This window comes from Diadema antillarum, unplaced genomic scaffold (genome assembly GCF_040938485.1).
Source record: "Diadema antillarum isolate AM-2024a unplaced genomic scaffold, OU_Dant_1.0 seq00001052_RagTag, whole genome shotgun sequence".
NCBI lineage: Eukaryota > Metazoa > Echinodermata > Echinoidea > Diadematoida > Diadematidae > Diadema > Diadema antillarum.
In genome coordinates this window covers 122283-194371 of record NW_027271882.1, presented here as the reverse complement: position 1 = coordinate 194371, position 72089 = coordinate 122283, and the positions used below count along the sequence as shown (strand labels likewise).

The window sequence follows — 72089 nt, the reverse complement described above, 5'->3', positions numbered from 1 at the left end:
GAAATGTAAAAACTTATACTGATAAAAAGAATTTCTGGTACATTGCATTTGTGAGACCAGCTGTTTCAAGTAGAATAGATTTCATTTGCCTGCCTGATTGTAATTCAACGTATCTATGCAAATCTCAAACAAGCTTCCTCCATTTTTCAGCATTTTGTGTCAGAGATTCACATTTATAATACTTGGAAGATCAATGTGAATGTTTCCATATGTACAAGTGCAGTTTAAAAATATTCGTCATTGTATCTTTTCAGAAGGAGGGGGATGTTGTGTTATATGAGCGCACTACATTTATCACAAGTGTACGCATATTCTATGTATTCTATATTTGAGTGATACGGTCAGAGCAGCAGTCATTACATGACGCTAGTTTGTGATAGTGGATTAAAGTTGTTCATTTTATCGTTAAACAACTATGTCCTCTGTTCATCATTGAATCTGGTCCACTATTACAACAGGAGTGTTAACTGACTCTTGCATAGTTATCTTATTTTCACTCTAGTATTACAGTGTGTATATTTTCAGTATTCAGTTGGACCTCCCATTTGTTTTGCTTCCATTGTTGGGGTTATCATGACAGAACATGTTTATTTTGTATGATCGACATAGTACAATGTAGGAGCTTTACTTGTAGCATAGTGTGTTCAGGTGTGTATGATTGTGGTCAAATGTTTTGCGCAGAATACTGCTGCGGTCATCTCGCTATTGTTCCAGTGGAAGCACAACTGTTTCTTCTGCAGGTTCATGTGCATTGTGCATCGGATGCATGTACTGTATATGTGCCCGGGAAAGCAATGTTTAATAGTAGTAGACTTACCCACAGGTAGGAGACAGATATACGGTTAAACCAGAAATGTTCGCTTGCATTTTAATTAAGCGAATTTTGCGAGAGCCAAGATTCACGAAATTAAAATGCACACAAAAGTTCTTGACTACATCGTATGCATTGAACGCCAGTTGCAATTTGCAAAATATTTCGTGCCTCGAAAAAGGCTGTCAGCTGCAATTCGCGAAAATTTCATGCCGCAAAATTTCATGCTTTACAGTACTTGTAAGAAGAAACAGAGAAACACAGAAAGACGCAGGGAAACAGGGAGAGAGATACTAGAGAGAAAGGAGAAGAGAGATAGAAGAAACAGAAAAGAGGAGAAAAGAATGGAGAGGAGGAGGAGGAGGAGGAGAGATGTACATGATGCAGAAAACAGGAAGAGAGGAGGAGAAGGAATGGGATGATGACAGAACTGCGTGTGCCTCCTGCTTCAGATCGACAAGGGAATATTGAAGAAGGTAGCTATTTAGGTCAGCAAAGATTGCCTCCATCAAAGAGGCATTGAGAGTAGAGCCGTGCGGCTCCAGACTTGCGGAGGAAACGAGGGCAATTGTGAAAATCCATTACGGGCACGTGCAAACAGGTTGAATGGACAATCTCTGGCGTACCGAAGGACACGCAACGGCACGCAAATTACGTTGGCAATCGGAGATAAATGATGTTCACGATTTGTATTGGGTCAATATGCAAATTATGTCATTCAGTACAGGGGATTTGTTGTCCCATAGTTAATTACAGCGGATACCTTGGGATATCAATCAGATGCTGAATATTAAGTCTAGATGGCGAGACAGTGCCATGGAATGTATGTACAAAACAGATTTGTCTCAATTTGAGCAAGTTAAATGAGTGAAGAAGGAATGTCACAGTACATGTAAATGTGTAGATAGACCAAGATGTAGAATAATGTCATATTTGATAATGTCATACATATGATAATATCATACATCTCATACATATTTCTTATAATTTCTATCAATGTGTATATAGTGGATGCATCAATGTTAATGTAATGGACTCTCCGTCCTGTACCTACTCACAGGAAATGGGATATTTACTCAGAGATTTATCACGTTGTAGCTGAGGTCGGAAATGTGTACAATTGTTCACATTTCTTTGAATACATTTCTTTGAATCAATTCCAAACGCAGGATAGACACAATACAAATGGATTGTCATCACTTTACATAATACACTTTTTTGCAGCCCTGGTGTCAATCCAAACAGCCTCAGTGGAATTATGCTAAATTGGGCACCTTATTGCTTCATTAAAAAAAAAGACAGGAAGTTGTAATCTGACAGTGTAATGCTGTGGTTTATATTGTCAATTTCAAAACTCACCACAACACAACTGTGGCAACTTGGTTTGAAATGGTGCAGTACAACCACATTGTTATTGCTTTTCTCTCTTCCCTCTCATTTTCTCCCTTTCAATCTATATATTTCTATCTTACTCTCTCTTTTTCTCTTTCTCTTTCTTTTTCTTTTTTCTCTCAATATGTTTTTTCATATAGACTATATATACTATGTATATTATATGTGTAGAGAGAGAGAGAGAGAGATTTCCCTCTTTTTTTTTTGGGGGGGGGGTGGATGGTATATAATTTTCCAGAATGCACACGAGAAATTGTTTGCCATAGTTATCATCTTGAAACTGAAGAATATCTGTAAAGCGTCAAAATCCTGAAAAACACTTTCATCATCTTGTACTATTGTTTGATTACATGTTTGTAGTTTTTAGGGGTTCATTTCTGCTCTGTTGGTAGAGATAGCTCATATTGAAGACTATGTTATATAGTCTGCTAAGTTTTTGTGTGACTGAGAGCATGGGGCCCAGGGGGGTATATTTTGATTTATCATGCAATGAAAACGTCAGTATCACAACATAAACATCTATAATAATGATAATAATAATAATAATAATAATAATAATAATAATAATAATAATAATAATAATAATAATAATAATAATAATAACAATAATAATAATAATTGACAGTTCTTATATAGTGCATAACACAAAGTGATAATGTCCCTATGCGCTCTATGGGTATAGATATTTCAAATGCACCCAAAATCCTATCATGGAAGAGAATATTAACAAGCCAGCATTTTGTCTGTCTATATTTTTCTTTTCAGATTCTTCTACAGTTCCACAAAGTCAGCGGAGTAAAAAGTTCTTCGACGAACCACGGGTTGACTCTCCTCCGATCCCGTCATATCCCATCCAAAAGCAAGAGAGACCAGGTGAGTACCCAGTGAAGTAAATTTGTATGCCTCTGCCACGAAGTGTCGCTGGAGGCATTAGTGTAATATATTCCATTGATGACCTTCATATAAAAATTGTTTACTTGTAACAAAGAACCACTTGTAGTATAACACAAATTGATGAAATTTTATAATTTGTTAGCATAAAAGGAAATTTTAAAAAAATGAACCAGGAAGGAATTTGTTTGTGGAAGAAGCAGGATAACGTACTTAGATGTCAGTGAAGTTTTGTATGTTTGATTATAACTTTCTTCCAGTTCATATTATTCATGAGGAAGGCAAGAAGCTCTCAAAGAAACATGTCCTTTAAAAAAAAAAAAATGAGCAAATAAATTCTCAGTGTTATTGTTCCCCTTGCATACACCTGAAAGGCCCCAGTGATTGTACAGTACATTTTTTTTTTAATTGGAATTTATGTGTGTTCATTAATGTTCTTTTGATCTGCCTTTGTTTACCATCCCCTTTATTCCATACCTTTATTGTCATCCTCTCTCCATCATGTTAATCACATTTTTACTGTATCCACTATGTGTCATGGTATTTGTATCATTTAATGACATATATGTGTGTCTGGACACATTACATGCCTGCCTTGTGACAAACATCTATAATCAACAATTGTCCCTGTATGTGGACTGATGCATTCTTATCTTTGCTGCATCAAACCCATTTCTTCTTTTCACCATGGTAACCAACCCGACTAACACCCATTCTGTCATCTGTACCATCTCTGTCCTCATCCACTGTCTATCTTCTCCTTCTCCATCCCTCGTCTTCCCCCCCCCATGTCCTTTCTCTCTCCTTTTAGCACCACCAGACCTTCCCCTGAGCAAGTCGTACGATGGTGGCCCGCCCAAACTCTTCATCCCTCCACCGCCAGTGGCCCCTCCCAGCGGCTCCGCATCAAACGTGGGGTCCGACTCCGACTACGAAGACATCCCCGAGAATGTCAGTGTGTGTGAATCATGTCAGGGTGAGACAGAGATCATCTATGGTGTCTTCCCCTCTCCCCCCCTTCCCCCCCCCCTTAAACCCATAATGTACCATGTTAGTGTAAATATGCCTGAAGTTGGATGCTGAAGTCATCGACCCATGTTACCGTGCGTACAAGTGTGTATTTACATTTGTCATTCTGTTGTTCTGTTGCCTATTGTTTTGTTCATATTGGGGTGCATTGTCAAAATACACTCGTTTCTCCATCAGAAATCTGAATATGAATAAATTGAACATTACCTGTCTACAGGTGCAAGAGAACAACTCTGCTCTTGGTACTAGTGCACCACTTGTGGCACATTATGGGTTAAATAACTCAGGAAGGCATGCTGCAGATATACTCAGAAGTCTTCTTGTGATTGATAATGATATTAAACCATAAAAGAAGCTGCATGCATGTGTCCAAGGTAAATCTATGCCATTTGTTTGGCGTCTGACATGTGCCTCGATATAGTAATTCATGCATGTTTAATTTATCCATTTATTGTGGTTGCCTTTCTGCAGGATTATGATGACTAAATGTTATCATAGTCCCCCTGTCAACTAGGTTTGTGTACATTCACATTTTCATTACAAGTGCAGTGTTGATAGGGAGTGTGATGGTTCCCCATCTTGCTGTTGTCTGTACTTTTAAGAAATTCAAAGGAAATTGATCCATGGAGCTGTTTTGTATAGTCTTCACTGTTAAGTGATTGATTGCAATACATTGGGAAAAAAGACCAGGTTAATTAGATCATAGTGATAACACCAATGATAATCAGCTGTCATGATGTGCTATTGAGATTGTGACATCATCTTAACATTTTTCATATTTTCTCAATATTCAGATGACAACAATACACCACCCCCAGCACCAGCAGAAGCAGCGGAGGCCCTTATCAACAGACTCGGTTTCCTATTCAGCCAGGGCCCTCGAAGTGCCCCGCCCTGCCTTCCGTCTGGACCTCCACCGCCAACCATTGGCCCCGAGCCGCCTGAGCTTCCTCCTCCCAGACAGCCCCAGTCAAGGCCGATTCATCCAGACCCCAACCAGGAGAACATCAATCCATCTCTCAGGGCGGGGGTGACGCCGGCCAGTGAGCTCCAGAAAGTGCGGTTGGCACAAGGAAAGGGGATGATGCCGGGGATGGTTCAGCATCAGAGATCTGCACAGGGTCCAGGTGTAATGCAAGGACACCCTGGTAGGACTCATGAGGGAGACGGGGAGCCTCTGTCGAAGGTCCCCCGCCATCCCAGCGACAACCAGGTCAGCTACAACCAGCAGCATCCTCAACAGGGTTTCAGTCAAACTGGAAGAGGGAGCGGGCGAGGAGGGAATCCCCCCAGTGGGTACAACCACAGCAGAAAGGGGAGTGGGCGCGGCAAGAACTCGCAGAGTGGTGGATTTCACCAGCCAGGGAGGGGTAGCGGAAGGGGATCGGACAGAAGGGGTTCAGGAGCGGGGATAAGTGACGGGAATGTTGGCAGCAGTGGGCGACATGTGCAACCAGTGACTTCTATACCACCTCAGGGAGCACCACAGGTGCCAATGCAACAAGTACCACATAGAAACCAAAAACAGGCCCAGCAAGTGCACCAGATGCACCTGCAACAGCAGCAGATGTACCAGCAGAAGTTGCAAATGTCCCAGCAGCAAATGTACCTGCAGCAGAAACAGCAAATGCAGCAGTTGCAGTACCAGCACCAAATGCACCAGATGCAGCAGCAGCAACAGCAGAACATATGGCAGCAGCAGCAGAGGTTTAGTCAACAGCAGCAACACCACCAACAGCATCCCCTGCCTCACCAGCAACCTCATCAGCAACTGCACCAGCAACCTCACCAGCCACACCACCTTCACCAGGCCCACGGTAACGGTGTGGTGCAGGGGAAGGTGCAGATGGTGACCGACCAACGGTTTGCCACCGTGCAGTCCATACCTACGGCTGCTTCGCGGCAGGGTAAGGCAGCGGAGCAGCAGCCACACAGGGACCACGTCCAGCAGATGGAGTCTCCACCGTTGCCTGGTGGGCAAGATAGATTGGGCAAGCTGCCATCAGAGAACCCTGCTCAAAGGACCAATGAGCAGCAGCCTGTCACAACCTATGCAAACACTACAAATCACAATAGAACTGGTCTTGTTGCCGGTGTGCGTGCCAATACACTGGAGTCCCGGAGCAAGCAGAATCAGCGGGGTCAAGCACCCAAGCAGACCTCCCAGGGACGCCCGGCTAGCTATCAAAGCCCCGGAAACGAAGGGGGACCTAGTCTGGAGAATAGACTGCAGCAGCTGCTGGATGGTGGCGTCAAGGCCGATTCCAGCGCCAGCAACAATACAAATGGTGCTCCAGCTGGACAAAAGCCCCAGATGGGCGTCCAGGATCAAGGCGGGTCAGTTGCTGGCGTCGGCGCTGGCGGCCACCTCCGGCAGCAGAGTGTCGACATGATCAAGCCAAAGATGGCGCATCCCCGGAAAATTCCCGGCGCAGGTCACCAGCGCGGTGCCTCCCTGGATTCGTCAGCCAACGACACCAGTAACATTTCATTCAACAGTACCGTCTCTTCCCTGGATGATCACTCCATCACTAGTGTCTCTTCAATGGAAGGTTTTGATATGTCATCCATGCAGGCCCCTCCCACTCCAACCAGTCCACGGGATGTGATGGCCAACATAGAAGGTACTGTCTCATTTTGTCCACTTGTTATTTCATGTTCAAGAAATCATTATTTGTCTCTGTAGCATTAGATCGTTTGGCTCATGGGGTGCATCTAAAAAAGTAAAAAGAATCTTTTTATGTCATCAAAGAGTACAGCTACTTCAGTATAGTTGTAGTTTTTAATTTGTAAGCTGGTAGATTCTTTCTTCTGAAAATAAGGACTAGTGAATCGCAGGTCAGATCAATGTAGATGTTAACCATTATGTGATTATAGAGCAGTTCCCAAGAGGGATGAGGAAGTAGGAGAAGTGAAATTCAGGTGGCATGCTTCTAGCATTGCACTCTTTTTTTTTACCGCTTAGAGTCTTCATAGTTATAGGACTGTTAGAGGTTAATAGAATGTTACTTGCATTTTGGCTGAGATAGATGCCAGTAATGTTTCCGTCTGCCAAAATTAATTGGTATAAAGGTATTCATGTTAATTTTGTGACAGTATGCTTGTGGAATATGTTTTAATTTGTACCAGAATTTCGTCAAGTAAGTGATTGTGTTCTTGCTTTTTCTTGTGTGTGTGTTTTTGTTTTTGTTTTGTTTTTGTTCTTGTTTTTGTTTTTTACATTATGCACGTTTAATATTTGATAGGCAAGCAATTTAGACTAGGTCATGCACCAAAGACTGACCCCAGCAGCCAGCGAGCTCAGCAGAGTGCCAGCGAGACCAAAGCGCCAAAGTCCAGTCAGCGCCCCGCCCTGTCCAAGCAATCGGCTGTCCAACAGCAAGCCAGCCTGACCAGCCAACAGTCACTACCGATGCCCAATGGTCAGCTGCCCTCAGCCGCCCAGTCCAGACAGCCCAATCACGTCGTCGCCCAGCAGGATCAGAGGTCGCAGGTCACGGATGCCGGAGAGAAGCAGGACATGGGGTCAGAGGGCACCACGGTCTTCACCAACCAGGAGGTGTCCCTCAGTGGGCGGGGTACTTTGGCCTCCCAGGCAAGGCTTCGCTCAGCATCAAGTGAGTCTTCCCCATTTTTTCACATCACTGAGATTACATTTCAAAAGGGTCACATGTTATCCACCTTCAAGATCAAGGCAAAGAGTCAATTGCACATGGTCAAGAGCAGTAGCCACCATTCCACGCGTGCATGAAATCAATATTTTTTGGGTCATATTACATATTTTTGTCGTTACTCAGGGCTGCACACTGGCACTGGTCCGATGGTCCAGATCAGTAGAAATCACTATCGGACCAGCGACTTTTTCAGGAACGGACCAGTAAAAAATGGAAAAACTTGGTACCCACAGGTCTGACAAACAGGTCGGACCAGTAAAAAAAGTAGGTCAGCGTGCAGCCCTGCGTTACTGATACATCACTGCCATACTTGGAACATGGTCAACAATCATCCCATATTCCCTGGATCATGGCCTGATGTTGAAATTTGCTGCTCTCTTTACTCATGCCACATAAGATTACTGTGTTGTTTTGTTTATTTTCATATGTGGCTCTGCATTAAAAGAAAATCCCACATTAAGTCACACAGGTTGGTTTTCCAGTGAGCCTGAAAATATTGCATTTAGGGTCAACTCCACTGATTAGGGTTTTGGGGTGTTTTATGACAGCGTTTTTATTTTTCTCTCTAAATTCAAAGTTTGGAAGCATACAAGTAAGTATAAGTGCTGTATTTTACAGATTTTGTAAGTCAATAATTTTTCTGTCTCAAGTTGCCTTTTTCCCCTTTTCTCCTCTACATGGGGTATATTCATGAAAGCATGCATGAAAACCACACAGAAACTTTACAAACAATCAGCAGCAACATTAATGCTTTTGCAAAATTGTGGATAGAATGTTTATCGATGAATTTAGCGTGAACTGAAAAATTTCATCAAGCGACACTTTGTTGGTTTTGTGATGTGAGGTCACATATATGACAGTCACGTTTTATTCCAGTCAGAAGCGATTATGTCAGTGTTTGGGCTTTCACATGTCCAATAAGTACTTCATCTCATCTCAGATTTGTGAGGTTACTTCAAAGTGATGACAGTAGTGACATACATTCAGCAATTTTCCAGCTTAATTGATGTTGTCGCATCACTCGTGCTGCTGAGGCATAACTTGCGCCCCCTGTGATGGGGAGTGTTTTGATGTATGCTTCAGATCTTACTCTCTTCTGTCTATCTGTGCAAAGATCTTTCTTTATTTTGTGCGTGTGTGTGCTATGCATAAATTTTTTGTTCACCAGTGGGGGCAACTCAGTTTCATTTTGTCATGTGCGCCCTTGCTTCATTTGGCTTGTATATTTCTCTCTTCAAATGCGTCCGTGTATTACACTTTGGCCTTTCAGTTCCTTGGCTCCTAACAAAATTTTCCATTGCATGATGCATAAGACTGAACTCTTCCAGAAAGTACACAGCAAATCCAAATTACCTCAATTTCAGGGGAACACTTTACCATTGACTCCATACAAATGTCAAGATGGGTACTTGGTAACTTCTCCCACATTTTTGATTCCGAAATGATCCTTGTAGGAAATGACACCACCTGTTAGGCAGACATGTTTCTCGGTTCCTTGCTTTCTTTTTTCTTTCTTTCTTTTTTGAGGGTCTCTTTTACTGCGATCACATTTTGCAATCTTTGCTATGATTTGCTGTGTGCTGTGCACCATTTCTTTGTTTCCATAGCAACCTCTGCTTCCAGCCCAGAGGCAACCGATGACATGTCTCTGCTGCAGGGCCGACGAACCTTCACTCGAAGGTCGCTCAGAGACAAGGAAAATGGCAATAAACTCAGTCCAGACTTCAAAGGTACTCTAAAGTCTACGCTAGACCGCACATAATGTAGGTTTAATGGGAAATAAGCTGAAAATTGCACCTAAAATGACCCCATATTCCATCATAAGGACTATGTATCCTCTTCATTTGCCAAAAGTGGTGTATATTATCTGCATTTGCATTTGTGTGCGTTCTCACGTTTTCCTTCCTTTCAGTACAACGGTGTGATGCATTTGAGATTTTGGGAATCCTCTGAGCTGGCAACCATTTCAAAGCATATTGATTTCACATTCATGCTGGTTTTTATTCTCCACCAAGAATTTGGTTCATTTTTCCTTTGCGCATCCTATACCTATCCTTTGCAGCTGTTTTAGTTTGCCCTGGAAGAGGATTATTTTTTATATCTGACTTATGTCAGATAAGTAGGGAAGCTCTGAAGGCAATGTATCAACCTGTTGACACTTATGTAATCCAAATTCAATGCTGTAGCTCCCAGCAACTTTGTCATTCAATTACTTTGGTAAAAAAAAAAAAAAGTGTGAACAAAGCTAGGTATGCTATTGTTGTCACATGTGAGTCAAGCTTGATTTTGAGATGGGCAAATTTTATGCTGAAAAGTAGCATAAGATGGCTGTATTGTCATTTTATCTCAGTTACATTTTGATTAAGAATATATTTTGCTACAAACATATTTCCACTGAAAAAGTATACCCTGAATAAGTTTTTTTTTTCCTGTTAACCCTTGGGGGGGGGGGGGGGGGGGGGGGGCCTAAAGGGCCCCCCCTTAAGATCTCGGCCGTGGATCGCGCGATCGCCGCGGAAATTTGCACAATGGTAGTGTGCGATGTAATCTACAAGATCGTATATTTAAATTTTCCAAAATAGTCTTCTTTTATTTTATTTTGATTAATTATGCTAATTTATGCAAGAAATCATACTTTTTTATCTTAATCAGTAAATAAAGCTCCAAAAGTGCTCATTTTTGGTCTAGATATTCTTTGTAGCATTCTTAGCAAATGTACTTGAAAAAAAATTCGGTATCAAAATTAATTTCTTATTTATTTTATTGTTTTATGAATTTCTTATGTATTTCTTTGTTTTTTCGACCTTTTGTTTTTTTTGTTTTTTTCAGCAAAATTTGTGGCAGACCCTTTTTGAAGCATAATACTACTAAAACAAATTGATTTTAGCCATTGAGAGTAAAAATAAGCATATTTATATGAACCATGTGATAAAACTCAAGTTAAGGTATTCAAATGTATCCATGTTATTTTCCTCAGAGACCTAGTATTGATTGATGAAATTCACCTCTTTGTGCATCAGGGTTTCATCCAATACTTGGAATCCAATTTGCATGCAAGTATTGTTTCATGTAGGGGAGCAAACACAGAGGCAAAGTTATCAATTTTCAGGAGTTAATTTTTTTTTTTAAATGTACAACAGATACTTGTATGCATAATGTAGTATTCTGTTAATACATGTAGTATATCGTTCTATCGCTCCATGTTACCTACCATGTGTGTTTCTAATGCAGCTCGCATGCAAGCCCTGAAACCAACTCACCTGCTGCTGCGACCCATGACCTTCGAGATCCCAGGCTTCAACCAGAAGACGCTGTTCGTCGGCAGGGAGTGGCTCTTTCCCGAGCTGGAGCGCTGCCTCAGCAAAGACCCCACCCTGGCGGCCAAGCTGAAGGGGGTGGGGATCCTCGGGGACGTGGGGACGGGCAAAACGTCCATCGTCGCCAAGATGGTTTCGCTCAGTACTCTCGGTAGCCTCCTCATCAACAGTAACATCCACGCTCCTGCAAGTGGTGAGATAGGTTCTGTCTTTCGTCAACCAGCCAAAACATTTCTTCTTCTTGTCCTCGTTTGCACCAGATGTGAAGCTGGAGTTTCTTAAAATGCTCCATATTATTGGATGGGAAAAAAACAAACAAGACGTATGTAAAAACCAGATGCCATGTAATGTGGAAGTACAATGAGTTGATTTTATAAACCAGGTACCTTACATATTATTAGTTGTCATTACAGTAATTTTACAGCATGTAACCTCCCCCCCCCCCCCAAAAAAAAAGCCCCAAAAATTAAGTCTGAGGTATGTCACAGGTAATGGATGTTACTTATCTCTTTCCAGATGTAACGATTCTTTGTTGAATGACACCTAGATAATATAAGATCGTATTACCTGTTGACTGCTCTCATCTCAGTGAACACAGACCAGTCGGCACCGACCAACCAGAACAATATGTACAACAGCAGTGCGACAATGACCCGTGCCAGACAGCAGTCGGAGCAGGCTCTCATGTCGCTGGCCTCCCAGGTGGTGGCGTTCCACGTGTGTCAGGTACGTTAATTTATGAATAGGCCTTCCGTGGCGACCATCAAGGCTGGGATGGCTGTGATGGTGGTGCTGTTGATAGTGGTAATGGTAATGGTAACGATGATAAAGGTGATTGTGATGAAGGTGATCCAGATAATGATGATGAGAGCGAATTATCTGAAGGGCGATAGATTTTAATAGAGAGTAGCATTGATCAACAAGGATACACCATTTTTACTATCAAATGAAATTTCAAAATGTTATTATTAGAATGAATGTTATGTAGCATTATAGCATATTATAAGATTATTTTCTCTCTGAGTTTCTCAAAATGGAAGCTGTCCTTACAGTCACTTGCCTGTTCTTATTTGCCATCTTCAGGCTGATAACAGCATCACATGTCTGGTACCCGAGTTCATCCACAACCTAGCAGCCCAGCTCTCGCAGAGCCTCAGTGTCTACAGGGAGATGCTGCTTAGTGAGCCCCAGGTCCAGACGCACCTCACGCTGCGGGAGTGCACCCAGAACCCCGGCGACGCCTTCACCAAGGGCATCCTGGAGCCGCTCAACATCCTCAAAGCTCAGGGAAAGATTCCGATGGACAACTGCCTGATCCTGGTGGATGGCCTCAGCGATGCAGAGTTCCACAAGTCAGACTACGGAGACACCATCGCCTCGTTCCTGGCGCGCCACATGAACCGATTCCCGCAGTGGCTCAAGCTCATCCTCACAGTGCGCAGCTCGTTCGCCGAGCTGACCAAGATGTTGCCTATCCAGCGTATCTCGCTCGACAAGGTCTCCAACTCGGAGTTCATCCAGAAGGATTCCGAGCTGTACATCAACCACAGACTCCAGTTGAGCAACACGCTCAGGACTAACGTCTCCCTGAACGGGAAGGTGGAGCAGTCCATGATCGCCAAGTTCCGCAGCCACCTCCAGTCGCTCAGCCGAGGCTGCTTCCTCTACCTGAAGCTGACCCTTGACCTCATCGAGCAGGGCTACCTGGTGATGAAGAGTCCCAGCTTCAAGGTGCTGCCCATCAACCTCTCAGAGATCTTTCTCCTCCAGTGCAATCTCAAGTTCCCGACAATGCGGGCCTTTGACCGGGTCACGCCCATCCTCAATGTGGGTCTGGCCTCTCTCTACCCGCTGGGAGATGAACTTCTCTTTCAGGTGAGAGATACAAGCAAACTGTTTCAAACACATTTCATACGTCACAACTATATCAAGCCGTATCTGTATGTGTTTCATTCTATTGTGGTGGAGGAGTTGGACTTTTGTTGTTGTTGGTTTTTGTGTGTGTGTGTATGCATCAGATGTATTTAATGAATATCGTAGTAATAGGCTTATCTTATTGTAACGGCTTTAGTAAATATCTGATATAATGAAAAGCCTAAGAAAATTTGCATTATCTTGTATCAAACTTTGGTTGCTGGTTGAAGGGGGATTTAGTGATTCCTCTGTAATTTACTTTCATGCAATTTTCAGGAAATTCAAGTCAATTAGATTATTCATAAACTACATGTATATCTCTCCTAACCTTCAGATCCAAAGATCTATTAACCCGTTGAGGACAGGCTGATTTTGCTATAACACGCATTTCCCAGAAACCCCTGCCCGAGTACACTCGGGACTTGTCTTCAACGGGTTAAGATGTTGTAAGGCATCAGGCAATGAAGTTACAAATTGATAGAATTCTCATGGCATGTAAGACTGCTGTACAAAAATTAGCTAACATTTTATGTCTTGATATGATCAGTGTACCGTGACTTTTTGTTCTTGTCAACTCTTGAAAGTGTGTGAAACGTCCTCATGATTTTATCAAGTTAGTCATTGGTGTGCTCGGAAGAATTCGTGCACAATTGGCGGAGAGAAGAAAATTGTGCATCGCATCACTGAAGGGTTAACATCTCGTTCCTCATTCTTTTGTTGCTTGGTAGTCTGCCAATGCAAGTTTGACCAAAGACTTCATGCCGTGGAGCGAATTCCAGCAGCGTCTCAAGCTGATCTCGGAGTTCCTGTGTCTGCGCCGCGACAACTGCCGAATGTTCTACCACCCATCGTTCAGGGAGTGGCTCATTCGGCGGGACGACGGAGACAACCCCAAGTTCCTCTGCGACCACCGGTAAGTGGACAGATTTTCTTTTCCCACATGCAGTTGGAATGGAGAATAAGCTGATGACTTATTTTCAATCAGCATTGCACTGGCTTGTGCACAAAAGGGTCAACTCTGAGATTCCGTACATGGTGCCCTAGCATGCATCTTGAAAATGAGTTCCACCCCCGTTTGTATTTGCCAGTCACAAGAAGTTTTGATGACACGGTAACACTCTCGTTCAGGAACAGCCTCTCTATCTCTACTTTGTGATCACATAACTGCATTGGTATTGCACTGCTGGTATGAGATAACCTTCATTGCACTGGGTTTCTTGCACTCATGCTGTCCTGATCTGGTAGGAATTGCCATGAGTGAGATACTTGCAAATATTCATAGCAAAATATGTGTTATATTTCTTTATCGTCTATTCATTTCTTCCCATCTTTTGCTGCAGTTGTAACTTCTCCGTTGAGAATGTTCTGCTATTCTTTTTCTGTCTGCCAATGCCTAACAATTTTGAGCAAAACTTTGTGATATCCTTGCTCAGTATTCTCATGTGCTGCTTTTACTCGTCGCATCAACAACATCATCATCAATGCGTCATTGCCTTCATACTGTTTGCCCAAAACGATAATTGCGCTTGCGGACCTCTACATTCTCCAGTGCTGTGCCTGTTTCATGCAGCCCTTTTTTTCTCTGCCTTTGATGTGTTTCACTTTTATCTCATATATTGCACCTTTCCATATCTTCACCAGCAGTACATGTTGATTTTTTTTTTAAATGTCTGTGACTTTCAATATTCTTGTATATTCATTTCATTTGCCTCTTTTATCATTACCCCTTTGTACCTTCCTTCTTGTCCGTCTTCCTTCTGCTGTCTGGCCCATCTCTGTCTCATGCTCATTCTTTCTCTCTTGGATTCTTCCCTTGGATTACCACGCCCATTCCCCCCCCCCCCCACCCCACCCCCATCTAGGCAAGAATCGGGTAACATTGAAGGAGGGGATTCCCCCACCTTTCTGTGTGACAACAGGTTAGTGTATTCCATCAGCCTACTCTCAATGCATTTGCATTGCCCGGATGTGATGTGAGATACAGTTATCCTGTTTATAGAAAAGTAGTTTTCCCCACCCGTCTAGGTAATATTAGAATCTCCCTTGGTCTGTTTTTAGCTTCAGATGAACCTTTAACTACCATGCCTAACCAATATCACCATCATTATCATCACTATCATTAAATCTTTGTGGGTAATACTTCAATCTTTCAGCTGCAAGACAAAGATGGCAAGGTACATGAATGTGCTATTAAATGTATATCAATAACTAGGATTTTAGGTACTACACACCCAGTAAAGATGGTAGAAATGATGTCATGAAAGGGTATGCAGGTCAAATTGTAGACTCTTGGAATGTACGTGCAGATTACCAGAAAAAGGGTGTACAGGCCTGTAGTTGCTTCTTGTGTGTAGTGCCTCGATATTTAAAGCCAAACATAGTTCTAGGAAGGGCTCAAAATTTGTCTTCCATCGCTTGGAATTTGCTTCCAATACTTGGAAAGGGGTCTACCAAGAAACTTACCTGGCTGACACGATGTGCCAGGATGATGAGGTGTTTTGGAGTGTTTTGAGATCAAAAGTGTAAAATAGTCTCGATCGTAGTACACAACTTTTATTCTAGAAGAGCCCTTTATTTCAAACATTTCTTATGAATAAGGTGTACATTTTAGAGCAATAATCGACATGTTCTGCTGGCATACGAGAACTATGTTTTAGCTTGAACAGTTGCATTTGAAGGGAGAGGAACTTGACTACCTCTTTAATAGTCAGTGTCTCTTTTTCACAAAATGGGAATTGTCTGCAATGAGCAAGAAGCTAATACCATTGTTTAGTTCTCTAATTGTGTTAAGTATCCTTGTTGACTTGTCTGTTTGTACATCTTGTGTATTTTGCTTTCCTACCTGAAAAGCTGTTGTGGAAGCCTGTGCCTGTGTGCCTTTCTTTCCTGTATCCATATCATTCTGTGCCATATAACCCAAATCACTGTCTAGAGAGAAAATGATAGTGTCCTCTTCAATGTAAAAGCAGTTCTGATGCACCATGGTGTAAACCCTTGACTCCCTTCCTTCCCATTTTGCCTTTAGCATGTAAACACCATTCCAATAGTGAGCTCTTCAATTTAGAAGGTTTTGCCTGCATGTATTCTAAAAATAATAACAAAAAAATGGAGAAGCTGCTGATGATATCAATGTTCTGAAGTACTTGTTTGAATAGGTATTTGTATTTATACAAGCAGGTACTCAATAGCTGCTGGTCCATAACCCAATTTAAAGACTAGTAGGATATGGTAGTCAACCAGAATGACATTGTTTTCTAAAGCTCATGTTTGAGCGTGATGCTTGGCCAAGCATTGCTCTATTTATTTTGACTTTCACACACCAAAGCATTTATTCATTATGAAGCTCATCTTCAGTTTTGTTCCATGCCATGTTTGTCTTAGGCTCAATTGATTGTCTGAAATCTTGAACTGACACTGGACTCAGAAGTATACATTACCCAGTAAAGATGGATTAAATTGCGTTGTTTATCGATTGTGTCATTTTGAAATGAGATGCAAAAAGTAACGCATACCGTGAATGACTTGCACATCTAAAAGTATGTATCACAAGCCCGAACATAGACTCTCTCTAGTCCTTTTAAACTTTATATCATTTCTTTTATTCAACCTGCCATCCACTTCCAGGGCGGGGCACGCATCCATGGCATTCTGGCTGAGTCGCCGGGGGCGACGGCTGGGGCGGGACCAGTCGTTTGAGCTGGGCCACCACATCCTGAAGGCCCACATCTACAAGACAGTGGGACGCCACCTGCCGGTGGGTCACTTTACGGCCAGGGAGCTCCAGGCTCTCTGGATGAAGCTCAATGCGGAGGACCTCTCGGCCAGCCTTGTGATGAGGAGAAACCTCTTCTTCCCAAACATCAAGGTATGAATAACTTCACTCCCCTGTGCTCTTCCACCTTCTGTCTTTGCATCCTTCTTTTCTATTGCTTCTCCCTCTCTCTCAAAATGTTTCGTGTAATTTTAGAAGTCACACAAGAAATTCTATGGTCTCCTGTCACTGATGTCCGTAACTTGCAGTATGCCTGCCAAGATGGTACACTTGACTCTTCAAATGCCATAGCAAGTTCATGATATTCATTCGAACGTAAAATTAGGTGAAAAGTAAATCACCTGTAAACAAGAGAATGTTTTGAGTTGGAGTTGCAGTGCAGGAAGTTATTACTGTTAAACGTTCCTTGCTTTGATATCAGTGATAATGCATATATGTGGGCAAATTGAACGTTTTCTTTCAGAGAGTTTGGTGATGTTTCCTGCCAAAACAGTGAAATCCTCATCTCTGCATTCTGAAAGAGATGGATGTATGTATTTATTTCTGCCAAGTGACATGCCACATTCATGGTATTATGCCTTTCAGAGTTTTTGCACATTCCTGTGTTACGTTTACATTCCACTCTGCAATTCTGTGTTTAGTGATTACTGTGACAGAAAAGGCTCATGTTGATGATGATTCTCTTGAATGCCAGTGATAATGATAATAATTGCTTTCCATCATTAGTTATACAATGTAGTAGTCATTGTTGTTGATAGGTATTATTCTGATTATCATAATTGATGTTATAATTTTTGCAGTCACCGTTTGTTTTGTGTTGATCGCAATTTCATCAATACTTGCACGTCCAAGACTTCTGACATTATGGGAAAATTGTTCACAATTTTGTCATTCATAGACTGTCACAGTACTGAGATGAAATGCCATCTTGTTTTTCGCCTTACAGGTCAGCCGACTGCTGCTGCTCGCGGGAGCCTTGCCGAACCAGAGGACGGACGTGATGAACTGTGCCCCCATCCTCTGCGTCTCGGCCAGGGAGGGGCACACGGAGATGGTGTCCCTGCTCCTGGAGTTTGGGGCCAATGTGGACGGCGAGTGCGACCGCGGCATGACGGCCCTCTGCCACGCTGCAGCTGGCGGCCACCTGGAGATTGTGAGGATGCTATTCATCAAGAAGTCCAAGGTACGGGAATAGATGTGCAGCAGTTGGTCAGTCACCCCTGCCAGGATAAGTAGCACCTGTGGCTCATCCCACAGATATGGCTGCGGAGTAGGGGGACATGATTAAAGGGAAAGTCCACCCTGCAAAGTAGTTTGTGTCAGTAGAAGCGAAAAAAAAAGAAGATATGGGAGGAACAGGACAGTGATAATTTGAGCTGATTCTAATAAAAACTAAGAACGTTATGATTTTTTTTTTAAGTTGTGTTCAATCAAGCACAGACTGGCAACTCTGAGGATGTAGCATGTGAGATCATCATCCATTTGCCCAGTGCATAGGATTCCATAAAATCTCTCTTGCAGGCCCATAACTTGGAGGGGGGGGGGGGTCAGGGGGTTCAGTGGAACCCCCCTGTTTGCTTGATATTTCTCGGTGAAATAATGGAACTGAACATGAACTTAAACTAAAATAGTCCACTCTTTCTAATTATTAATCCCCCCCTAAAAATCCTAGTTACGGGCTTGCCCTTGCTTTCCTTATTGAGGACGGGATATATTTTTTTTGCGTGCAAGGTTGATTGATCACAACTTCAAAAAAAAAAGCATGAATTATTTATATTTCATGAGAATTTACTCAAACTTTCACTGTCCTATTTCTCTAATTTTTTTCTGCTTCTATTTGCACAAACTTGTTTTCAGATTGGATTCCCCCTTTAACTTGTCAATTTAAAAGATGCTCATTCCATGGTAAAGCAGATGATATTCCTTGACAGCAGTATAATCAGTGTGTGTACCAGAAGATACATACAATCTCATTAGATACTTTTATTTGCTTTCTGACCCCTGCAAAACAGGGGATAAGCAAGTAGGCCTATAGAGAAACCCCATTATAACTAGCTTGCTTACAACAAGGTGCTGCCTTTACCGAGGTGAATCCGACGGTCCTGATTTTTTATTGTTACTGTATGTAGCCGGTTTCTTTTTTAGTACATTTACAACGAGGTACCTGTGAAAGCAAAATAAAATTGGTGGTCCTGATAACTTCAGTAATATTAGGTTACCCTGTAATGTATTTGGTTTGGGAGTATTCCTTCAGTTATTCATGAAAAGAAAAAGTGCAGGCATGTCAACTGACGTCAGGGATATTTACTTCAAGCCGAACCACGTCAGACGAATTTCCATTTGATATGATTTTTGTTCAAACTTTCTGAAACCCCTGCAGGTCGTTCACACAGACAAGAGTGGGCGGTGTGCCATGGTCCATGCGGCTGACCACGGTCACCTTCCTGTCCTGAGCTTCCTCCTGCAGTGCGACTGGACCAAGGACGACCGGACGCAGCTGACCCACAAGTCGGTGGCCCAGCAGGCCCTGGTGGCTGGAGCTGGCGCGGGTCACAAGGAGGTAGGTTGACCCCTTTCCTGTGAGTGTAGGTAAATGCAGTCTACACCAATGCGATAAGTAGTCAGTGAATAGGGATCATGCAATCTTGTCAACCACTATCACATCAAGATGTTGTTAATGTGAAATGTTCAAATTGTTACACTCAATGGATCCTGTCTGACTCACATTACTGCAAGGTATATGGAGGAAAAAACAAAAACAAAGTGTCTGGATAGTTACAGGTGCATTCAAAGGCCTAATTGATGGTTGAGGGATTCATGGTTCTCAGGATTACAAATCTTATTTTGTTCGATTGAAGATGACAGGATGATATAAGGATCATGGAGCAATCTATGAAGCAAGTTCTTTGATTTTGCATATTTCACCTTGGAAAAGCAGGTACCACCATGTGCAAATCATCTGCTGATTTAAAAATTATAATTAAGCTGTTGAGAATGGGCTGATTTTGCTACAGCATGTATTTCCTATAGACGCTTGCCCGTGTATACTCGGGATTTGTCCTCAACGGGTTAAATAATTCAGTGTAGGTACGTTTGTAATATCTAAGTTCTGTCCCCCCTCCACATACACACTAATGATCATAGTGTGTGAGACATTTCCCGTGTTTGGTGTGAAACTGTGGCGCTAGATTCATGAAAGCAATATTTCTTTATTTGTTTTGTCATTTTAATAGATCTGCACTTATTGCCTGGATCTGAGTGATCCCACGTCTGTCACCACGAATCTCCTGAACGTTAACGATCCAGACACTCTTCATGGTGATACAGGTAAGATGTTATCACGAAACCTCCCGTTTTCATCCCAACAGGCTACATGACAGCCTATTGAGACATCACAGGTTACGGAGCAGCTCAGAGATAGAACTATCAGGGGAGCTTCATTCAAAGCAGATCCAATGTACGTCAAATCTTTTCTGTTTTTAGATTGTGACACTTTATAATGATTACCTGGTAGGTTGCACTTGAAAATTATTACCTGGTAGGTTGCACTTGAAAATTATTACCTGGTAGGTGCTTTGCATCCAGCTTGCAGCTAATTTTTAGTTCCCTTCTGAATTGTTTGATGATTCCCTTTAAATATAAGACCTACCCTTTAAGATATCCTGTGTAATTGATACAGAGAATTTCACCAGTGCCAAACTTGTGTGCATAATGGAAACAAGAGAAGCCCAAGAGAAATAGAAGTAATTAGAGTGGGTTTTGTTTTTGACACTGACCACACCTCCTTTGCTTTGTCCAGCTTTGACAGCGGCCTGTAGCCAGGGTCGTACGGAGGTGGTCAAGCTGCTGCTGAAGCGCGGTGCGTCCGTCCAGAAGAGCAACCAGTCACAGATGACCCCTCTGATCTGTGCGGTGCGCAAGGGCCGCTGGGAGATAGTGGACATCCTCCTCTTCAACCACGCCGCACTGGAGGAGACTGACCGGCATGGTCGCTCCCCTCTTATGCTGGCTGCAGGGGAAGGTCACCTTGCTGTCTTGGAGGTTCTCCTCAGCAAAGGTCAGTTGGCATAGGCCTATTAATCCCCCTCCCACACACACACACACACACACACAAGCACCACTCAACCCCATTTGAGGTCAGCCTTGCAGGGAAACTGGATTGTTTATTACTCTCTCTGTTGGTCATTTCATCATTTGTAAGGTATTGTTTCTTCTCTTTTTTTTAACTAGCTTCGTAAAATACAATGAGACAAAAAATTTTAACATTTGATGTTGAATGTTGGGCCTTTTTACACGTACCGAGTTTGCTTGATTTGAAACACGATTACAAGCACGATTGCAATTACAAATTACGCGCACAAAACTCCTTCTAAATGTCTCGTTGAATATGTCCTGCTCAGGTGCTTCGGTGCAAAATTCCGACAAGGAGGGGTTGACTGCACTCTGCTGGGCATGCTTAAAGGGGCACATCAACATCGTCAAGTCCCTGCTGGAAAGGGGCTCTGCCATCGACCACGACGACAAGAATGGCAGGACGCCACTCGATCTGGCTGCATTCTTTGGAGATCCGCAAGTGGTAAGTGTACTGTAAAACGAGGAATGTTCATGTGCACTTTAATTTCGCGAGTGCCAATATTCACGAAATTAAAATGCATGCGAAAATTCTTGTCTACAATATATGCATTGAATGCCAGTGGCAATTTGCGAAAATTTCATGCCACGAAAAAGGCTGTCGCAAATATATTATGTTTTACAGTATTCCTTTTGTAGCAGTGCAGAAGACTTACCGTCAAGGCGATATTTAACTAGACTTGAAGGAGCAAATCATACTTTGTGTCATCAAAATTCAGCGCCAATGCATAGCTTTTTTTGTGGAGAAATTTGAGAGCTGTAATTCTACTCTGCCAAACCCGTGTGCAGATTAGACTTCAAGTAAGCTCGTGCTGTGTTCACAAATGCCAAATATGAGGTTGAACATCAGTAGGAATTCAGAGGGCATGTGTGAGAGGTATGCTGTCTTTAAATGCTGGCTTACAGAAACCTGTAAAGTGTTGTAGCATCTAGTATTCAAACAAACATTGTTTGTGACATAAAGTGGTATGCATGTGACAGAAGAATTTTATGGACTCCCATTGATCTCATGGTTGTATTGTGTGATTGGAACCAGCATGCAATTAAAGAGAATACTAGTATCAAAGAGGAAACTTTTGATATCATGTTTTCTAGGGACTCCATTTCAGCGAATGTTACTCACTTACAATTTTATTGAGGAGAGAGTATCCACACATTGCATAATATCTCCCCTTAAATATTTTCATGGTTTCATTATGTGCTCAATGGGTTTAGTTGAAAGATTTCCACACAGCAAAATATGTACCACCTTTATCATCAATTAATAAAACTTAACCCTTTTCAATGGTGATTACCACACCACAGGTGCAGCTGCTGGTAGAAAAAGGGGCCAACATCGAGCACATGGACAACAGCGGCATGAGGCCGCTGGACCGAGCCATCGGCTGCCGCAATACATCTGTCGTTTCCGTCCTCCTGAAGAAGGGTGCCAAACTCGGTAAGTCACATGACTGGAGTAACGGTAGCTCTTGACAAGAATGTCTCTTTGCCCTCCTATAGGTGTATGGCCATTCAAGCACAATGTAATTAGTTTCCTTTGACCTGTGTATTATTTCAACTTTTGGGCAATATTTCAGTTGTACAATGTTTGTTTCTTTGTCGATGATATCTACTTGCCTATTGCACATTTTAGGAATGCTCATTATATTTTTTTGTTTGATTCGACACTCGGTATATTGATTAATGCTTTTACACCTGCTGATTTGTTCACCCATTCATTCATCCATCCATCCATCTATTCATCCATCTGTCCATCCTTCCTCTGATGTACTAACCTATTTATCTATTTATCTATCCATCCATCTATTCATCCAGGTCCCGCTTCCTGGGCCATGGCAACATCCAAGCCCGACATTCTCATCCTGCTCCTGAAGAAACTCATGGATGATGGCAATGCCCTCTACAAGGTGGGAAGGGATAGGAACTTTCATCATGCCTGCAGTATCTTAATGGATTATCATCAGAACACATTTCAAGATTCACTTAAACAATACAGACGTCGAAAACAGTCCAGTGACAAAGATCATACTGGAATGGAATGTGGATATTTCTACATTTGTCTATACATGTATGTTCAGTGTTGAATATAAGAATAATATGTAAATGTTGTTTGGAACAGCTATTTTGTGAAGGAAAAAACAGAGACATGATGCACAATGCATAATGTCCTGCTGAGTGCGTGGTGCGCTGTATTGTTAAAAGCCAAAAGAATTTCCAAAATGTCTGTGATGTCATTTTGAATATTTAGTGGCTTTGCAATAAGTGCGGAATCAAAATAAAAAGAAATCGTCATCATTCTTTTAAGGTGAGCTTTTCAGTGTATTGAATAGTCAGTTTTTTCATTAAATATCACATAGAAATAGGCATCTTCTACATGTAAATGTGGGAAAAAATAAATTGAATACAAAAGCCCAAATATAAATGAAAACTATCCGACTTTTGTTCCTGTAATGTCTGTAGAAGGAGAAATGGCGAGAGGCGTGCCACAAGTACCAGTGCGCCCTCAGAAAATTTCCCTCGGAGGGATTCGGGGAGGACATCCGGACGTACAAGGAGCTGAAGGTCAACCTCTTCCTCAACATTTCCAGATGCAAGAGAAAGCTGGAGGTAGGTGGACAAAATTTGAGAGGAATCAAACATTTTTAATCCTAAAATCTGATGTATCCCTTTTTGCAAATGTCACAAAATATTGCATATTTGAAGATTAATGTCTCCTAACATCGTGTATGAAATTTTACAGTAATACACCTCAAACTTTTTTTTTTTAAATTAAAAAAAATGACAAACTAAAACCATGTCACTCGAGAATACTCTCCCCTTTTTAACTGAGAATTGCTGTTGGAATTTTTTTTTTGCAGATTCCAAATAGATTCACTGGAAATCTATAGTATTTTTTCCCCGATATCATTAAGAAGTTTCCAGTTTTATTACTCTGAGGAAAGGTCTGAATTACCAACCTCTACAAGATACCAGCTTTTGAGTTTTCTCTGTTGCAAAAGGGACACACAGTCTTTAAGCCTTAATTTTTCTGAGCCTCATTTTGATGCATGCTCTTGATAATGACTTTCTTTAATGTTTTTTTTTTCTCACCCAAATAGATACCATAAACTAACTTACAAATGGAATGTTCATACTTATTTTGTTAATTTCAGAAATGTTTCTTTGATACTTATTGACATTCTATTCTTCATGTCATAAAGTACACCCAAATCCCAGTCAACTATTCATATTTTCAATCAAAATTCAAATTTGTACTTAAGCTGTATTTTTTTTTTTTGTGCTAAGTTTACACATATTTTCTTATATTACACTAGATGTATTCAAATCCAAAGTATAAATAGAAAACCAGTATTGGGTGTTGCATTGGTTTATACTTTTGATATACATACTCTTGTCATAGATTACTGGCTTGAGCATTAATATGTTTTGAATCCTGGTATATGTTGAGAAGATTCATTTGAATACATTTTCATAGAGACAGAATTACCGTTTTTTTTTTTGCATTGCTCCAAGCTTCTTCCCCAATTTATTGCTTGTAAAAAATGGAAAGAATGATTAAAGATATACCTTTACAGCATCTCTACTTCTGTTGATGACTGATGTTATGATTATCGGTTTTATAAAAACTTGCGGAAGATAAACGTCTACCAGTAAGTCTTTGTACTGGACGTAAAGCTGTCAGTCATGTGGCTGCTGGCTTATTTGCATTTTATTGCTTCTGCAGTGGCCACATGAAGACTCTACATACTCCTCTCTTTTCCCCACAGGATATAACTGCGGCTATCGAGTACTCCAGTAAGGCTCTTGAGATTAAACCAAAGTGTTTTGAGGCGTACTACGCTCGTGCCAGAGCAAAGAGAGCAATAAGGTGGGTTGCTGCCATACTGCCGGCTGCAATGTCTTTCAAGCCCCGTGATGTGAACTTATGAATTCTGTTGGATTTCTTTGATATGCTATTGGTTTGATAACTATAGTTTTGTGATACGGAACCCAGCAGTTTATGAAATGCACAATGCATCAGATTTTCCATTGTGGATTGTACCACTTGCTATCACATACACCTGTATCAAGTTTTATGAGGGATTCATTTCTGTGCATTGATACTTTTGTTGTTCTTTTTCATGGAGTATCAATGTCAGTTTATTTGCGAAGGCATGTACCCTTTGACGTGCATATCCTCTGTTATGTGATGTATCTGTGACACTCATAATGTCTGTATGTTTATTTTTTACCTCGAAAAGGCAATATGGGCCAGCTTTACAGGATTTGCTGGAGGCTGTGAAGCTGGCGCCTAGCAACCGAGAGGTGCGGAGGCTGCTGGTCAGGGTGAAGGAGGAGTGCAAGGAGGAGACCAAGAGGCAGCGGGAGGCCAAGGAGGAGAGGGAGGAGAAGGAGAAGGAGAAGAAAGAGATGACCCCTGATTCTGGAGTCTCCAATTCTCAGCCAGGCAGTGCGGAGCAGTCCCAGGCCGAAGTCTCCGAGCCCGAGGAGACCGGTAGGCCGGTCCCACTGACCGCATCCTCGCAGGCCGGCCGCAGCGAGCCAGCAGTGTCGAGCGCCGTCACCGCCGTCCAGAACACCAGTCGGGTGTACGACTCCAGAGCGTCCAGCACGGAGATGTTGGGGCAGGAGAGCAAAGGACTGAATAGCAATAGTCTCAACTCCAGCAGCAGCTCCAGTACTAACCTGGGATCGGGCGATATCGTGAATGGACACATCATCCAGGGGACTGGGGAGGGGGGAAAGGAGGGGATACCACCGGATAAGCATGTCATCTCCGACACCGAGGATGTACAGGGTGTGGTAGGAGTTGAGGCGCCCGTTGCCAGGAGAGCCCAGGCGGTGAAGATGCAGCGCCCGCCATCAATCGAGATAGCCAACTCAGAGCCGGTGACAGCAGGGGTGATGTTCTTTACCCCGGGAGCTGGGGACAAGGCCTCCTCGGGCCACGGCCAGGTTGCCCACTCTCGCCCCGCCCTCAACAAACCCAATGACTCAAACTCCCGGGAGAGCACACCAGAGTCTTCCACCCCCGGCAGCGGGAGCGGGTCCGGCTCCGGGGACGGAGGGGGGCTCAACTCGCCCATCCACAGCTCAGTGCGGCTCCAGGAGGCCGCCCACACCCTCATTACAAACCCACCCAGTGTTCAGGCCGGGGTCACGCACAGGTGAGACCCGGTCAAACCGACAAGCTTACCACGATGCTCCCCGGGCCCCAGGGGGAAAGGTAAAGGGTAGCATTACCAGAGACGCAAATCAGCTTGTTGGCATTCATGGAGTCCGTGTCCTTCGTTTCTTCCTACACTGGTGCATTAGTTATCATTTCTTACCCCCCTCTCCCGTTCAAAAATTGAATGTCACCTTTCCCCCCTAAATCTTTCCGAAAAAAAAAGAGAGACTAAACAGAGGTTGTTTTTGGGAGGTCTGTTTCATGTTTTCTTTCCATTGATTTTTGTGTGTTTGTTTTGTTTGTTTTTTGCTGTGGCTTCATTAATTTCTGTTGCTACCTCCATAGTGATTAATATTTGAGAAATTTGCCAAATCAATGCTCCTTACAGAAAAAAAAAGATACATAGTGTAGTGCTAGTATTGATGTCTTGCGCTTTAAAAAAAAAAAAACTCTCTGACTTTGGCAATTCTGCCTTGAGTTTATTTCATACTTATGTCTTCAACTAATCTTCTTTTTTTTTTAATGCTTTCCAGAAATTTTAATGCATGGAAATGATGCTGTTCATTAATTTCAGATGGACATTTTACTTTATGTTGAAGCAAGAAAGCAAGCCCAAATGAAAAAGTTTTTTGCTTGAGTGAAATCTTTGCCCAGCATGTCTTTAAAAGGGAAGTTTCTCCAAACATTTATGCGGATTGATGGAATGCAGCGATAGTAGTAGAACTCATCTGTTAAGGAAATCGACCAGTCCGTTCAAAAGCTTTGGTGCTGGATGAGAAAACTTCAGCATTTCATGCCATCAGTGTGAAACGATATACGGAAACCTGAAGAGAATTTACGCAAAATTTATTATTATTTTTTTTTGGTAAGTACTCATTCCTTTGGCTCATTTTTGACTACTGCCAAGGGTAACATTCCCCGTGCTTTCTTTAAGAAAGTTAGTATTCAAGTCAGTTGCTCTTTCATAGCGGGAGGAAAATGAAATGTTGCAAAATTCTCAGTACACTTTTTTGATACTGTTGTTCTGTAGTGACATCACAAACTGTTGTCTTCTCATCCAGCAATGGCGGCACTGAAACTTTTAAAACTTCAACTGTTACACGTAAATGGATTGTCCAATTCTCCTCAAACTTCGCGGTGTTTTTCACTAACATTGCTGCATTCACTCAATCTGCGTGTATATTTGGGGAAACTTCCCCTTTAAGATTAAAAGTTGAATTCTGCAGCAAGTAGCAGCATGTTTAAGCTGGACTCTGCTGAGTGTGCTAGTGTGCTATTATTTTGTTTGCTGTTGCTGGGTTTTTTTTTCCAACATTTGAAAGGCTTTCTTTTGTGTGCTGTGTTTTCTACTTTTGTTTTGTTTAGTTTTTGTTGTTTTTAGTCTCTTCAAAAACCCAAGGTGTGTAAGTGTTTGTTTTTATCCTAATCTTCATTACATACATTCAAATATTCACATTTGAGACAGGTGTAAAAGCTAGGTTTTATCTTTATCAAATCACGATTCATCGTCTGTAATGGAAATATTTAGTCTTATTAGAATTTGTCCAGCAACTGACAAAAACATTACAGGTTGAGTTTTTATCTTTAATGGTATTCCACGCTAATCTCTCGTAGAGTCACAGTGCATGGCATTCAGAAATGCTGCAATTTTTTTGTTTTGGTAATAGTTATGTCTATACAGGCATTGTTGACAGTTCCTAACAGCACTTCCTGTAATGCATTCATTTAACTCACTAGTAATCTGACTTCACCTACATGGCTAATTCGTAACAGTGAAAATGGAAAGATTATCATGTACCTAGTGTCTCTTCAACATATTCCCAACAGACTACTCTTGTCCAGTAGGAAAGAGGGGGAAGGTATGTGGAAACAAAACCAGAAAAACTCTTTATTTTAAAAATCTGTTTGGCTACTGGATGGGATTTCAGTTGATTCCCCATGAATAAGTCTCATGTAAAAAAGAAGAAGAAATAAGAATAAAATGAACATATATTAATCTATTTAATAGCTTCAAATGCTCCCTTTACCCGTTTTCTCCATCCTCTTTGTGAATGTCAAATGTACCGATTTTTCTCTCCATCCAACTTTGAATCCCAAAGACTTTGATTTACCTTCTGCGTCGTTTCATGAAGAACAAGCAATATATCTGAAATACAGTCATCACTCCATCCCCATTTTTACCATCCATGACAATGTTCATTCTCCTCTTTGAGAAAGTCCTTGGCAATTGTTCATTGTCAGACTAGATCAAAAACCATTTAGATGTTGCCCAAGGACAATGAACTTGAAGATTGAAGCAATGATGCTGTATTTTGACGAAGTGTCAATATATTTTGCCACTGATGAATGCACTTTGAATTTGCTTGTAAGCTCAATATTGTACCTCCCTTATTCTCAACTTGAATTAGCTCGACACATGATATTGGGAAAGTAAGTTGAAGAAAGTGATTTCTTATAATAAATCTGATTGTACCTCCCTCATTCTCAACTTGAATTAGCTCAACACATGATATTGGGAAAGTAAATTGAAGAAAGTGATTTCTTTTAATAAATCTGATGTACAGCAGCATGTGAAAAGATACTTCATCACAAAAGAAGTTGTAATGTTGTGTAGGGTCCTTCATCAAACACCCCAAAGAAAATTGAAGGTTCTCAGTTGACTTTATGATAACTTCAGTGTGAATATATGTCATGTTCAAATGAGCAATATCATACAGGACTGTAAACTCCAGTTAACACAGTCAAAGCACTGACATCTCATTGTAGCATTTTTTTTTGAAATCCAAGTTTATGCAGACTATCTTTGCAAAAGTTATTAAAGTTACAGAGGCAGTGCAGCTGACAAGTCAAGATAGATAATTATGTGTTAAAAAGCTCATGCAATGTCAAAAACTTTTGCCAAATGGCCTACGCAGCTTTCAAAACTTCTGTTGGGTAGGTATTAGTGGTTTACTTACATCTTTTGCTGATGGTAAGTGAGATATGTCAGAGCACGTAGTAGGTGTTATTGATCGACAATACAGTGCACTCCCGTTATAACGAACACCATTAAAGCGAAATTCCGGTTATAACGAAATATAGATTTAGGCTGCATCATTATCCTCTCTACGACTGTATGGTTTTTGTTGTTTATTTGTTCGGTTATAACCAAATTTCAATATAACAAAAGAAAATTGACGGTCTCGAGGACTTTGTTATAACGGGAGTCTGCTGTATCACCAAACCCTTCATCATGCATTGTTTGCATGTAGCATCACTTCCCATCTCCATTCCTCTCCTATCTTGATCGGGCAGTGTGATCCAGCAGCCGACAGCGCAGCACGCCACCATCCTGGAGAGCAGGGAGTCCTCCGCCTCCGTCTCCCCATCATCTGCTCCATCCTCCACCTCATCTTCCTCCTCTTCCTCCTCTTCCTCCTCCTCCGCCCCCTCATCCTCCACCTCATCGCCGGGACAGGGCCCCGGGCCCGCCCCGGGGGCCGTCGCCAGTGTCAGCGTCGGCGGGGCCGGGGTTAGTGGCGGCATCGGCGGGGGCAACGCCGTCACCGCCAGAGTTGCCCCCCAGCACCCGGCCCCTCACATGCAGCAGGAGTTTCCACGCCCAAACACGAAACACACCATCTACATTGGCCCCACGGCGTTATAGGCGGGGCTGCGAGCAGCAACGCAGGAAAGAAACGCCCTGTCGCTTTGGTGGTGGTCATGTGTATAGGACTAATCAACTTCATATGTATTCAAACACTGCATCCAAGAAATAATTGCTCTTGTGTGGCAAACTTGTCTTTCTGCAATTTTCACCTTCAAACATCTCACTCTATTATCACGCATTTACTACTTAGTCACTGTTATTAGTGTCCCACAAATCATATTGAAATAATCTATCCACTATGTATTCATGCAAAAAAAAAAAGAATCTTAAGAGATGTACTTAAAAAAAAAAGGAACTACGTAGTCACCATTAAAGTTGTCAATTTTTTTTCCATATAGTATTTCACATTGAACAGGCCTCCCAAGATATTTGATACCTCAGTTTACTTGCCATGTTCAATCATGTGGTATTCCTACTTGCCATTTTTCATTTGACTGTACACTTTGTGAAGAGAGCTTCAAGTGGCGTAAGAACGCGTTGGACAGGCTGCATTTGATATGAAATTGTCTACAGAAGGGAGAACCCCATTCCAAACAATACGAAACAGCTGGCACTGTAAACGTATCATAACATAATCGCCAAACCTCTCTTTCCACTTGTCTTGTTAAATTGTCTCTCCGTCAATCGTGGTGAGGGTTCCACCGCATGAAAGAATTGATCTTCATGGTGTATAAGCCATTAGCTTTGTTTATTGAAAGAGTAAAGGTGTACAGTGTATCTACAGTGTCAAGCAGGCAGAACACTATAACGTGTGATGTTACAGTTGCCCCACCTCGACGGGAGAGCTCGAGAGGGAAAATGATTTACACAGAGGCATCTCCTGTGTTCCTTGGTGTAGCATCCAAGTACAAATATAAACAGGTAACACCATTACACACGGTCACAATCGTGTTCTGGTGTTGGAACCAAAGTGTTAAACACAGGCTAGCACTCAAGTAGAACAAATGATGCATGATGCATTGAATGTGACTTAACAGATGATGAATTGATTGTGATGCTCTTGGAAACTATTTTTAGTATCAGTAAGTTTATAGTACTGTGTTGATCAAGGCTCAACAGATATAAGATTCTATAGATTCCTCACCCTGTTGATGAGTAGGCTCTTTAGTATTTTTTTTTTTTTTTGGGGGGGGGGGGGTTGGGAAAAAAGGCTAGGAAGAAGGTCATGATAGAGCTATGGTAGAACAAATCTGACATAATCCAGGGTAAGATACTGTAAAACCAAACACATTTGTGACATGAAATTTTTCACGAATCGGAATCGGTTGCCTGCCTTATTCACGACACAAAACTTTCGCAAGGTGACACGGGCACTCCATGCATTGTGTAGGCAAACACGTTTGTGAATCTTGGCTCCTCGCAAAATTTATTAAAGTTTCATGCACGCTGAAATTTCAGTTTTTACAGTGCATCCTCTACTCCCTGCTCCCAAGTATATTGCAACAGCGCCCTCTTGTATGGTATACCATTACTGGTGCAGCGTCATTAAGAATATGTCGCGAAACAGAAAACTTGCAGCACTACTCGTCAGGTTGCTGTTCTAGTCATCATACGTACGGAGGTGCTTCCAAGGAGAAAGGCAACGTGCATGGCTGAGGTCATTGGGTCTTGGCGGATGATGGGCTCACTTGTGGTCAGTGTCGGTGGGCTGCAGAGGCCGCTGCACTTCGAAATGCCAAGGTTAATCGTATCAGTTTGCACAGCGCCATCAAAGACGGAACTGAAAAAGTTGTATTGTGATGGGACATGAGCTTTCTTCTGGCAAAGGTTGCACGCGGACTCCCACGTCAGTGTCGCTCACTAAGGACCTTGCGTAGGTGTGTCGGAATAGTTGCAATATCTCTTCAAGGATGAAAATCCCAAGGCAAGGTCCCTCCACCATCGGGATTGAATTTTGTGCAGAAAATTAAATTTGGCAATTTGTATGGGTTCTCAATCACAAATTCTATTTGTCAGAAATCGACACAAAATGCTGTCAGTGGAAGCCATGTAATCCTTGTCATGAAGGCAGTGTTCAGATATCTAAAATAGGAATAATCCTGGATTTTTTTTTTTTGGCAAAATCGAAAAGTTGGAGGGGAAAATGATCTTGTTCTGCCAACTACATCTGCATGATACGTTTTGATAGGAAACAAAGAATAGTGAGGATCCCATAAAAGATTTAATACCGGTGGTGTGTTGGTAACTTGAGGAGATTTGTGTTGATAATCATTTCTTGATTTGTATTTATTATATATCTAATATACATTTAGAAATGATTATCGATATCATTTATTATTACGTCTTCTTGAAAATTAGTGAAGAGAGCACAGAAGGGTTAAATTACACTACCTGGCTTCAGCAGAATATTCTATCCATGGTGTAGCACCAAACAACTATCACATTTTTTTTTTTTTTTTTTTTTTTGGGGGGGGGATATGATAAATTAATGTCGGTAGGCACAATATCAGTACTATTCTTTGTGGTTCGTCATGTGCCATTTGTAGGATCACTGCGTACTCATTTGTTTTGATGTGTGGTGTGTGGCTAAAGGTGGGTTGTCATGTCTGGAATGCATTTTATCATTGATTATTTGATGTGCCCCCTGACATCATGGTGGAGAAGAAATAGTATAACATTTGAAGGGTTGAAGGCATGCAGGGTGTTTTGTGCTCAAGAAATAGGAGGATGCCCGAATGGCAAGATTCCTTTTTTCACCTTGTCTTAGCATCCTCCTCCGTCGATTGCTCCAAATCATTACCACTTGCAGTCAGTACAAGTGTTCAGTATTATTTACGTGTTTGTCCACGTAGTTTGGTCTTGTTTGTCTGCCAGATGAAAATGATGAATTTCAACTAGTGACACGTCTTACCCGACACTTCTGTCGTTACATTGTGAGAATGTGATGCAGGACTAATGATGGTTATGAAACTGCATATTCACAGAAAATTTGACCCGTTATATCTCTTGTGAAAAGGTCTCAAAAAGGGGAAAAAAAGACATTCATGATTATGTACTTGGAGAACAGATGTCTTGCTGATTTCTGCTTATTTTTGTGTGTGAAGCATCACAACAGAAGGTAGTAATGAATGAAAAAGCTGTTTGTTTGTTTTTATATGCTAATGCCAAACAGCTTCTTGAAGCGACCAATAAATCATGACTGCAATGCTGCTTGAAGCCAAATATAAATCAGGTATTTGTCGTTGTTGTTTTCTCCTACTGAAGGACGACGTACTGCTGTATTCCGAGAATGTCTCGAGGTTTTACTGGGCAAAACACTTGACCGTACTTCAGAAAGTTTATCTTATGTGACGTTAACCGAAAATGTTCTGATTAAAAGAAATAAAAAATACGGTTGCCGAAAGATGCAGGGACTGCACGAAGGCCTTTTAAGTACCTTGCGGAAGTGTTCCGAAATATTTTCCCTTTTCTGAATTCAGTTGCAAATATATTTCACATCTGGTTGCTATGGCGTGGGTGGTATTGCTGACTGATTGTAGCCCATAATGCTGAGCAGTGTGTCAGCAGGACTACTCTGTTCCTGAAATATTACTTTTTTCTTTTTCTCCTTTTGCATCGCAACAATTTTGAAGGCCTCGGCTTGTAATTTTTCTTTTTCTTTCATTATTGAAAGGGACATTGTGCTCAATTCCTCTGGTTTCTAGAATTGAAAATAGAATCCTTGGGGTCAGAAACCTTAAAGAGATAAATTTTATCCATTTTAAATGGCAACTCAGTTGCAAAATTTGCCCTCAGCATTGCCGACAAAAGTCATCACCGTATTTGGACATCAATATTGGAAGTCCATTGTTTTAAAACTCATGGATTTTTTTTAGGGTAATGTAATATGAATGTGGGGAATAATTTTCCGTTGTCATATCGGTCAATGGCCGAAAATTGTAAGACTGGTTTATACTTTACCAGTGCTAGCAGCCCCCTTAACTGAGCATACCTACGTGTGTAAAATCTAGTGATGATTGTTAACACTAACAGCTCTGTGGGCATATCCCTCCAAATCTGCCTTTCAGTTACACCAGTGTGTAATATACAGTCATATTCTCCCCTGGTCCAGCTTTTGTTTTCATTATTCTTGTAGATGTCACTTACCCATGTTACTTATACTAATCACGACAATGCTGGTCATTTGAAATGCCTTTGCTGATGGAAAACTCAGTATTACATACTACAGTCATCTAAACATCCAGTTGTTGTTTTTAGTCACTGTCTTTTTTCTTTTTTTTTCCGTGGACGTTTTTGCTTGTGTATAGGCAAACGCACAAAGAATTTTAAAGCAGAGCATTGGCATGAAAGAATACAAAGTTCACACACCATGTGCTCACTTTATTAAAACAGTGATGTATGCTTTCTTTGTGGAAGCCAACTAATCATTGTGAACTTGACAAATTTCCAGTCTGGAACCTCTAGAGTGCAAACTACAATGGCTGTGAGTTGAGATGTGATATTTGATTGGATGAACTACTTTATTTGTATTTCGCCACATGGTATGTACACTAGGGGCTTCCTCCAATGACTACAGTTGTACTAACTTTGCAATTTCTGCTGGATATGTAGTAGTGGGAATACCTGCAGTTGTACAAGTGATAGTAAACTGTTTAAGATTAAGTTCAAGGTCATAGTTACTACTCTCATAGTATAAAATTAAGTGACATGGAAATTTTGGGCCCTCCCACCCCCAACAATTTATTATTTTGTCCCCTTTTTTTGAAATCTGTTTTCATATATTTATTCTTTTTTTAATGAAAAATGGTTTTCCAAGTTGTAGGTGGTGGAGCCGGGTTTTTGCATGGAGAAGATGTCTGGTATTGTTGATTGTGAGTTTGAATTGTGCTGTTGCAAATGGTAACGTATAATATTGAGATACAATTCATGATATGGAAGGTCTGTACATGTATATTTGTGGTTTACAGGGAAAAGAGTTTGTTCTTTTTAAATTAATTTCTAGCTTTTCAAAGTAGATAATGGTAAGGTGTATTTCTTTAATGCTATTTCTGTTGCTCCTTGCACCACAAACACATTCATACTGGAAAAGAACCCACTGTTATTCAAATGTGATGTTTTCTTTTTTCCATCAAAAGTCTGATGTTCACTCTGAATGCAAGCAGTGAACATTGATTTTTTTTTCTTTACTTAATAATTAATATCAATTGATTGTACAGTATTTTCATAAATCCAGATACAATTTAAGAGGCAACACCACCCACAGTTAGTTGTCAGTGGATGTGACTGCTGGAGAAAAGTCTTTTAGGATGGTAAGGGGGAAATAGGTTTTACCACTTTGAGAAAAGTTAAATACTTGTTTGATGATGAGATTACTTCAGCTTCCCACTTCCTAACACAAAGAAGCATTCTGCATTTATTATACATGTAGCTTCACCTAGAATTTATTAGCGCTTTAAAAGTAATATTATGTATGTTCACGGGGAATCACAATGCCTGTATTCACTATATTTATTTGTTTTATAACAGATGCTATTAATTGTATTTTTATAGATCAAGACATGATTTAAGAGGCGACACCACCACACATTCGTTAGACGAGTGTAAATCTTTTAGGATGATGTGAGGGAGACGGGGGAATGAGTATTACCTGCTTTGAGAAAAGTGAGCTACGTGTTGAGATGATCACCTCCAAATTCCCAATTCCCAACACACAATAGCATCCTGTGTTCACTAGAGATTCACATAAAATTCATCAGCACTGTAAAAGTAATTTTTTGTATGCGTTCAGGGGAAATCACAATGCCTGTATTCACTATATTTATTTGTTTTATAACAGATGTATTATAACTTGATTGTACGGATATTTATTGTTCTTCATGCTTCTATAGAGTAAAATGAGTTTCAAGTTTGTTTTATCCTAGTGCTAATTTTCATTTGAGCCAAAGATGGACAAAATATTTTTTTCTCTCTCTCTCATTTTTTTTTTGTCATATGAAATGTGTAATTGAAATGATTTGTTATGATATGAATGAAATATTTTATTCACTCAATTTCCAACACATTTTAGTCATTGTCCAATTCACTTTTTTGGTTTGATCAGGTTTCAAATCACCCAGATGTACATTTGTTTTGTGTGTGTGTGTGTGTGTGTGTGTTTGTCCACCTTTGTTGTGTAAAGAAGGTCTGCTATGTGTGTATATTATGTTATTGGAGCAAAGGAAGCTGCACCAAATCGGAGGCCAACACGAATTTGTAATTGGGATTTTTTTTTTTTGAAAGAGAGACAAGTTGCATTCTTTCCGTTGTCCTCCCAAAGCACAGGGAACTGCTCTGTGCGATCTCTTGTCCTTTGCAGTGTGGCTTGCACCAAGTCACCAGATTGAATGAGACTGTACAGTACAGAATGTGTACAAAAATAAAAACAATGGCTATTGAAAACTAAAACCTTTTGATGAGATTGTGTCATTGATTTTCGTGTGTCCTTCTGCTAGTCAACCTTGGACATTCACCGAGACGTGATGTCTGACACGAGGAACCCTCGTTTTAACCGATGCACATCACAAGTTTGATACTCATGAATCATTCAGCCCATGAACTTGACAATGAGCAAACAAGGCCCACGAGATCGACACATAAAGCCCCATGTTGAAACGTAAAACTCGTGGGCTGTTTTTACCCAGTGTCAGAACTCCTGGACTTTATTTGCCCATAGTGTCAAACTCATGGGCAGACTGACTCGTGGGCTGTATGACTTGTGGGTGTCGGTCTCATGGGACGACCCAGTTACAATAAGGTCGCCGGGAATAGTGAATGGCATGTTACAAAAATCAATGTCAAAACAGTGGACATTCTTTTAAAATTTTGTTGCAATCTACAAGTTGTAATTGGTATTGCAAATGATGTAAAAACAAAAACAGATAAACCAAGTACAGTGTATATCATTATGATTTACTGTAATAGCAGGCAGCAGTCTTCTTTCAGGATGACCGTAGATTGCCAAAAGACAAAGGAGGAAACATCTAACATCCAAACCCCAACCAATCAATTTTCCCCATGAAAGCACTGCAGCCTTGCCTGCCTGTCCTGCATCAGACTCATCGGTCACCAACTAGCCTGCAACAGACATGGAATCCCCCCCCCCCATTAATCTTCATTCCCAAAGCCACACACACACACACAGACAGCATTTACCCAGAAGCTCTTCACATGCTATGCTATTACATCCCATCCTAACAGACGAAGACACTAGAAACGTATTTTACATGTACACAAAGCATTCAGATATTTATTTCATTGAGTCAGTTGACAATATTATTTTTTGAGTACACATCGTAAACAACTCCGCTGTACAGGGAAACTCCGATATAACAAGGTTGCTGGGCCCACTGATTTTACCTCGTTATGACCGATACCTCTTTGTGTGTTGTTGAAAGTTTGCGTGGTGGGGAAGAGGGTTTGTGGTAAGACCATACAATGTATGTATGTAGTCTTTGAAAGGGCTGTTGTTGGGCAAAAGAAGACCTGAGAATAGAGAGAGTAAAGGAGTGTGAAGGGACATCGGGAGAGTGTAAGGAAGTTAAATACAGTAGTGACAGTTGAAGGGTAGCTTTGAAAACGTACACCATGTATAAAAAAAAAATAATAATAAAATCAGCTGAGCACTAACAGAAAGTCAGGACTACCCAATTCACCTTGTTAAAAGTGGTACAGCGGACTTCCATTATAAAAAACTCCTTCAGGATTTCTTTCGTTATAACAAAATTTCATTATAACCCAACAAATCAACAATAAAAGACATTGTAGAACAAATAATGTTGCGGCCTAAATTTTTATTTTGTTTTAACCGTGTTCGTTATAACAGGGGTACACTGTACATGTACCTTGTTGTAAGCAAGCTCGTTATAACAGTGTCCCTGCATTACAAAAATCAGTAATCAAAATCTGTGACTGAAACACTACTACAAAATGACACCTACAGTAAAACCTCTTCAAAGACCATTCAAGGGTCATAGGAGAGACGACCTTACAGGGATGGGTGCTCTGTGTGGATAAATGGTCACTCACACAGATTTGGCTGTTTGAAAAAAGAAAAAGAAGATTAAAGGGGAAATCCAGTCCAAATATAGGTTAATCTGACAAAAAAGAGTAAAATCTATCAAGTTCAATGGTAACACTTTGACTGAATCAGATGAAAATTAAGAAGTTATGACATATTGAAGTTTTATTAATTTCTGCAAAACAGTTCTTGTACCAGGTAGAGTGGATATGAATATGCAAAATGAGTGAGCTAACCATGTCATAACCTCACAATTTTCCATTGATTGTGTTCAATGTTTCTGTCACTGAAGTCTGAAACATGATGTTATTCCTGGTTGAATAACTTCAGAATAGTGATCATTAAGACATACCAGGATTTAAGCCTAGGGCATAATTGCGTTGGAATGGAAAAATATTTTACTCTTTCTTATCAGACTAACTAATATTTGGACTGGATTTCCCCTTTAAATTATGTTTTTTTACAGTTTCCTATGGTCCACTCCGTCGCAAAGCCATGTGCTTTGAGGTGTATACCTCACATGCACATGTGAAGGAAACTCGTTACAAAGGAAGTGGCTCTATGAGGCACTGCTTGGCCTGTGACATTTACAACCATTCAACATTTTCATTTTCTTAAAAAATCCCCATCCCACACTTCCCCTCCACCCCAGTCAACATTTTTACCCGTTCCACCACCAGATCTACCTTATTTGACTTTAAATCCAGATTGATGGACTCGCAAATGATCGTAAAATGTGATGCCGTCACAGTGACGCAGCATATAGAGGCACAAACCAGGGGCATGCAGCCCAGCATGCTTTTGTAGTTTTATGTCATCCAGTCCAGTGCACTGGGACTAAAAGATGAAATACAGGGAGGATGGTGACAGGTGTACAGAGCTTCCCTGTGTGTCAATTTGCTAGGAAAAGTGTGGTGTCCTCAGTCCAATTTAAAAATACACAGAATTGCATCAGTTAAGGGGATGGTATAGTATTGGTGGAGATGAGGATTGAGCTTGTAAGTTTCTGAAAGATACTTTAAGAAATTACTCATGAAATATTAGAGCATACTATTCTACAAGGTATTCAAAGCTTATTCGATAAGAATCAGTTTTGAAATGGCTGACATATCAAAACAAAGTAAAACAAAGGTGGGTCCCACCTTTCATTCGAATCACTTGGTTTTTGATATCTCGGTCATTCCAATCATCAAATAAACTTTGAATTCTTCTTGGAATTACGTGCTCTTTCACATTTCATAAGTAGGTTTCTCATCTCATCTAAAATAGTTAGAAACCTAGAGTCGGGTCTCAAATGAAATTATGCCATCCCTTTAGATTGATACAAATACTAACGAACTCACAAAAAACAACAACAACAACATCTTTCGAAAAAAAAAAGTCATAAATTATATATTTTGACAATGTCTGGTGGGTCAGTGGACCACTTTCACTGTTGGGACTCCAGACATGGGCTGTCTCTTTGGGGGCATCGCTCCCCGACCCCTTGCCGGCATACTGGATGGAGGGGCTGTGCCGTGGGTAGTGACGGGATAACGGGCAGCTGTAGCATGACCAAGAGTTTGCTGCGTGAAGAGAGAGAACATATAAGACACATGGGGGTTCAGGAAAATGTGTTACACCACTCGACATTAAAAAATGTTCACCATTTGAAGAGAAAACATAAAGAGACCTTTTCCTTCCTTCCTTTCTTCCAATCCTCCCCCAACTTTATTGCTGCTCCTCTATTCTATTTTATATAACACCTATTTAGAACGTAGCTATCCGATTGGTCGATTGCCCATCACGTGACATTTCGTGAAAAGTTCCATTGCACACTGGCTGTCAGCCGTGCAATTTTGTTTGAGCAAAAAGTTCCATTGCATGGCTCTGATGTCATTTTTGTAAACAACTTCGTTTCGCATACGTACGTACACGGTGACTGCGACTGTGAGGCTACTCATTCGTCTTTCATGGAAATGGTTGCCATTTCTGTGCTAAATTCAAGAATCCGTGGGTACCAAATCTGTTGATGTTCGAGGTGTTGTATAAAATAGTGTATGGTCTTTACTCGTGCAATGGAACAAGATTTTGCACTTTGTGAAGAATGAGCAGCACTATTCAACTCGGCTTCGCCTCGTTGAATAGAGCGCCTCTATCTTTCACCTCATGCGAAATCTTGTACCACCGCAATCATGACCATTCACTATTTGTATACTATTCCATTCCATTCCAATCCAGTCTTTTCTATTTTATTCTATAGTTTCATCCTCGCAGACTGCTTTCTTGAGGTGTGCTTTTTGTGGATGCTAGGTTAGGTGAATTTATCAACATCCCACATGACTATAATACCCCTACTCACCATCTGATCTACTCAATTTTGCAGCAACTATGATTTCAACTGCTCAGATTTCATACCAAGGAACTCCAGCGTTCTCTCTGAGCTTATTACTTCATGCAGAAGGAACAAAAGTAACCCAACGATCATTTCAGAGCACATTTCTCGCATCTTTGGCCTGCAAAATCCACCTCTAGAGTGTACCAAGATGGAGTCGAAGTGGCCCCTTCCACTCCCATGCAAAGCATACGGCATTATGAGATGAGCTAAACGACACAACAGGATTCACCTTGGAGATATGGCTGCATCAACATGACAGGGCTTCGATGCACTCTTCCAAGCGTAATCAGACTCTCTTACAATGTATGTTTTCTTCATCCAAGGACACCTATGCCATCACTGACTTTTGTAGACAAAGAGTAGAGGGTCCATAAACAAAGACAAGAACAAGTGCGGCATCCTCCCTTCCTGTCACAATCAGCAGCCATACCAATATTCAATCAAGACAGCCAGTCTCAGAAGACGTAAGCATGTTTTAAAGGAAGATTCATCCTTTTGGCTAGAGTTCTCTCCTGTAGCATGCATCTACAGATTTGTATATATTTCCGGCGACGTACATGACCATCACATAGCAATGACTGGTTGAGTAATCTCTTGGTCCTACAGATACAGTAGAACCTCAATATAACAAGGTTGGATATAGTCAAGATATCTGATATAATGAGTTGTCTTTTTTTTTTCTGGTTCCATTCCTTTTATATTCTTTTATTTTTATCCCTGATATAACAAAATACTCTGAGTCAATGAAGAAATTTCAGTGGGCCTAAGCAGCTCATTATAACAAGATTCTCCTGTTGTGTTTCGTTCAGTGTTGTTTGGTTCTCTTTGTCTTCTCATAAAAGTCCAAAATATGATCTATCTGTGCAAAGAAAAAAGTCTTCAACAGTGTGCCAGAACATTCAAATCCTGATGCACTTTCAGCAGAGATGTGAAACCGCCTTCCTTCATTTTTAAATGTGTATGTATCAAATGAGGAGTAATAATAAAGGACACCAGCATATTATTAAACAAGACCACACTGGAAAGGTCTACTCATTCCCAGGAGATCGTATTGAGAAGTCACTATCTTCCTCCTTCCCCTCTTCCTCCTCCATCTCATCATCAGCATCCTCCCTCTCCTTCTCTTCCTCCACCTCTCATTCCCCTCTCTTACTCATTCCATCTTCCCAATTCTCCTCTTCCTCCTTCACATCACGCTCCTCCCTCTCCTTCTCCTACTCCACCCCTCCTCCCTCTCCTCCTCCTCCTACCCCTCTCCTTCCTCTGTATCCCTTTAATACCTGTGTGATGGGGTGGTGCCTCTCTACCACCACAGATGCCATAGGGGGGTTTAGGCCAACCCCTCCCAAGCTGCCACTGGGCTGCAGGTCACTCCGCCCCGTCACTCTGGCCGTGACGGTTTTGGAAGATTGTGATGTCTTTGAGGGTTGTGTGGTCTTGGCACTTGTCTGTGCAGAAGTCAAAACACCAGACAATGTCAAATGAGAACTATTGCAAAGTGGCATTGAATACGATTTCACAATAGGAACTAAAAGTAGCAAAGTGATACAGTATACTCTACATTTGAACATTTCTTGCAGTGTGATCATTTGATATCAAGAAACCTTACTCGAAGTACCTTTAACAGTAGAATCATCTTCCACATCAATTCACTGAAAAAAAATAGCATATTTCATAATCTATCCTCTTTTTGCTGATGAAAAAAGCACTGCTGTATGTCAGCTGGGGATTCTATTGAGTCAATTAACTGTCTTAATCATCCATTCTCTGGAGATGTACTTGTATTTCTGAGTTACACAACAGTCACTTTATTTGCATTGTGATGCCTTAATTTCGCTCTGAGACCACAGACGTTGTTACTTCACTGTGATTAGACATGCTCTTTAGCTGTCTTGATATGACCTCATCAGCAGTGTAAGATCAATTTGTTCTGCGGATTGTGGTGAATCTAATCATGGCATGACCACTAGCCTAGTCACATGTGGGTGCTTACTTTAATATCATGTCATCATATACGAGCAGAAATTGCAGATGTAAATGACTTTCAAGCGTATGGCACAATGTGCGTGATTGATGTCATAATGCTGACTACTGCTAGTCACCTGGGGCGAGCCATGAGGGGTCAGCATCAATCGCCAATTTTTGGTTTGTAAAAGAAATGACTGAAAAAGCTGCATATTATGGAACAATCGTTTCTCTACACTGCATACCCAAGATAACCTACATTTCACAGGCAAGTGTTAATTGCAGCAATGCATACGCCCAACACAACAGAATGAAGTAATCACCACTCTTTTAGTCGCCACACTCCCACTGCGATGCGTCTGGGTCACGGTTGACGGTGTGCTGGCGTGCTGACTGGTGACCACCCGAGGGGCAGGCATGTGTCCGTTTTCTGTGGTGAGCTGCATGGCGGGAGACATGGACAATGGGACAGGTCGAGAGGGAGCCTGGGCAGGGATGGGTGCCCGGGCTGGCATGGGTCCAACTCCGGGCGGAGGGGCATCAGGACCAGCTCCGTTTCCTTGGAAACAGGAAGGGTACATATCAATTGATTTATATATAAAATATATCTATATATTTGCCTACTGTGTCTAACATACACATTCTAATACAGTCCACCTTTGACTAAATCTATGACTTTGTGCAGGGGAGTTTTAGACTTGCATGTCTGCATTATGACTGGGTAAAACCTGTTTCAGTTGGAGTGCAAACAAATTTCTCCACTGCCTCTCACGTGTTGCCCCTTTTACTGTTACAAAAATGTAAATTCATCACTAAACCAAGTAAACTCAGGGATTCTGATTTTCTTTTCTTTTTTTTTTTGGGGGGGGGCAGTGAATTTGTTTCCATGCTTCACAATATTCACTAAAGTTGATTGGGTTGGTACTCCATTGGGCCTGAAAAATGGGCATGTTTTACATCAACAAAGTAAAATTTGGAGTTTGACTACTGAGGTCTTCTGTGAAGGATCACAATTTTGTCATCATCAGTCTCAAGTTTGCTGTGAATCTCCTCTCTCAATATATGATCATATCCAGAGAATATGGTGATAAATGTGGTGCAAAGTCCCTTAATATACATAAAACATCTGAAGTGAACTTTACATCATGCAGAAAGTTGTTTGCATGGCTGAACAAAATTTGTATGACCTAAAAAAATATGGCACAAGTTTGTCATGTGGTTTGAAGATTTTCCCCATCAGCACCGACAAAAAAACAACAAACTAGGACAAGCTGAACAAGGCTGCACAAAGGTCTGATCTTAAAATACCTTCGCCTTCGTGAAACATGGCCATGGCCTCCATGTTGAGGGCGCACACTCCCCGCATGAAGGCCTTCTTCATCGACTCCTCGTACTGGTCCCGCTCGGCGTGCAGCTTGGTGACCTCTGACCTCGCGGCCTCCAGGGCTTCGTTCAACTGGCGGGCCAAGGAAAATAATTCGCAGGAGATCAAACAACGCACAAGATGGTTGTGTGGCCATTTATCAAGTACAGGGAAAGGAAGTACCTTTGGAGATACTGTCTCAGTATTATCCATCAATACTATTGCAAGACCTACTTCGCAATTCTTCAACAAAATAAGAGTGAGCTGGCATATGATTCTAACTTGTTTTTGTAACAACGCACAAGATGGTTGTGTGGCCATTTATCAAGTACAGGGAAAGGAAATACTTTTCAAGTTCATGTCTCAGTTTTATCCATCAATACTACTGCAAGACCTACTTCGCAATTCTTCAACAAAATAAGAGTGAACTGGCATATGATTCTAACTTGTTTTTGTTTTTGTATATTTACGGTAGAATCAGTATATTACATGAACACCAAGGATGCATTAATCTTTGAGCATTAAAGCAGAAGGGACTTTCATTATAAACTTTCCGTAGATTTTAAAAACTACTTATGTTGTTCTTTTTTCATTCTCTGTTTTTATATTCTTGGTCAAACATATGGGTGCGACACACATAATTAGCACCCACCCCTTTTCAAAATCAAAAAAGCAAAATTTTGAAAAACAAATCAGGGAAAATATATGGAGTACACAAGAGGACTGAGCTTAGGGGTGAAAATGAAATATACAAGTACAACAAAGTTTAAGATAAAACAGGAAATAGAATAAAGAGACAGTATGGAAGGATGAGAGCAAGACAGAGACAGGGAGAAAGAGAGAGAGAGGGAGGGAGGGAGGGAGAGATAGAGGGGGGAGGGGGGAGAGATAGAGAAAGAAAGAGACTCACAGATGCTATCCTGGCCTCATAGTCATTGGTGAGCTTCATGCAAACTTCCTGAGCCTTGGACTGACACGCCTTCTCCACCCTCTGCCTCCACTTGGCCACGATGATGCTGTGCCAGGCTGACCACACCTTGGACTTGAGGTGGCGCTCTCTGTGGAGTCTCGCAAGCTTGGTCGTGAAAGCCTGTTACGGTGCACAAAAGCATGGGTCAGTAGCCGCACATTAGCACACATACACTGGTACATGTATCATACTTGAACTCACGATAGATACTAGGTACAATCATCGAGTGCACGCCAAGATTGATAAGATATTTTGAGCAAGAGACACTGTCCAAAAATTATACAATGAACATAGTGAAATGCAAAGCTAACATAAATTTATCGTATGTACTTTATAAGTTAGCCTGAAGGCAGACATGCTGCAGATTTCATAGCCTACATTAGAATACTGTAAAAGTGGATATTTTTGCGCGTCTAATTTTTCGCCCTCGTCCCAGTAAGAAGAGTTTCGCGTGTTTTTAATTCCGCGGAATCAAGACAGTAAGTACAGGAACATATTGCAAGCAAAAATATTTGCATGCCTTTATTTTTGCGCTAGTTTCTGGTTGCGTGAAATGCACGAAAATTTCAACACCGCGGAAATTTTCACTTTTACAGTAGATAAGTATGAGAGGTAAAGTTAAACCACAGATATCTTTTAATGTTCTTTACAGACAAATCATGTGATGTGAACATTGTTCATCATCATCATTATCATCATCTGACTTAATAAAAAAAAAAAGGTTATGTGAGAGAGATTTCTGTCTGAACAGCTTTCCTTATTATGAACACAAGTTTGATATGCAGTGCACTCTTCTATAATGAACACAGTTAAAACATATTTTTTTTTGGTCTTTTTTTGGTTTTTTTTTGGTTTTTTTTTGTTTTTGTTTTTGTTTTTTTTTGGGGGGGGGGGTGGAGGGGATGTTTCCTACATTAATGTGATGGTTTCGGAGACTGACAAAGAGAATGGTAATAGCGGGGTCCCTGCCCTCACCTGTCTGCGGTCCTCGCTGTGCCGCAGCTTCCAGGACTCGAAGCGCCGCAGCATCTCAAACCGGTCCTTCTCCTTCTGCACGGCCCGCGTCAGGTTGGAGATGATGTGGTCCTTGCGCTCCACCGACTGCTCAAAGGTGTGCAGCAGCTCCTTCTGGCTCTCAATCTCGTTCTGCAGCTGGCGCAACTCTCGCTGCTGCCTGCGGGGGGCAGGAGGTAGGGGGGGGGGGAGGGTGAAAAGGGGGACAAGGCGGGTCATTGCAGGGAACATTATATAGATGATGACTGGCGGGGGAGGGAACATACCGTATGTTCCACCCAAAGGGTTTGAAATGCTAATGAGGCCTTCTGTCATTTGTTACGTGAAAATGTTTTCCAATGGGAGAACATTACACGAATGTTCGACCATGGGCGAACATAACGAATGTACCTCCATCACGTGACTGTGTTTAACCAATCACTAACCGGTATTTGACTAACCCATTTAATATAACCTTTTGAGTGTAGTTTGTCATTTGGTGTACATTGCAACCCAGAAGCTCATATACTGTAAAAGTTAAAATTTTTGCAGTTTGGAAATTTTCGCTCATTTTGCGCAAACACAAACCAGCGAGAAAATAAAAGCATGCAAATATTTTTGCACGTCATATGTTCCACTAATAAATGTCTTGACTCCGTGGAATTAAAAACATGCGAAATTCATCCCATCCAGCTGAGCATGAAAAATTATTCATGGAAAAATATCTATTATTACAGTATGCCACATATTTTGCAAGTTTTTTGTTTTGTTTTGTTTTTGTGAGTCGGGTGCTAGACAACATGGGAGATTATTCACTCTGATCGGGACATGAATTGTGAAATTTTGAAATTGCATGTGAAATTTCTCTCTTCAGTACTGTACTCCATAATCAAAAATTCAACCACTCACGAAATTGTCAGGAAATCCCAATATGCAAAGTATTAGACTCGCTAGATATATGTCATATCTTACAGTAGATTATGTTGTCCCTAAAACTTAATTAAGAATCCTTCAACAAAATCAGCACAACAAAATAGCTCAATAAAGTGTGCAAATAAACACACTATACTCTGCACATTTACCCACACATGCAAAGAGAAAAGAAAGATCTTGAAAGAAAGATCGCCATGTATTCTGAAGAAATCCTTAATGAGTGAAAATGTCAAACAGGGAGGCCACATGTTCACATTTGTCATGCCCCTGTCACTTGTACACTAGTATCTATCAAAATACCCTGTCTATCAAAATACAAGGGTGTACAATGTATGTATATGTATGATTCTCTTTGAAAGATCAACGGACACACAGAGTTACTGTGGGATGATTGGACAAAGACAGTTAACATGCAGAATACCTCAATGGATAAAAACTTGTTTTTGACTACTGTGCACACCCTATGCAGGACTCAACACTTAAAGATTTTTTCTCTGGTGCCCCCCCCCCCCTAAAAAAAAAAAAGAAAGAGAGGAAATACTACGTTATTTTGAATTTTAGCTGCCAGATCGGGCCGCTAAAAGATAACTGTTTTGGAAATTTGATGGCCCAACATCGATATTTGGTGGTCTCAGACCCCCGCCAATGTTGAGTCCTGCCAATACAAATCAGTTATGGAGAAACACACACAGAAACATGAACACAAACACTTCTGCATATTGAAAAGGGTGCCCACGTGTGGTTCAGTGACCTTTAAGAGGGGTGGGTGAGGGGGATACATAAAGGTGCTGAAAGGGTTTATAGGGACTGTACAGTTCTGGTCGAGGTGAGGATTTAGCTTTTAACGTTTTGCGAGATATTCAGAAACCACTCTATGAGATGTCAGAGAGAATGCAATTCTAAGGGGAATCAAAAGTTTATTTAATGAAAATCAGTTTTGAAATGGCTGAGATATCCAAAAACAAGGTGAAACAAAGAGATCCTAACAAAAGGCGTGGCCTGTCGCCTTTTATTATCATCACTTTTTTGGATATCTCAGTCATTTGAAAACCAATTTTCATCAAATAAACATTGAATCCTTCTTAAAATTGCATGCTCTTTCATATTTCATAACAGGTTTCTCATTACCTCACTTAGGAATGTTATAAACGTGAATCCTCACCTCAACCAATACTGTACAGTCCCTTTAAAATACAAGCTAACGTTGATATCGACACAAAGTCAGTATGGCTGACCTTTCTTTGAGTAGTCTCACGTCCATGCGATGTCTCTCAATAACGGCGATCTTGGCCTGGCTGAGTTCTGCCTGAGTGAGCACAAGACGAGAGGGAAAAGTATGAGAAAGGGGCTACATGTGTAATAATTATACCGGTACACAAAAGTGGCATTCAGCACAACAATGTATGACAGAGCTAAAAAAAAAAAAAAACTGCCTGCATTGTGTTATGTTGAAAACTAGTTGGTGTCAACACCATTGAGATATATGTGTATTCAAACTAAAATGTAACTGGTAAATTGATTTACCATGCTGTAAAAAGTTTATAATCATTAACAATTATTGTGTTTACAAAATAATACAGTTGATTTTTCTGTAATGTGTCTCCACTACTATGTGTCTCCAATCCATTTGAATGCCAAATCTGTTTTTTCTTACGAATGTAGAAACAGTCACACATAAGGCATTTATAACTATTGCATGCATCTTAGACATTCTTTGCTGAAATACAATGTCCACTCTAGAGTGTATAGTCCGTAAAAGATATGAATGTGCAGCTATACCAAGGGAAATATTAGTAAACCATGTTTTGATAAAGATCCATTTACTGCAGAGCACATAAATTGCTTAAAAGGTAAAATGCTGTACAGCAAATTATCTTCTTTGGCAAACCTGACAAGTGGTCTTCCATTATTTTAAAAACAACAACAACAACAAACAGAAGACAAACTTCTAATTTACTATCTCTGATGTTACAGGGAACATACCACAGATAATATTGCATTCAGTACATCAGATGTTGCAATTCATACAAAGGTTTCCTTTATAAAAAAAAAAAAGCCTGATGCAAAATACAGATGCACCAATAGAATTGTTCCCAATTTAATGTTTAAATGTTCCCTTAAGGGCACATCCTCTTTCTTTGTCTAGTGGAATGTAACATGACATGAAATCATTAAATCTGTATGGTCAAAGCTGCAAAACTGTGTTAGATGATATAAATCAACGTATTATTTGGCTACAGTTAATTGCTGAATAGATGTGACTCCTATAAGCAGGACAAATGACCCGATGTAGAAAATGTACGGCCAAAACACTAGATTTACAGTCTCTGAACAGGACTGCAAGATACGTATGTACTTTCCAGTGTTTGGCATTGAAGGAGAGGTGTGAATATCATGTAAGGATGATACACTGTTGCTACATGATGGACTGTGGGCAGTGGTGCTCCTAGTGGCTATTCTCAGGTTTAGGAGGAGTGCTGGACAAACAAGCGGCCGAGAATTCCCCCCCCCCCACTTCCCTGGGGGCAGTGTGTGTCATCAGAGGTGGACTTGGGCGTAACACGAGCCTGTCTATCTAGAGTGGATCTTCCACACTGCTCATTGCAATAGATCTAGCACACTGTATGAAGCAGACAGGGGTGTATATGCCCAGCTCTGTTCCCCTTAAAGGGAACCCAAGCTCAAAGAGAAATGTGGATTGAGTAAAAGCAGTAACATTAGTAGAGCACATCAGTGAAAGTTTGAGGAAAATCGGTCAATCGATGCAAAAGTTATGAATTTTTAAAAGTTTTGGTGTTGAAACCACTGGATGAGGAGACTACTAGAGGTTATGATGTCATGTGTTGACAACAATATAAAGAAAATATAAAGGGAATTCCACAAAAAATTCACTTCTCTAGCATAATGAAGAGCATTTGACTAACCGCTTTCAGAAAGCAGGGGGAATAATTGCTACCCAAGTTATATGTCAGTATCAAGTTGATGGAATGTGTAATTTTCATGAATAATGAATTTTCTTGGAATTCCCTTTATAAATTCTTTATATTGTTGTTCACACATGATGTCATAACCTCTAGTAGTCTCCTTATCCAGCAGTTCCAACACCAAAAATTTAAAAATTCAAAACTTTTGCATCGATTGTCCGATTTTCCTCAAACTTTCACTGATGTGTTCTACTAATGCTGACTGTTTTCACTCAATCCACATTTTGAGTTTTGGTTGCCTTTAAGTGATGCTACATCACAGGTGGCATCACTTCTATCAAAATCTGTAGATTCTACAGAGCAATCAGAAAGATGCATTTTGTGTGTTACACACTTTTCAATGGGCAAAAATTATCCCCAAATTAGGGAGATTTTTATATTTTCTTATTTTGACATTAAAAATATTGATGTTTTTTAAGGAAACCTTCTACAGAATGGAGGAGAGAATTGGGCAGCTTTGCGAGATGCATCTTTCTGCATGGTTTGAGTGATGATGTGACTCTTTTTTTGTGGGGGGGGGGGCAGGGGATGGGAAAGGTGTGGGTGCAAGGAAAATGGGATGACGAGACTGTTTTATGAGGAGATGGGTTCACCACAAAGGAGGTCTTGAACTTTTGAGTCGGTGCACACATTTTCAGCATGCTATACTTATTGACAAGCTGCTTGAGGCATTCTAACACTTGAAATCACATTGTCAAGTGACGCACCTCTGCACATGTTATGCACCTTACTGTATTTCACGAGTTACTAACAACATGGTGTATGGTGCGTCTGCAATAGCTGTGAATGTGCCTGGAAAAGTCTTGTAATGAATGATGGCTCAAAAATCTGATTACTTTTAATATTCATTTCATGTATGCATGTGCGTTTGTTTGTGTGTGTGAATTGATGTACTCATACAAGTACCTCTAAGGACAAGTTTGGAAGCATATCAATGACATTTCAGTTACCAAATTTGGCCCTTTATCTGGGGTCAACTAACCTCAAGACAAATCAAGCTCAACATCAAAATTCATATCAAAGACTTGATCTGTAATATCTTTGATATCTGTGCCAAGTACACTGAATTTCCCCAGTCTTTTTTTTATAAATTTCTGAAGATATCATAATATTTCATGATTTGTTCAGGATGTTTTGACCTAGTGGCAGTCTTTTTGATATGACACCAGTAATTTGTTTCGTCAAAGGTAACTACAATTTTTGTCGAAGCCACACAAGGTCTGTTTTAAGTTTTAGACAGCTTTTTCTCAATCATAGACAACATTTCAACATGTACGCCCATGATTTTTTTTTTTCATGGCTACTACTAAAACACCGATCAATTCAGTGCTTATTTACGTCCATGTAGGGCAATTTGTCACTCAGTTGGAATGAAAACACCTCGACTGAAGAATTTCATGAATTTGAATAATTACACAGTACCCGCTGCATGCTATAAGGATTAGAGCCAACACTTGCTTTCGGGTGGAAGATCGGTGGTCTAGTGGAGATGACCCCAGTCCGGAGATCAGGAGGTCGTAGGTTCGAATCCTGCTCGAGTATGTACACCCATGATTTTTTATCATGGCTACCACTAAAACACTGATCAATTCAGAGCTTATTTACTGGTATGTCGATGTAGGGCAATTTGTCAATCAGTTGCAACATTTCCACATGGCACAAGTTCGACCTTGACCTTCAATCTTTCACAGCTGTACCCAATAGTCCGTCAAGTATTTATTTGCACTGTACAAAGTTTGGTCAAATTCAATCTATTTTACTCCGTAAAATCTCTCCATTACAGAAAATATATCTAGAGATATTTTCAAACAAAATGTATGGAAAGGAAAAAGCAGGACAATAACATGGCCAAATATTTGCTCGACACTTTTTTGTAAAAATTGGGTAATGGGGCTTACATGCGGTGTGCTTCAAAATGCCACACGCAGCATATCCATTGTTTAAAGGGGATGGCAAGTTACTGATCAGTGGGAATCAGTGGGAATGCTGGGGGATTATTGTTCCAATCCTTGTAGGATTCATTTAAGAGTACATTATATATATCTATTGTTGTGTGAAAATTATTTGCTTCAGAATGGTCTCATATTCAAGTAATGTGCAGTTTAATCACCCCGTCACTGTACAGGCATGCTAACCTAGAAACATTAAACTGCACATTACTTGAATATGAGACCATTCTGAAGCAAATGATTTTCACACAACAATAGATAAATAATGTACTCTTAAATGAATCCCACAAGGATTGGAACAATCATCCCCCAGCATTCCCACTGATTCCCACTGATCAGTAACTAGCCATCCCCCTTTAAATGTCATTATTATCGTTACCATCACCGCAGCTCTAATGCAACAAACAATGCTTTTAACTGCTACTTGAAGCCTACATAAAGTGTGGCTTTAACCTTCTTCTTTTTTTCCCCAGAAAAAGGGATGATTATTCTGTTCTTGTAAAATAAGATATATTGAATATTATCAGAGTATATAAAATATATATAATCTAATAACACTCAATAAAAAAGATCTAATCAGTATTCCAGGGTTATTACAACACAGCAAATAATTGTTATCAGATTTATAACCTGTCATTAGTCTCTTGACAACCTCTCAAGTTTTTAGACTTTTCTTATTTTCAAGCATTCAAAGCCATGACACAACTAATAAGAAACGGCATTGAACAAATTTTACTCAACAGACTCTCCTATACACTGCAAACATCAATTTATGATTTGAAGTTTTGTTGTTTGTTTGTTTGTTGTTTTTTTTTGGTGGGGGTTGTGGGGTTTTTTTTTCACTGAGAAAATTCTATAATTCTAAGTTACTGGAATTGCAGATCACTGCCTTCCTGTGCTTAGTTTAATAAATGATTGAACTATTGAAGGCATTTCAAGTAGATACATCAGAATGATTCAAAAGCGTGTCGTAGGGGAAATTTGCAAGGTGAGGATCAATAGGCTATTATATACCTCATATATAGGATCCTCTCATCTCATTGGTTAAAAGTGGAGTCATGAAAATAGCTGGGCCCCATTTTTGATTTACTGTGCCCGGGGCCGAGGCACAGTAAATTAACTGTGCCCTGTAAATAGGTTTGGAGACAGTCGCGACCCCGTACACATAGATCGCTCATATGTACGCAGCAATGACTTTATACTTCTCCGTGTATATCCTTTCTTCATTGATTAGATAAGTTAAGCCTTCACAGACCCACTCTTAATTGCACCAAAAAAAAAACACAAAAAAAGCAATGAGGAGAAGGAGGAGATGAAGGTAAATTGGATTTAGCTTTTACCTTACCTGTTATACTTACAATTGTATTATGAAATAGGTCTATAGTGACAGTAAACTTAAAGCAGGTTATTTGCTGCGTGACATCATTTCACACCTTTTCTTCCTTGAATTATTTCCACTTTGTAATAAACAAGGAAGAGGAGAATGAAGAAAGAAAAATCCTTTTATTTGTTAAAATGACTGAAACCTGTGTTAAAGCTGACTTTAAAGTTTAATACATTTTGTTTTTGTATGTGTGTGAAAATTCTCCAAGCATAATACGCATAATATGAAGTTTTTTTTTCTTTTTCCCTTTTCATTTCCATTTTCTAGTCAAGACAAAGTAATACATACAGTACGCATTTATTCATAATATCTTTTCCACAATGTATGTCCATGTTGACATCAAGTTCTTTATTTTTCGTGTGGAATGCTGATTCTCATGTATGACCTTCAGATCAAACCCAGTATTGAAAAAAAAAATAATCAGATGATAAGGAAGAAAGGGAATAGGAAAACGATCTACATAAACCCCATTTGTTTGTTTGTGTAATGGATAAAGTTGATCACAAATTAAGATATATATGTATTTGTTGTACGAGCCCCCCTTTTCCAGTACCAACCAGGTTTAAATACATGTTTGTATTTGTAATACATGTAGTTTCTCGGTAATCAGAATTATCATTTTATGTTTTGTTTTTGGTAACAGTTCCAGGGAAAGTTAACTCATATAATCATTTTTATATATAATTATACTTAACAAAGATAAAATGTTTGTTAGTATAATGTAATACGATAAGATTGATTTAAAGCTCTGCTACACGAAGCTGTCTCAGTAATTTGTCTTATGTTGTGTTTGTTACTTGTACACCGCCGGAAAATATGCATCCGTTTAACACTAAAGAAGTAATGATTGACAAAATTTGTTACATTTCTGGAATGTTGTTATTATGAACTTTGCGGTAGCTGGAGGGGGGGGGGGGAGGGACACGGATCACCTGTTTTGGGACACCGTCGCCCAGCAACCTTCGTTGCTGTACTACTTGGGCTTGTTTATAGGTGCTGTTTATACTCATGGATAGTTATGGCAATTTGTTGTATCATATCAGGTGATGTTGGCCCCTTGACTGCCGTTGGTCGTCTTAATGTATTAGTTATTTAAAATTCAAAGCCATAACATATTTAAAATAACTGGAGATTGGGAGGCGTTCTGTTGTCAGAACGTTATTTTTATGCAAGAGTGTAATGACGTAATAATTGTGCAAACATTTTTCCCAGGTGACAACACGCCTTTATTTTTTCATCTATTCTCGGCTTTGCTTTTGCCTTCTTATGCACACACACACACCTGTTGACACATGTATACCCACGAATGTTATAAGTTAATTGCATAGCCGTTTTGTTCAGTTCGTCAAGATTTGTTGTCTAGATTCTCTTTTCATTCCCCCTCTCACTCACTTTTTTCTTTCTCTCTCTCTCTCTCTCTCTCCCTCCCTCCCTCGCTCTTTTATCTAGGGTACTCACTCAGTGAGACAGATTGGGCTATCTATTATTTTATGTATTTACACATTGTGTACTCGTATTTTGGGCAATTTTGTTTGTACACTGTATTTGCATATCAGTTTGATGAAAATTTTAACAACAATGGAATTGCCTTTTTGTGTGTATGTGTTTTTGCATTACTTTGATATAATTGTTCGTACTGATTATAAATCCCAATGGTATAAGAATTAGTTATTTTGGATAGGCGATCCGACTACCAAAAAAACCCACAACAATAACTGGTTCCTTATTTTGTCATTAAGTGGTCGAGAAGTTTAATATGCTCGTGGACGCTGCCTAGTACTTTGCCTACTCTGCCTAGTCTTTGTTTGTTAAATAAGTTCATGTTAGGTATTGTATACGAGCCCATGGCCTTGTGTACCATCCGCAACGATGTTGACTCTGTGTCATCTGTGTTCATGTTCGTTTCCTTGTTTTGTCTGTGTTTCATGTTTCTCTGTACGCATTTCGGTTTCCTTTCTTCTTTTAGGTCTGCATACCCCCACGTAGCTGCTGAGTTAGGACCAGGCGGGAGGCCAGTTATTAATTCCCGAATGTTTTATATTCTAACCCATGGCTGACACAATAAACTTTGCTTTTAATTCTTTGAATAATGATGAATTCTATAACACAGTAAGGCACTCTGAATCTGATCATGCAAATATGATCTCCAGTTTATATGAAGATTACATATCCGATAAATACAATACCTCAGCACAAGAATTTGAATATAGATTTGACTCAAATGATCCAGTCCAGAGTCCATCGTGTGTTTATTTGACCGAAAATCAGTATAAAAATCGGATCACGAATACAGTTGATGAAACATTTTTGTTAGCTCACTTTAACATACGCAGTATCAATAAAAATTTTGATAAGTTGCGCTTACTCTTAGAAAACCCAGATCATAAATCTTGCTCCATCATAGGGCTAACAGAAACATGGTTGAACTCTAATATCAGTCATTTATTTTCTTTACCCGGATTCGAATTTGTATTTAGAAATAGAAATGAGAGAGTTGGTGGAGGAGTTGGTTTGTACATCTCGAAAAAATTTAAATATATTATACATGAGGAGATTAGTGTTATGAGCGATGTTCTCGAATCCCTTTTTATTGAATTGATAAATCCACATGGAAAAAATATTATGATTGGTGTAATTTACAGGCCCCCTCGGTCAAATTTGAATGATTTTTTGACAGTTTTGCAGGATTTAGTACAAAATCCCATGATATCTATTAAAGATACATTTCTGATGGGCGATTTTAATATCGATCTCATGAAATGTAACTCCCAAAACAGTTCAAAAGAATTTATAGAAACATTAATGTCTGCTTCGTTTTTACCATTAATTTCCAAGCCTACCCGTGTCACCAGCCAATCGGCTACCCTCATAGACAACATTTTTTGTAATGTTCTTCCACTTCCTGAGTCTGGTATCGTCCTCTCAGACATCACTGACCATTTTCCTATATTTGCTCAGGTTCCAATTAAACTGAATAAACAAAATAATTATTATAAGCGTCGTAAGATTACTGCAGATAATCTTACAAGTCTCCAAAACAGTTTAAAAGAACTCGATTGGTCTTCTGTATACAACACTACCGATGTCAATTTGTCTTATGATTATTTCATATCTACTCTTACCTCCGAAATCGATAACCATATTCCCCTGCGTAACATAAAAAATAGATATAAGCAAATTCCAAGACTCCCGTGGATAACCCAGTCTATATTACGATCTATAAATAGGAAAAATAATTTGTTTTATAAATATAGATGTAATCCCACTGAAAAAAATAAGAAAAAATATGTTTCATACAAAAACACACTCACCAAATTATTGCGTACGCAGAAGAAACTTTTTTATGTTAATCAGATAAGCAAATATAAAAATGACATTAAAAACACATGGAAAACATTAAAGAATGCTATGAATACACCTAACAATTCATCTAATATTTCTGAAGTTCGGTGGGGCAATGCCTCCAGCAACACTCCCGCTGGCATGGCTGAAATTTTTAATGACTTCTTTTCTTCAATTGGAAAAAATCTTTCTCAAAATATTCCTCTTTCTAGTAAATCTTTTAGTGATTTTTTAGATACACCTAACTCTAAAACTATATTTTTTGACCCAACATATAAAGAAGGAATAATAAAGATTGTTGCCAATTTGAAAGAAGGTAAAAGTCCTGGCCATGACGGAATTGACAACCATTTGATAAAAAACATAATTCCTCAAATAGTGGATCCCTTAGTACATATTATCAACTCATCGCTTGCAACTGGCCATGTGCCAAATAGCATGAAAATTGCGAAAGTAATTCCTATTTATAAGAAAGGGGAGAAGGATGATGTCAATAACTATAGACCCATATCTTTATTATCTTCTATTTCTAAGATTCTTGAAAGAATAGTCTACATCAGGACAGTACGTTTTCTTAAAACCTGCGACATATTTTCAAACTTTCAATTTGGATTCAGGGAAAATCACAGCACAACACACGCACTACTTGCCCTCATCGACAAAGTCACACACGCACTCGACACACTTTCACACACAATAGGTATCTTCTTGGACTTCTCCAAGGCCTTTGACACGATTAACCACGGAATACTTCTCGCCAAACTGTCTCATTATGGAATACGTGGAAAGGCCTTGGAGTGGTTCACGAGTTACCTATCAGAAAGATCCCAATTTGTACATGTCAACGGCTTTGACTCTCAAAGTAAAACAATTGCATGTGGTGTTCCACAAGGGAGTTTATTAGGCCCATTGTTATTCATTATTTATATTAATGATTTTCATAGATCCTCGGAGAAACTATCATTCATATTATTCGCGGATGACTCTAATCTTTTTTTTTCCCACCCTGACCCAAATATCTTAATAAGAACAGTCAATGAAGAATTGATAAAGGTTATACAATGGATATACGCAAACAAATTGTCATTAAATATTCAAAAAACAAAAGTTATGCTTTTTAGTAATTCTTTAGATAGCCTCCCAGGCAATATAACATTTGATACTACTCCCTTAGAAGAAGTTTCTTCTTTTAAATTTCTTGGTGTTTGCATTGATAACAATCTTTCATGGAGGAATCATATTGATAACATATGTAAAATTATTTCACGTAACATTGGCGTAATGAATAGATTGAAATATTATCTTCCTTCATCTGCATTATTAACTCTTTATTCTAGTTTGATACTCCCTTATTTAAACTACGGGATTCTTGCTTGGGGTAATACATATCAGATGTTACTTGATAAACTTCTTTTATTGCAAAAGAAAGCGCTTAGAATTGTTTTTAATTTACATACCCGAGAACATACAGATGCTTTGTTTTCTGACCATAAAATATTAAAAGTAAATGATTTGTATGTGTTTCAACTTGGTCAGTTTATGTTTAATTACAATAGTACCTTTTTACCTAAAATATTCCACGATTTATTTCATCGAAACAGTCATGTTCATAACTATCCCACGCGACGATCCGACGAATTCCATCTTCCGTTAATGAGAACCGCACATGCCCAAAATACATTTCTTTATACCGGACCCAGACTTTGGAATAATTTAGATAATAGTTTAAAAGATTCCCCCAGATTTGTCACATTTAAATATAAACTCAGAAAACATTTACTTTCTACTTATAATCTTAGATAATTTAAATTGCTATAATTTATGTTTGAGCTTTCACCTGTCCTGATGTCGCAGCACTTGGCGTGTTCTGTGTGCAGACCTCTCTTCTTTCTTCTCTCCTTTTCCTTTCCCGTCTATTGTTCTTCGTAGACTTGTACATTGTTACCGTCTTCTCTCCTCTCGGTACTGTTTCGCGTCCAACAGTGTATATGCGTGTGGGTAATTGAATGTGTGTACGAATGTATTGTCCTTGTCATATTTCCCCGGTACACGTGGTTCAATGAACAGTGTCCGGGCACTATAGCATTGGTATTCTATATTTTTTTCCCGACCTGTGTATCTCAAAATAACTACATGTATATTGTTATAGAATAGTATATCATTCACTCATTATTTATCTAGCGATCCACGTCCGACAAGCTTTGCTTTTTAGTGGATCACTATTTTCCATGATCGAATTTATTTTCCGCTCGCCCACGTAGTATTTGTACAGTGTTCCTCTTTATTATTGTACATAATATGTTGTTCTATAATTTGTCTCGTATATTACATGAATCTTTTGCAAGCGTTTGAACAATATCATTTAATGACATGTATACATTGTACTATGTTTTTGATTTTCGTTGATTGGAAAATAAACTATGATTGATTGAATTGAAACCAATGATACGACCGCCGTGCATTCGATCAGCGTGCTGTAAAAGAGACTAGCGGTCACTGTGCCCTGTAAATAGGTTTGGAGACAGTCGCAACCCCGTACACATAGATGATCACTCATATGTACGCACCAATGATACGACCGCCGCGCCGTCGATCAGCGTTGATTACAAGGGCTGTAAAAGAGACTAGAATCTATATTTTCGGTATCTATATTTTGGAATCTATATTTTCGGTATATAAAACAAATAATGACAGCTTGATATTCGGGGCACAGTTAAAATTATGTAGGCCCTCGGTGATGTGAAAACCATAACTATGCCCGAAGCAAAGCTGAGGGCATAGTTATGGTTTTCACATCACCTTGGGCCCATAATTTTAACTGTGCCCCTCATAGCAGTCATTAATTGTATACTATATGCTGCCTACCTGAAGCATTTGTATATATCCAGGTTGCTACTAATACATTCCCCCATTAAAATCAGTTCAGCTCCAACAAGCCATCAGGGAAATACTTGTACATATGTATACTGTATGTCTTGCCATGTTTGAGGAATTTCAATGAGTCAGGAAGACTTCGAATTATACTGTTGTCAGGGCTTCAGGAAATAGTTACATTTATTCTTTTTAATGATTAAATGTAAAAAGAAAGAAATAAATGAATATATGTATGCATGCATAAATAAATGAATATAAAAACATAAATAAATTATGAATATATATAAAACATTTATATTCATTTATTCACTCATGTATTTATTCAATTATTCACTCTATATCTATTGATTGATTCATTCTTTCATTAATCAATCAATTAGATCATTCATTTATTTATTCATCTGTCTATCTACTTATCTATCTCTTTATTCATTCATTCATTCATTTTTGACATAGAGAGAGAGAGGTTCCTGTTGTGTAGAACAAGAAAGACTTTGCACGTCTGTATTGTGAACCTGTGCACAAGCTTACCATACTCAGAGTGCATTACAAAGTTTGAAATGTCAAGAAAGAATGCACTACCACTGGTTGACAGTAAGTGCAGAGGTACGATATGGCCAACAGATTTTGTCCCTCCTCCCCCCTCCCAAAAAAAAAAAAGAAACATGCTCGCCCCACCCCCCTCCCCCTCATGAATATTGCATGACACTGATTGACAGGGACTGAGAGCACTACGTTGCAGACTACCTAAGTACTCATGCACTGAAACAGATGGTTTAACTTTTTCTTTAGTTTCTTTTTTAGTCGGTGGGGGGGGGGGGGGGGATGTAGTTGGATGGGCAATTACAAAATACTCTTATCGCCGTTTTTTTGTTCAAGTTTAAGTGTAGATATCACCAAGGCAATGAAATCACTTCAAAGCACTTCAGGACTTCATAACCTTCCCTCAACAACATTCCAAACACATACTCGCAGGAACGTTCTCTGACCATCCCTGTCCTGCCAGCTGGTCGACCATGACATACTCCCATTACTCCCACTCAAAAGAGAACCCGGACCCAGTGAAATCAAGCCGACATTTCCGTGCAAAATAGGAGCTATGTGGGGGACTTACCAGGATGTTCCTCTTCAGCTCCAGACTCCAACTATCCAGCAGTTTCTCCATCCTCACGATGTCGCCGTCGACGACGGGGGACGAAGCCACGTCCGAGGTGTTGGCGATGGTGGACTGGTCGGTGGTGGGCGTTTCTGGCGTCTCAGCATCAGGGATCGGCCTCATAGGGGAGGAGAGCTCTGTTTTACATCAAAAGAAAAAAAAATACCTCTCTGCGTTTGTGTGTTTGTTTTTTGTGACAAGTATCACAATACTTGTATCAAACCTCCATTTTTAGGAAGATACACACCCACATTGCTTCTGACACTGAAACTGAAAATCCTTGTAGCTTAATTATAAAATGTCTGCTCCAGATTTTTAGGTCCTATGAACCTTAAGATTGTCTGATTTTCCCCAAATTTTCACTGGTGTGTTCTACTAATATTGTTGCCTTCACTCAAACCACATGTCTATGAAGGTGGACTTGCCTTTTTTGAGGACAGTGAATAGATGTAAAGTAGCTGTGGCTTATGAAATTCAGGAAGTGTTGTCATATCTTACTGTGAGATGCAGCATTAGTTGAGATTTGACACCTATCATAATTTTATTTGCATAAAATGCACTATTTAGTGACTATATACATAATTGGTGAAACTTTGGAAGGCAAGAAAGTGAGAGCTGTTTCTTTATTTAATGTTAAGCCATGTCTAGCTAAAATTTTTGGATGACTTTTCAAACAACTTCTGCCAGGCTAGCATACAACACTTACAGGCAGTCAAACAATGTCCGATTTTGTAAAGTCTCTGATAAGAGCACACAAAGAAAACAACTATTGTGTCCATCTATCCAAGTTGCCCTTCACTCATGTATCATTTTGCAGGTGAATCAAGACAAGCATTGAATTAGAGGTCTTTGGAAATGGGGGGGGGGGGGTGGGTGGGAGGAAATGGGGGATAGATGGATGTGCAATGTACATGTAGCAGCAGGGAGTTGAACCCTGACCCTGACAATATACCTGTGAGGTCCCTCCTGTGAAGCTCCCCAGGTATTTGTACACCATCTCCATCTGGCTCCTCCGTGGTCACCTCATCCTCCTCCTCTTCATCCACGGAGCCCTGTTTGGCCCTCATGCTTGCCCCCAGAGGGTCTGAGCCATCACTGGTGGACGCTGACTCCTCTTTGGGGGGGGGGGGAGAGGATTGGAAGAAAGGAGAAGGAAATCTGTTCATTTATATGGAAAATTGATACAACTAGTCATGTGTAAATGTCAACTGATGTACAGTAGTGAACATTGGTCTCTCACTGTGTGACACTTATTGAACATTTACCCACAACAGTCTCTGGGCTTTGATGTGATGGCCCAAAATTGACTCTTAAAGTTAATCTACAGCTAAAGAAAAAAAAAGAGGGGAAAAGAAAAGAAAAAATGCTTGCTTATAGAAATCCATGTATCCATCTTTTACCTACATTGTACATGTATCTACCCATCTATCTACTGTAAAATGAGGAATGTTTGCGCGCATTTTAATTTCATGAATTTCGCGACAGCCAAGATTCGCAAAATTAAAATGCATGTAAAAGTTCTTGGCTACACTAAACGCATTGAATTTTAGAGGCAACTCACAAAAATTTCATGCTGTGAAAATATCATGTTTTACAGTATCTATCTATCTATCTATCTATGATCTATAGTCTATCTATCTAAAGTATCCATCTATCTACCGATACCTATATCTCCTTCTTGTTACCTAATTACAACTGTATCTATACCTATTCATCTATTCCTCTGCCCATCAGCAAATATCCACAAATTTGTATTCATTTCCTGACACAAAAAGATTTTTTTATAGACTTGGATATATTCACACACCCCAATGCAAAATATTTATAATACGTTTCTCCCTTCCTGCATGTTATGTACACGGAATAATTTTCCTGGTATCGCATCGCAATTTGCTATGCATTTTTACACCACTGCTATACAAACTAACTTTTGTGTAGCAGTTTTCATACATAAAAGTGTACAGGATATCATTGAAGATATTTTTCACCAGCTGAAATTGCTAATCAAATTTGAGTTTGAAAATTATTCCCTGTATGTATGTGGTGACATTTATTTTTGATTTTAGAAATTCATGATTGTTATCCAGCACAATAAAGCTAAGACGGACTATTGTAGTTTAGTCAGACAGGCAGCAATGATCTTAAGATCCACTTCCTTCTGCTGTTAACAAAAAAATAATCTATGAATTTCTCTGACTGTAAATTCAAATAGTTTATAAAGTTTGCAGCAGACAGAGACAAAAAGAGAGACTTCTTGTATTAAACTAGTTCATTGCTTCGTTTTGCACACTCACGACAACACATTCTGCAAGCATTTCATTTTGTTGTCATGTGAATAGCAAACAAAATGCATTTTACACTTTTGAATTAAACAAGCTTTTATAGCTATATCTTTGTGATGTACATTCTATTTTCAAGCATCCTAGCATCGGAGCAAAACACACTGACAAGGTCACTGGCACCAATGCTCAGCACAGAAAAGTGGCATCATGTACAATTGTACAAAACTGGTGGTGAATTAAACTGACTGACTTGAAACAGCTAATTTAATGGCAATGCACCAGGGTAAATTGCAAAGTTTGAAACACACGCAATTTTGTATTTCCAGTGAATGCACATCAACTACAATGGTAAGTGGCTACTTGGAGTGTAGAGCACCCGTCCTTTTGACTATCAATTTTATACCAATTACCTGAATTTGCACAAATACATTAAATGTCTCCCTATTGAAATGGAAATGGAGGGTTGATGCACTTCTAAAAGAAAAAGAGACACTATTGAGTGATGGATCCTTATTACCAAGACCTCATCCATCAGCCTTTGCACTAAACCTAGCAACATGAGTGTATTATGCATTTCTATCTCGCTACAGCAGCATATTTTAGACAAAGGAGAGCACGCTTTAATACAGCAAACATACAGGCCTAACCGTTACTGGCTTGTGGGGAAACAATCATAGCTATTGATCTAGCCTTCATGTATTGCCAACATTATAATCTATGTCACAGCTACTCGATGTCAACGAGTTAGGAATAATAATTCAAGGGCAAATTTTTAAGGACCCCCCCCCCCCCCCCCCCATCATTCTTATACCAAAGAAACTGTAAAACGTATGTGATCATGTGTTCCGCCATTGCTCAAAGAGTCGTACTGAATGCCGAGCTTAATAATAATAGTTGGTTTTTATATAGCGCATTTCACACTTGTTAAGTATTTCAATGCACTTTACACAATTACAGACTACTATTAACTACCCCAGTCACTGGATACATTATTTCCAACCAGTTAATATTACAGCGCACAGTTTTCTCTGCCAAAATGTCCCACCCTCAATATACCACCGCTCTGAAACTCACCTGAAAGTCATTATTGTGCATGGCACATAAAGAATAATTCCCCCCCCCCCCCCAACCTGGTTTTCCATCTCAGTTCATGGGCACCACTCGAAGCCAGACAGAGTGTCATTATGAAGGCAAACAGCAAGCAATTCTTCATTCTCTGGGCTCAAAACAAATTTGCTCATGACTTGCACATTGATATCGATGTGGATGCAAAGTGCACAGCAGTTTTAACATATTGACAGATGCAAATCAATTACTTCTCCACGACAGTTAGTAAGCTATGAAATTAATGAATCCAGGAAAGAAATGACTGAAATATTTCAAAACTGCCTAGACAAATGGGAGTGAACATTTGAATTCTTGATTTAATTATATTTCATAAAATTCAAAGAAAGACAACGAAATCATGACAAACTATTTAAATATAGTACAGTATTGGTGGAGATGAGAATTGGGCTTTTAACTTTATGCGAGATACCAAGAAAACACTTGATATAGTACAGAGCATACCATTTTAAGAGGAATTCAAAGTTTATTTGATGAAAATCAGGTTTGGAATGACTGAAACATCCAAAAACAAAGTAAAACAAAGCGATCGTAATAAAGTGTGGGTCCCACACTTTATTAGAATCGCTCTTTTTTGGATATCTCAGCCATTTCAAAACCAATTTTCATCAAATAAATGTTGAATTCCTCATAGAATTACATGCTCTTTCATATTTCATAAGAAGTTTCTCCTTATTTCACCAAAAAATGTTAGAAACCTGAAATCAGGTCTCAACCAAAACTATACAATCCCTTTAAAATGAATAAAGTAACAAGTTGCCTTTACAGGGTTCATACTCTTTCTCATGAAGTAAATTCCATGACTTTCCATGACCTTTCTAGCCAGAATTCCATGATCTTTCCATGACTTTTACATAATTCTTTTTTTTAACACATTAAACTGAAAATATGATCTCAAATCAAAGCGAAGTAAAGGGAATACATACATCTCACACAAACAACAGATAAACTTCTATAATTTTCGCAATTCCATGACTTTCCATGACCTTTTGATGAATTTACCAGTTTTTCATGACTTTCAAGGCCTGGAAAACGACTAGGCCAAATTCCATGACTTTCCAGGTTTTCCATGACCCGTATGAACCCTGCTTTAACAAGCTGCATTTTTAACATTATTTGAGGTTTTGCTTGTTTTTTGTTTGTTTGTTTGTTTTTTGTCAGACTTTGGCAGTTGATTAGTGATGCATCCAACATGTGGTCAACTCTGAGTGGAAAAAAAGGAAAAAAGAATAAACAATGAAATAATATCATAATACTTTGAATGCTTACCAATGAATACTATTTGATATTTCTTGCTACAGCACAGTCTATCAACACACAAATTAAATTACCATGATCTTATGTAACACTACATTCATGTAAAGACTTCATCTACAATATAGATCCAGAATATACAAATATAGTAAAAAATAAAAAAAATAAAAAAAAAAATAAAAATAAGTGTGTCCTTTAATTACAAGGCACAATATAGTCAGGTGCAGTTTAAGCGAGGGAATTCAAAGAGAACAAAACATGAATGAGATGTGGTATGGACGGACAGACTGACAACCTGGAACTCTGCTCAGGGGAGGTATTAAAAAAAAAAAGAGCTACACCATGTACTTGACTGTATGTGGCATTCTGGATCTTTAATGCATAGACTACTTGTAAGTAAAAACTAGAAATGTCGCTACAGCGACTGGTTATACCCTCGCCAAACAACATTTCATAAGCTTTGGTCAAAAAACTGAGGAAGTAGTTAAATCCACAAGATCTTTCCTTGATCTTCTGCCATTAATATGCCGTTACCATGGCAACGTACTTTCGGGTACTGTCGAAAAATGCGTCTTGCACATCTACAACCAAAGGCACACATCTGTACCAAGTTTCATGGAAATTGGGCAAAAACTGAGGAAGTAGTTTGCAACACAAAATTTTCCATCATTTTGGCTCATAATATGTGAGCTGTTACCATGGCAACATACTTTTTGTCACTGTCAAGAAATGTGTCATGCTGACCTATATCCTAAGACAAACATTCAATATGAATTCCATGAGAATTGGAAGAACACTGATAATATGTGTCTTGCACATTAACATATTCAGATGAACATCTGTACCTAATTTCATAAAAATTGATCAAAAACTGTGGGAGGAGTTCGCGACGCAAGATTTGTACCCATTTTTGCCCATAATATGCCGATACCATGGCAACGTACTTTTGGGTACTGTCAAAAAATACACACATGTATGTCTGCACATCTACAACCCAAGGCACACATCTGTGCCAAGTTTTATGGGAATCGGTTGAAAACTGAGGAAGTAGTTCGCGACGCAAGATTTGCAACGGACCGACCGCCCGACCGACCGCCCGACCGCCCGACCGTCCGCTGATTCCTATATACCCCCTTCAAACTTTGTTTGGCTGGGGTATAAATATAAATTGAAACATGAGTTACAAGTACTGCTGCTCCTGAACACAATCTTTACTTTTAAAATTACTTTGAATAAGAACAGGTAGGGGGTTTGGATATTGTGGGTACATCAAAAGAATACCTTTCCTCTCTTTTTAATGATTCTTTCTTGATAGACTGTAGGCCATATGGTGACCACCCAGCTCAATTCCTGTCCCTTAAGTACTTTTGTATGCATATCAATATCAAATCAGAGGATCTGATAACAAGGAAGCAAAGTTGCTGAATTTTGTGATCAGAAAATGAAATTTAAAATTGTAAAACACTGCTACATACCATGTTTTCAGGAAATCAATCTAAATTCTAATCAACATATTTTTTTGTTTATAATAGATATTGACAATTAAGGCATTTCTTGAATATCAGAATTTGGCCTTTTATAACAAATTAGAAACTTGTGTTTATGGAAGGTTATTGCCATCTACGGAAGCACACTTTAAGAGCTTTGACCATTCAAGTGGCTTGAGTAAGTGTCACATTTGGAATCAAATTATGGCAATCACAGCGAAAATCCATCAAATTTAAGAATGACTCCTACTTTCGTGAGCTTCAACAAAATATCCTAAGGCCTTGCTTCAACCCACAAATTCATTTCACAAAGATCTTTCAACTCAAAGGCACAAAAAAAAAAAAAAAAAAAAAAAAATCATAACAGGGTAAGTTGTAACACTTTGCTCTAAGATGATCTTTGCATGTTGTATTTCACATGATTAAAATGTTGCAGCTATCCAAGAACCAAAACAAAGGAAATCGTTTCAGAGAAATGAATATCTACAGATAACACTACAGGGGTCCCAAAACAAGATACAATGCCCTTCCATAAAAGCACAAATGAAAAATAAAATGAAGGCTAATGTGTATGAAGGATCAAAGAACTATCGTGATCCTGGACATGTACATAGGATGTCAGATTGTTGCAAACATTTTCTTATCTGGTTTGTCTGCCAATACCAAAAAGGGAAAAACAAAAGCTCTTTTCACATGTTGGCTTGAATTGGTACAAACAAAAAAGAGGGGGAAATATCTTTTATAGTGACAAAAACTGAGCTATTTGCCTTAAATCACTTCTTTCATGGAAATTTGAAATTTGTAGCACTCATTTTTGGAAAAACAAACAAACAGGAAGTTAAGGAAATGAGGGAAACCACAGAAATGAAACCATGCTGTCACATGGTCTTGATTAGCATAGTCTCATGGAGTCTCACAAAGTCTCAAGGACGCCAGACAAAGTACAGTAAATCTTATTGACTGCTAAATTTCACATTGAATGCTTTCTTTACTAATATTGTCAATTTCAATAACATATCTTTGGTGATTTCTCTAAATATTGTTGATTTCTTGCATTACTGACACAAACAATAATATTTTTCACTCTTGCAAGATTGAAACGTATCCTGTGGTTAGTCAGTGAGATTTAATTTTCATTTAAGGACTTGTGCAAATGTGTGCCTCTATCTTTTAGTAACATTCCTTTTATGTTGCCTGACTGACTATGCACCGAGTATTATTAAAGCACATTTGACTCACTATGCTGTCACTTTTGGCATGTTAAGTACCACATGCTCAATGCTATCAGTGCATAATGTATGAGCACTGCATCAGCGTCATTACAGGTTGGTGTGGCTCTGAGCGTGACAGTGTACATTCTCACAACCATGACACATTTGCATTTTCTTATTCCATTTCAATAAATCTCATTTCTTCATTTATGAGAACTGCTGCGCTTCTAATCTGAAAATTCTTCCCACTCGCACTCATGTCTAATTCAATGATTCAAAAAAGATTAATCCGTACCTTTCACTGCGAAATTTACTCCCTCTAGATGGCACTGAAAGCAATTTGAAAGGAAACAGGGCTAAGTTGGCTCTTACTGTACCCCTCTTCAGAGTGAGTAGCAAACTACTTCACCTTGTCATTATTAAAGATAAGATAGTCGCAGAAGGCAGAGATATAATATAGAGCAAAAGTTTTTATGCAAAGGTTTTATGCCAAGATTTCAAACCAAAGAGACAGAAGGTGAGCTGGACAAACTGAGGCAAAGGACAAAATAAGACTAATATTAGAAGCAGGGAGAGCAAGAGACAGGGGGAACAGAAGGCAGGTGAGTTTGCTTTACATTGATTTAAAGCTCGCATGAAACAGGCTGATAATTTCAGCAAGGTTCTACATTCCACGTGAGTGTGCACAAACAGCACTGGACTCAGAAATCTTACCCGTAGCCGTGGAGTCTACGTACAGCAGCTGGTCCTTCACTGTCCTCTGGGGCTGAAAGGACCGTGCTGCTCCAGCCAGGGTTTGTGGGAGCTGAGAGGGATCATAGTGGGGGGTGACCACGGCATACTGGAGAAGTTCCTGGTACTCCTCCTGAAGACTGGAGGAGACGGAACTTCCAGGGGAGTCGTCCGGAGGCAGCATGGGGATGCTGTCGGCATCAGTTGTAGTTGACATTCTTTATCTGCCACGACAAAAACAAATACAAAAAAAAAAAATAGTTAAACAAATGATTTTATGAAAGCTATGTTCTCCATGTCAATATGAAAAATGATGCTGTAAGTCTGGATAGTTACTTGCATCATATATTTAGATGACGCTTGGTTCTGGTTGAAGGTGACTTACAATTTTCCAAATACACCTGCCATTGATTATCCAGCTTCTCTGTTATCCAGACATCAACTAGTTTTCATTTATTTTCAGTGGCAAATCTCGCTCAAAACAAACACACATTCAACCCTTATCATGCAAATACGCAACCGGACGCATTCCAATCATCGCAGCAGACTGTAACTTTTATTTTAAGTTAGTTCTTGAGACGATGCCAATGACTTGTCACAGGCACTGAGTCACCACAAGTGCACAGCATTGGTTACAGTACACTGCAGCAGCAGTATTCAACGAGTCGCAATATTGATCTCATTGTCGAAATAAACAATACAAGGGACATGAAGGGATATTATCCTTATCAATTTCATTTTATTTCCGTATCATGTGAAGTATGTAACACTGCCATGCAGATAATCCTGATATTAGTATTGGTAATATCATGTGCATAGGCCTATAGCATGCTATGCCAAAAAGTGAATATTTTTGTGTTTGACCATATGATCTCTCTTATGCAGCCAAACCGGTTATCACGAGGCCTGCCGGTCTCAACGTGGTCCGATAATCAAAGTCCTACTGTAATACCGTTATAGCCGTGATAGACAAACAAAATCAAAATGTGCACGCAGATGTGAACAACTACAGCTGTAGGGCCCATTTCTTACGTTTTTTTTTTTTTTTTTTTTGGTGGGGGGTCAACCATATCTTCGCTGAGGTTACCATGGCAAAAGCTGAAAATTGATTTGCTGATGGTTTGTTGCCTAGTTGCTCCCATATTAAAGGAAACCACAACTCAAATATAAATTTGGATATCTAGAATGAAAGCAGTATTATAAGTAGAATACATCATTTGAAGTTTGAGGAAAATTGGACAGTCAATTCAAAAGTTAGAAATTCTTAAAGTTTCAGTGCAGGCACTGCTGGATAAGGGAGACATAGTATAGCCTGTGGCACCACTGTGGACAAGAAAGTACGGAAAATTCCACAAAATTAAATTTTTCATAGAAAGTACGCATTCCATCGACATGCTACTGACAAATTCAAGGTAATATTACTCCATCTGCTTTCTGAAAGAGGTAAGCAAAGTGCTCTTTCATAATGCTAGAAAAGTGAAAGTATGTTGATTTTTTTTTATATTTTCTGTGTATTTATGTCCACAATGACACCATGAACTGTAATAGTAGTCTATTTGTCCAGCGATGACAGCACCGAAACTTTAAAAATTCATAACTTTTGAACGGAATGTCCAGTTTTCCTCAATTTTCCTTTCACTGGTAAGTTCAACTCATATTGCTGCTTTCACTCAATCCAATTTGGGTTTTGGTTTCCTTTTTAAGAGTGACTACTGTAAGATGCCACTGCCCATTAGCGCAAGTTGTAAGAATGGGCTCCAGGTGTTGCTTGCATTGTTTTCATCGTTTTGAGTGCTCCTTCAAGAGACCCATTCAACACATTGTGGCTGTGATGGCCCCAAGATTATTCTTGTCAGCCACACCTAACGGTTAATAATGTAGTTGCATGAAGAGATGTACCAGGTAACTTTATTGGTGCCTGATACAATCATACGGATAATGGTGTCTGTAGTCACAGCTTGGCATTTATGAAGTAGTCAATGCAGAACATTGTTCTCAAAGCAACTTCTGATCTGAAGATGACAAAAAGATAACAATTTTCAAAACTAAAACAATCATCCCACAACTACTTGAACACAGTCCTTAAAAACATAGAATCACGAAGGAAAAGTGTAAATGTCCAGGGCTCTCATTGGTCAAATTTTTGTTGTTTTTGTTTCGTAGTAAAGACTTTGAAAAGGAGTGTGTAGTTGTTAAAAAACATGATTTCTACATATTTGTGCACATTGAATGACCATGAAGCAATCAGAGAGTAAAAGTTAATGAATCCTTCATTTCAGCTGATTTGCAAACAAGTGGTTGCAACAGATACCACCATTTGGTGAAAACATACAATATGAAAATTAAAAATTTGTACGGCTTTCTGATACTTCAGCCCTTTTTAGCAGGATGTTTTGATCATCATTTTTTTCTAAATCTATTATGGTGTACTTGAATCTGGTTTTGCAATGCACTTATCTAATCATGTCAAACATCAAGTTGCATCCTGCCCCTCCCCAAAACATCAAGATCAGATGCTTGATTTGCTCACTGTCTTGTAGGGCTTAGTAGTTCCAGCTGCTTAATGGCATGCATGGACACGTCTTTTTCAAAGTTATACATACACATAGAACAGCTCCAATTGACAAAGTTAATCATCTGGTGTTGGTAAGATTCCATACCTTAATTGTGCTTTTATTTTTTTTTTTTTTTCTTGATGGACAGAGGCACAACTACATTTAAAGGACAAGTTCACCTTCATAAACATAAGGATTGACAAAATGTAGCAATATTAGTAGAACACATCATTGAAAGTTTGAGGAAAATCAGGCAATCCGTTCAAAAGTTATGAATTTTTGAAGTTTTTGTGCAGTAAACGCTGGATGAGAAGACTACTGCAGTGTATGAATAACTTAGATGTCACATGCGTACAACAATATAAGGAAAATATAAAGAGAATTTCACAAAATTCCATCTTTTGAAAAAAGTACACATTCCCCTGACTCGTTACCGACAAATGTTATGGGTAATATTATTCCCCCTGCCTTTAGAAAGAGGCAAGTCAAGTGCTCTTTTATTATGCGAAAAAAGTGAAAATATGTTGAATTTTCTTTTACATTTTCTTTATACTGTTGTACGCATATGACTCACAAGCTGTAGTAGTCTCCTCACCCAGTGGTTCCAACACAAAAATTTTAAAAATTCATAACTTTTGCATCGATTATCCAATTTTCCTCTAACTCTCACTGATGTGTTCTACTAATATTGTTGCATTCTCTCAATCCTTATGTTTATGAAGGTGAACTTGTCCTTTAACTCAACTGAACTTTATGCCATGGAGGCACTGTTCATTCTTGAGCTAGGGACATTTGGAACATAACGTCGATGTCTATGTGGATGGTAAAAAAACCATGTCAAGATCAGCATGGCAATTTGTACTCAGACAGGTCTACATGTAGATAGAAAAAAATCTCTCTTTAAACTGGGTTGGGTTTTTTTTTTATCAATTGTTCACTTTTACAGCTATAATCGTGCTTTTAATTCTTTTTTTTTTCTGGATGGACAGAGGCATATCTACATAACTTTAGTCTTTTGCTATAGTCACAGCTTGGCATTTATGAATTAGTTGATGCAGAACATTGTTCTCAAAGCAACTTCTGATCTGAATGAGAAAAAGATAACAATTTTCAAAACTAAAACAATCATCCCAGAACTACTGGAACACAGTCCTTAAAAACATAGAATCACAAAGGAAAAAATGAAAAAGTCTAGGCCTCTCATTGATCAAATTTTTGTTGTTTTTGTTTCATAGTAATGACTTTGAAAAGTAGTGTGTAGTTGTTAAAAAGCATGATTTCTACATTTTTGTGCACATTGAATGACCATGAAGCAATCAGAGAGTAAAAGTTAATGAATCCTTTATTTCAGCTGATTTGCAAACAAGTGGCTTCAACAAATACCACCATTTGGTGAAAAGATACAAT

At 39.6% G+C, this 72089-nt stretch overlaps 2 protein-coding genes across 2 annotated transcripts in view; one reads left to right on the top strand and one right to left on the bottom strand.

Annotated features, from left to right (window-relative positions):
• LOC139743157 (uncharacterized) overlaps positions 1-29993 on the top strand; it is a 129991-nt gene extending 99998 nt beyond the window's left edge. Inside the window, exons 5-25 of the mRNA XM_071653666.1 lie at positions 2969-3076; positions 3915-4070; positions 4918-6747; positions 7369-7740; positions 9405-9527; positions 11029-11307; positions 11704-11840; positions 12198-12989; positions 13757-13941; positions 16653-16893; positions 17747-17983; positions 19181-19360; positions 20034-20127; positions 20600-20857; positions 21201-21376; positions 22237-22369; positions 22747-22838; positions 23392-23538; positions 24699-24799; positions 25173-26099; positions 29396-29993. Of these exons, the coding sequence (XP_071509767.1) occupies positions 2969-3076; positions 3915-4070; positions 4918-6747; positions 7369-7740; positions 9405-9527; positions 11029-11307; positions 11704-11840; positions 12198-12989; positions 13757-13941; positions 16653-16893; positions 17747-17983; positions 19181-19360; positions 20034-20127; positions 20600-20857; positions 21201-21376; positions 22237-22369; positions 22747-22838; positions 23392-23538; positions 24699-24799; positions 25173-26099; positions 29396-29747 (6920 nt within the window). The 3' untranslated portion in view covers positions 29748-29993. The remainder of the gene's footprint in view (positions 1-2968; positions 3077-3914; positions 4071-4917; positions 6748-7368; positions 7741-9404; positions 9528-11028; positions 11308-11703; positions 11841-12197; positions 12990-13756; positions 13942-16652; positions 16894-17746; positions 17984-19180; positions 19361-20033; positions 20128-20599; positions 20858-21200; positions 21377-22236; positions 22370-22746; positions 22839-23391; positions 23539-24698; positions 24800-25172; positions 26100-29395) is intronic.
• Positions 29994-39161: 9168 nt separating this feature from the next.
• LOC139743163 (centrosomal protein POC5-like) lies at positions 39162-68344 on the bottom strand. Its single transcript, XM_071653672.1, has 10 exons — positions 68110-68344; positions 60989-61150; positions 59995-60173; positions 47583-47653; positions 45397-45595; positions 44362-44541; positions 43397-43544; positions 42412-42647; positions 41404-41571; positions 39162-39311 (listed from the first exon to the last, which is right to left on the bottom strand). Exons 1-10 carry the CDS (start codon positions 68342-68344, stop codon positions 39162-39164), a joined length of 1728 nt encoding a protein of 575 aa, XP_071509773.1.
• Positions 68345-72089: the final 3745 nt, after the last annotated feature.

What these genes read in the sequence shown, in the direction of transcription:
- LOC139743163 (XM_071653672.1), bottom strand. Translation starts at nt 68,344, where the DNA reads ATGTCAACTACAACTGATGCCGACAGCATCCCCATGCTGCCTCCGGAC. An exon ending in ACAGCGAGGACCGCAGACAG is followed by an intron (nt 44,542 to 45,396) that starts GTGAGGGCAGGG and finishes GCACCGTAACAG; the next exon opens with GCTTTCACGACCAAGCTTGC. An exon ending in GTGTGGCGACTAAAAGAGTG is followed by an intron (nt 41,572 to 42,411) that starts GTGATTACTTCA and finishes ACTTCTGCACAG; the next exon opens with ACAAGTGCCAAGACCACACA.